The sequence below is a fragment of the Vespula vulgaris genome, chromosome 3 (genome assembly GCF_905475345.1).
Source record: "Vespula vulgaris chromosome 3, iyVesVulg1.1, whole genome shotgun sequence".
NCBI classification, from domain to species: domain Eukaryota; kingdom Metazoa; phylum Arthropoda; class Insecta; order Hymenoptera; family Vespidae; genus Vespula; species Vespula vulgaris.
In genome coordinates, this window is record NC_066588.1 from 12,499,419 (window position 1) to 12,552,672 (window position 53,254).

Consider the following 53,254-nt stretch of genomic DNA (forward strand, 5'->3'; position numbering starts at 1 on the left):
GAGTTTTGAAGAAACTAGCATCTTCTTCCGATAAGGCGTGCCAAGTTTTCGTCAAATTTTCAACGACGCACGTTGTTGTGGCTTATTTTGCCAATCGTTGTTTCGTTGGACTTGACGCGTATTATCGTTTCGTAAATCGCGCTAGCGAAAAAAATTTATATACTCGTTTACCCTTGATATTTTTATTCGAATCGTGCACGTGATATTTGCGCAGCATTCTCGTGATATTCGAAATAGACGATACTAATCATAAAATTTCTTTCGAGAAATAGTCTAGGATAATTTTAATAAAGCCGCGAAGTATTTTCGCGATTGGGGTACGAAGCTGGTCACATTTGTTTACCATACGACCAGAGACGATATTTTCGAAACAGAAAGGGAGAGAGAGAGAGAGAGAGAGAGAGAGAGTGCTCCAAAAAAATTCTAAGACTCAAAGCGAAGTGATCAACCGCTTTGAAAGTTTTTCTTTTCACTATTTTGCTTTTTTTTATATCTCGTATTTATGATCGATCGATCATGTTCACCTTGAAATAAGATTTCGTGCCAAGAAAATAAACAGTCCTATATTATGGCAAGCAAATATAAGCTAATTTTGAATTCGTAAACGTCCTACTTGATTACATCATGCTGCGTTGACACTTATTACGGTGAACGAACGAAAAGACGCTCTCGTGAAATTGCGTCGCGATATCGCAATTGAGATAATCAAAACGTTGCTCGTGCGATTCCGACGTTCGAATTGAGAGTTGTAACGACTTATCCGATGTCATCGCTCTTGTTAAAATTTCAGATAAGACAACGCGAGAACGAATAATCAAAACAAGTTTATTAGTTTTGTCTGCGACGCCTAACATCGTGACGATAAAAATATTTTCAAAAAAATTTACTTTCTGCGTCTTATATATATATATATATATATATGTATGTACACACGCGTATACGTGTATATACGCAGTTCGCATACCGTCTTTAAACTTTTCGGTAAATTTTTTTTTACGAAAGATTACGAATGTAGGTTACTCATTAACGCGTATGCTTATATAGAATTAAGACGATAGACGATAATGAGAAAATACAAAGCAAGAATATTCATTGTGTATTTCTTTATCTTTTTTTCTATTTTCGTCAACCGAACAGCAAACTACAAAATACTTCATTTTCGACTTTTGGTTCGTTTGTATTGCACGAAGATAAGAAAGACTACGAATGCACGCGTACGCTATACAGATCGAATACAATGCCAACTTTTTTCCTCTCGTATCGTTTATCGTTATTCACACATAGGCATCGTCGAGAAACAACGTTAGCGCTAATTAACATGCAATCATTTATAATTAATCGTTGCGAATTGTAATAAGAAACCGAGAAGAATCGTTATAAAGCGCCTTGAGCAAAGATTTATTACAGCTATTAGTACTTCCAGGTAGGATACCTCGAAATCGATGTACGATTAATAATAGAATATAATAGTTATCAAAGAGGAACGATTTATTGTATTTTAATTTATGATCTGTTTGGATTGAAGCAGAATTGTTCTTACTTCGTCGCTCAGTGTCTTCGTTGTCATTGAAAAGGAAAAAAAAAAAAATTCAACATCGTAGTCCGATATCGGCTCTCTCCTTTCGAGAAGCTTATTTTTCGTGTTTCGTGCGATGCTCGTGACGAATAAATAGACAAGAAGACTCGATGTAACACATACATACACGAGAGAGAGAGAGAGAGAGAAGAAAAAAAGAGAGACGAATGAATCAATCGTTATTTTTTTTACTGTATCTTTTTCTTTCTCTCTCTCTCTCTCTCTCTCGTTCTTTCCCTTCTCGGTATTCACAACTTAATATCGGAGGTTTTAGGAAGAAACGTAGAAAATTTATTTAAAAAAATTCTTGTTCGTTCTCATCGAAAGGAATGATATGTTTAAAAAATATTTTTCGCTTATACATATAGGTACGTGTTTACGTATCATGCGTAGAATGAATTATCGATCAATTGTCTGTGAAAACGATGCGTTGTGAATTTTAAATATTACGATGAATTCACCTCGCCTACATATATACATACATACATGCGACGTATTTATTATTATACGTAGATGGCATTGTTAAAAAATATTTTTCATCGAATGACTTTTCCCCGTTTCCGACGATGCTAGAACGTAAATCGCGTAAGCAAGTACGTGCGAGTGAGCACGAGAGTAAACTTTCATACGACCTTTTATTAAGGTAATGCTACTACGCGGTTAAATGATCAAAAACGATGATCAAATGTCATTGCTAACGTTTTCAGTATATTAATTAACATTAAACCGCTCGCGTGTCGAATTCGAAGTCGGGTGATCTAAAGCACGATTAAAATATACATATATACGCGCGCGTGTGTGTGTCTGTGATGTACGTGATATTAGCTTTCCGTATATCTAACGATAAGCAACTCGTTAAATTCCTCGCGACAATTCCCATAGGAATCGTACAACATTACGAGGATATCACTTCTGGGACAAAGAAAGAAAGAAAGACGGAAAGAAAGAAAGAAAGAAAAATTGCTGTCACAATGAGTCATCGCTGCGATTCTCTAATAGTCGATGAGGTCACTGAAATTTTCAGTACATCATACGTCAGGTGTCAACGGGGTATCAGAAACGATAAGCAACAGCCTTTTCCGTTTTTCACGGGTTCCTCGAGGTTTTCCGATAAATGAAAGAAATGATTTAATAGTTTAAAAGGCACGATTTAATCCTAATCCATGACCTTCGTCATTTTTATTTTCTCCTTTTTTTTTCTATTAATCGTCGAATCGATAATCGTTTCGTCATCGACGTAAATTCAACGTCGACGAAGCGACGTTTTAATATAGATAACTTCAATTCATGACAAATGAAAATTAGATATACTTGGGGTCATACCACTTTAGCCAATTCGCCCTAGGAGATACTCGCTCGGTTGGAGATCATTAACGATCATCGTTTTCCCCCTCGTGAAAATCCGTTCATCGAGAACCTTGATCGATAATCGCACTCTAGGGATCTTTCCTTTCGCGAGTACTCGAAACACTTTTGACGTTACATCGTTATATGATATATGAACGAATCGATGGATCCACACGTGTTGTAACGTTAACGCGAATAATGTAACGTAACGACAGCTTAGCTAAACATTTATATACAATAAAGGTATATATATATATATGTGCGCGTGTAAAATATATTTCCAAGCTTTTTTTCTTAAAAATTCCGATTATTTATCCCTAGGATCGATCCGATTGAAACGATAATAACAGATCGAAATAATCTCACGTGTATATACGTAAAGAGATAAAATATAATGAGATTATACGAGGCGAGCATACAAGCCTCTTAAAAAGAAAATTACGATAACATTAGGCTTCGTGAATCGTCGAGTTAGAAGCATTAGAAAATCGAGGAAGCTTCTAACATCTGTTAAAGGGGTATTTTTATTTCTTCTTTCATGAAAGAATCGATCGGCCCGATATAACAGAAGTGCACGCGAACACGTTGAATTTTCCACGTTTTCTGCGCACGAGTCACTCGAGCACGATCGAATATGATTAAATTCGATCTAAGAAAGAAAAAGAGAGGAAGAGAAAGAGAAAGAGTAATGGTGAGGCCATGAATTAGAGAGAAGAGAGAGCGTTTTCTACGTCACGATAGAAACGAAAGCGAGGTTCGCGCGCACGTGGAACTCGGAATGTATATCTACTTGATATACTTACGTATGTATATATCTCGACGAAGGTCTCTCTATCTCTATCTCACTTTTCTTCGTCTCTCCCTCTCGATACTCTGAACTGTGTGCAATACGCGATTCGCTGAAGGAACATGCGGGAGGTGCGTGGACAGAGCGAGGTCAGCTCACGCACGTGCACGTCGTGCGTGCCTCTCGTGTAGTAATATGTATAGTTCAGTACGGTACAAGATAGACCACTGGCGTAACGCCTTAATTGATCGAACGACCGCCTTCCAGTCGTTAAAACGATTTAACCCTTTTTTCTCTTGTCTTTTTCTCTTTTTTCTCTTCTCCCTCCTGCAAATTCGAATACAATACTTTTTCTTGACTCGCGTTGTTTTCAATGATCGATATTACGCGATCTTCACGCCACGGTTACTTGATCTCTTTGATGTATTCTTAACGTGTATTCGAATAATATCTATAGATTAGGATTAATTAATTAGAGCTAGATACATTTCTGTTGAAATTGATTTCCTTTGGAATTTTTACAACGGAGTACTCGATCGAGTAGTTAATAGAATACTTGCATATTTGTTATTCTTTGTTGATGAAGTAACACGTTGAACGAGTATGTATGTCGATTAGACATTCGTTTTTTCATTGAATATATAAACAACATTTCTGTTCTCTTTCTGGATTTTATCCATTCTCAAATTTTGTAAATTTTATTGTTTAACGATGATTTATTGCAAAACGATACTCTTTAATTCCGTTAGGTTCTAACGGTTACCTTTTCAGCGATGAATATAAAACCCTCACGTTTAACTAATTCCGAAGTCGATATATCGCTGAATCGAGGCACGAAATATCTAAACAGTTCGATTTCGCGATCCGTTATTTACATTCTCGCCTTACGCCAATGTGGTGAGGCATTAGGAATCGACGTTCTATACACGGACGCGTTCGCACACATTCGTACTTACGTACGTACGTACGTACACGTACACGATAACTTGGGTTATCGGCCGTTCCTTTTATCATCCTTTTCTATATAATTTCGACGACATCCTAAAGATGATTTTCATGGTAGTGAATTTATTAAAGGCGGAAAAATAATACTGATAATAAGTTGCATCGCGTTACACGCAACGTTTTTCTTTCCTTTCTTTTTTTTTTTTGAGTCTGAAATACTTCTCTGCAATTAATTCTATTCAAATGAGATGGTTAAGCGTATACGATAATTTTAATGATGTCATTATTTCGAATGAGATACGTTGAAAGATACGTTTTCGAATAAAATTTGATAAAGGCTAATGTAATCAACTTCGAGCGATCGATCTTTCTTTTTGATCGTGACTAAACTCAATTTGAAGACCGGCATTAGAATCAATTTTATCGTTGGGGGATTTGATTAAATTTTACTTTTTCTTTCTCCGTCTCTCTCTTTCTTTGTTTCTGTATACGCAAAGACGTCCTTGACATTCGGCTTTGAAATATGATTTTCTTTGTCGTGACTTTTGACGAGATAAAAAGAGACAGCAATGAATCTTGTCGATCGATGCGTGTCGTGATAAGAGCGAGTCGTCGTCGTCGTTCGTTTCTCGTCGTGATGTCCGACTTCAAAAATTTCAGAGACATTTAAAAGAACTCCCAAATACATACTAATATGTTCGAATATATACACACCCGTAGCCCGTTGTATTCGGTTATTCGTCAAGATGAATTGTATGTTACGCGATAAAGTAAAATAATTGTGAAACGTAGAAATAAAAAGAAAAAGGTCAAATAAAGCATGTAGTCGTTAATCAACGAATCGTTCTCAAGGAAAAGCATACTATCACGAATCGCAGAATGTCGATCTCACAGAAGAGAAATAGAAGGCTTAGAGAAGAGTTTATATATTCAATATGTTCGTGGGTATGTGTGTGTATTTTTGGACCGAAAGACGGATCTGAGAATAGAGCAGACTTACTGGGATACGTAAGACCAGAGAAAACTCCTCTCCTATGTTCTATGATATTATTACTCTCGTATTTTGTAAATTATAGTCATAAGGAGAGCTCGTGGCTGCTTCCTTCTCTTCTTTCTCGTTTAAAATAAATAACGAAAATTTTCTCGTCGCTTTGACAAATCTTTGACAAACGAACAAGATTAATTATACAAGACGTTTTATTTTTAAATGGAAAATATGTGTATACGTATAAATGGCATGGTAAATAATGTGAAAACTGTGAAAAAATAAGAAATCTTTGGAGTACAGTAGACAACGATTCTCAACGATAATAAATCAAGGAAGTTTCCGATAACGTGCAGATGTTGAATTACTCGCTTGATCTCCCTTTCTCTCTCTCTTTTATTCTTCTTCCGAAATACTTAGTATCTACGTGCTCTGTTATAATTATTGCACCTCGCCAATAACGAATTAATGTCACCGTTTGTCCTCAAGTATTATACTCATCGACTAAAATTAGAATATATTTTTTCTTTCATCACATTGCATTATCTCTCGTCGAGCAACATATTGTAGCGATAAAAAGATAATAGCTTTCGAGGTATTTTTCATCTTTCTTTCTTTTTTCTCTCTCTCTCTCTCTTAATTCTTTTTTTTTATTTCTTTCTTTCTTTCTTTTATCCGCGAGTGACTTTCAGATAACGCAGTACTTACACGTTTCTTCGAGATTTTAAGCCGTCGATAATAAACATTTGATCACGAATGCGTACATACATCTATACGTACGTGAATACATGTGCGTAGACGTCAAAAGCGAAAAAAAAACATAGAGGTCGGCTGACAAAAGGCATCTGTTTGAAAATAATTTTTTTTATACTCAAGCGCTGTTAATTATCATGCTAATTCATTGAATTGAAACACGTCTGAAATACGTGCAAATCAGTTAACATATAGTTTCGTTAAATTCATTGTGGTTTGGTTTAGTCAATTTTATTTACGATTTTATATCACGTTCTCTTTTGACAGTCATAGACCGGATTATTTCGAATAGTGAAATTTTTCTTTAGGAGTGAAAGCGAAGTGCGAAGAAATTGATTGTATAAAACAAAGAAGACATCTCTTTTGTTTATTCTCTATTTGTCATGTTTCATTAATTTGTTCTTTTTTTCTCTTTTTTTTTTCTCTCTTTTTAGTACATTCTTCTGTGTAGCAAGTTTCTTGTTACGCATTTATAATTATGAGTAAACGTGTTACGTTTAAGACGAAAAGGAAATTAGAAACGAAACAACGCCTGTTGGAAATCGATTCAATTGTGGTTTCCTGTGTTTGAAACGCGCGCGCGCATCCAATCAAAGCTGTTGTAATTAAGTCTACGTTTCGTCATGCGAAACGCGAGACTTTATCATTCGACCTTGATTTTTTTCCTTTCGTCTTGATCGTGCACGGATCAATGAGCGAACGCAACGGATCAGTCATGATACAAGTTTATTGAATCACTGCTCTTGCAAATCAACAATTGTCAGTGGACCATTCGGTCCGATTCGCATTTTATGTTTCGTTATTTTTATTCCCGTTCTGTCTCTTTTTTTTTCATTCGTTTATTTGTTTTTTTTCTTCTATCTCTTTTTTTTACTTCGTCTAGAGGTACCAAAATTTTCTTTTTAATTATACTCGCCACCGTCGCCTTTTACACGATGATGATGATAATGATTTTGTTGGTGGTAGTGGTAATTAATAATCATAATAATCAATAATAATGGTAATAATTAATCGTAATAATGGTAATATACAATAATAACGAGATATACTAACTGCGATAATAGTCAGAGTCATAACAAGTAAAATATACATATGCTTTTAATGTGTGTCTGTGTATGTATATATATTATATTTTATATAAATATAATTATATATATAAAGATTTGATATAGCAAGTAAATAGCCAAATCAATTTTCTTCATATTCAATCGAGATAAACCTATACATGTACATACAATAGTAAAATTTCCTTTGATTCGTGATATGGCTCTTTTGTAACGAAACTGAGTAACGATATAACGCCTACAATGGTTCTGGTTTGTTCGTTTCTCGTGAATTTCTCTCTCTCTCTCTCTCTCTCTTTTACACACACGCTAATGCACGCAATACATACGCATCCTCATCGATAAAAATTGTATAGCTGTTGTTTCTGGTATTATTAGCTAATTATATATATATATATATTTATAATATATATATATGTATGTATATATATATATATATTATAGTATTATATGTGTGAGTGTGTGTATATATATATATATATATATATATACACAATACAAGATTCGGCACATGATGAGTGATGTTTGTGCTCGTACATAGGTGTGTAGGTAAATACATATATATATATATATATATATACATATATACACATATATAAATATATATATATACATATATAAATATAAATATATATATATATTTACGAATATGTATATGTGTGTATGCATCAACGCGGTTTTGTAAGGAAAAAAAGAAAATTCTTCGAATCGTATTCCAATTATGAATATACACGCCTTTCATTAATTAATTTTACTTTCACAAACATCCACACACACATGTGTTAACTCCCTTTCTTTATATCTCTTTCAGCATCCCTATCAATATTCGTGTTCCCAGATACTTTTTTTTTTCTTTTTTTTTTCTTAGATTAACAAATTCGTAGAGACATTGGAGCTCGACGCATTCGGAAAAAAGAAAAACAAGATCTTGTTTTCTCCACGTTCCCTTTTTTTTCTTTTTCCTCATTCTCACCTGTATTTTTTTTTTTTTCATTTAAAAAATGACAACTTCATTAGCGCTTACATTAAAAGCTATACCATCGAAAATATTCTATTATGTTTTACGAATTGAAATTCCCTTAACTCCAAAACGTTCCGTTTTACGTGCTCGTCTTGGCAAAACGAGATTATTCTCGCGAAATTATACTAATCTTGAGATTACTATCGAATATCTATCCATTTTCTGTATTGTTATGTTTCAGCATTGTTTACTCTCTCTCTCTCTCTCTCTCTTACGTTTCGTTACTTTGCGTTTCCTCTTTTTTTAAGAAAGTCGACGAACATGTGTCGGGTATCGTCCAATGTAGATCTTCCAACGTATTAGCACATTAAATTCTTCTTTATGCGCATTTAGATTCTTCTTTATATGCTCGTTAGATTCGTCGAAGGCTCCAACAAAGATTTTTCTTAAGACACTTCGTGGAAAGATCGATAGATCGATAAAAGTACGAGCACGATTGAACGGATACGGTATACGTTTTCTTTTGCTTCCTTCTTTCTTTTTTATTTACAAATGTATCTTCCGACATTTCAGCTATACTCGAGGCTGGAAAAATGCAATCGCTCGAGAATGGGAAGAAGGAATTTCCGTAATCGACATTCTCAAATAATTTCGAATGTCGTACAAAAGAGAGACAACATTGCTGTCGTACATTTTCTCTTATATAATATCACTGCGAGAGCACGGAGCATCTTTTGAAGTAACTCGAGTATATTTATCATTGGTTACAAAAAATTACGGTGCGTAAATTATTTATCTTCATTCTTCAATATAGAGAGAACTCGATACTTCTTCTTTCTTTTTCTTTTCTTTCTTTCTTTCTTTCTTTTATTTTTTTTCTCTTCTTCTTTTGCTATCGAGGTCATCAATTCGACTTGAATACTCAAGTACAATTCTCAAACGCTCCGCACGATAACAAATTAATTCTATTTCGAATTTGACTATTTGAATATCCGATGGTAAATCGGCGGACATGTCTACGAGATATTAATCACGAAACCTACCTGAGCTCGACTATCTATCAGCTTAGCAATTAATAACATCTCTCTCTCTCTCTCTCTCTCTGTTTTTTCTTTTAATACTCCTCTCGTTTTTCGTTCCGTCCGAGATGTGAACAATCAGATACGCGTATCGTCGAGCTATAGATTCTATTTATATTTTTAACGCTATTTCGCCTAGGAAGTTTCGCGTTTCGAACAATTTACATACGTTCAATTTACGATGGACAATCGCACCGGTGTATAACGTTTTGTCAGGAAAAAGAAGCAGAATAATATTTCTCTTTCTCTCTTTCTTTTCGTCGTTGCTCTTTCTTCCTAATTTTCTTTTCCTTTCTTTTCGTCTTCTTCTTTCGCCAGTTTCGCCAGCGATTCAACGACGCAAATTATGCGAACGCTTTGTGAAATCAGCGTCGCTTCTATATGTCCAAGCTACGTTCACGAATATTATCAATGTATTCGAGTCGTAGATCAATCCATTAAGAATCAGCTCGACGCCACGGAAAAAGTTACAAATAGCTCGTGACGATTCGGAGCGTGTGTTCTCATCTTCGTTCTCTTCTTTTTTTTATTTTTACAAAAGATTTCTAAACTCGTGAAAACGCGTCTCGCCTAAACTTGAAAACGCGTCTCGCTAAATTATCTATTTCTTCCAATTACACACTCTCCGATCGTGTCGTATACGACCGACCGTTTATCTAGCAAAGCTACGCGATAGAAAAACATGTTCGTATGTACGTCCTTTTTTAAAAAAGATATGACGCCTTTTGAAAGCTCTTCACTGTTCGTTCGTCTTTGTTTAGCTCAAAAACTCGGAACATTTTGCTGTAAAAATATTTTTCATTGTTAGACCTCGCTCTTGATAGTAATAATGATAATGGTAATAATAATAATGGTAATAATAATAGTGATAATAATAAGAATCCTTTTCTTTATCTCTCATAAAAATTACGCTGCAAAATTTAATTGCGTGTCTCCGAAAAAATTTTTCTCATTCGATAAAATCTTTCCCGTTAACTTCCAAAATCACTGGCACATTTTCTTTCTCCTTTCTTTTCTCTTGTTTTTTTTCTTTTTTTTTTTTCATCGATCGATGAAACAATTTTTGTTCGTTAACTATAGGAACGTCTATTTCGTTCTTCCTTAAAATGAATTCTATCGTTCGAATCGATTCATTGTATGTTTCAAAATTGATACGTACGCATACATACATACATACAAGACGATCGTCCCGAGATTTAATTCTAGCCAATATCTCGCCATCAAGTCGATCGTTTGATAAGGAAAACAAAAAAAAACGACGATGTATATATAATAATTAACTAATGAAGGAGGAATTCGTGTGCGCATAATGGTTCGGCCGCTTTAATTCGGCTTAACTATAAACAAGACTCGAGCTACTCTTACAATTAGAAGTAGTAGTTGTAGTAAATATTAAGTAATTGTAGTAGTAGTCTTATTAAAATATCGGTGTAAAAATAGGTATGATAAAGGGGCGCCGGGTCGTCGACGACCCATTTTCTAAATCAAATCGATTATTTCCTTTTAGTTGTGATGCGCGCCTGATAAATTATAATATACTTTTTTCTCTCTCTATTATTTCTCCTTTCATCCTTTTTTTCTTTATATACATACATATGTACATACATACATATATATATATATGTATATATGTATTTAATCAATCTTTCGCTTGAAATCTGGACCTCGTCTTCAAAATTTCCACCGGGTTTAAAAATAATAATCCCGGAATTTGTTTCTCTTATCGTTATTTAATCTCGTTTCTGTAAAATTTTTTTTCCCTTTTTTTCTTTTTTTTTTCTTTTTTAACCAACTAGACGACAATCTTATACACCGCAAAATCATCCATTAATATTTTGTTTTTATTAATTTTTTTTTGTTTTTCCTTTCTTTCTTCGTCTAAAGCAGGTCCCACGACGAAACTCTTTCTCGAAATCGTTCCTCCTCAAGGACACGGACGTGGGATTCTCCTTCCTCGTACCCTTCAACCTTTCTCTTCTTCTTCTCTCTCTCTCTCCCTTTCTCTCTTTTTGTCTCTCTTTCTCGGTCGTTCGAAAAAGCCGTTTTCAACGGTCAGGTGTGTGGCATCGTACCTTACCATCCTTTCTTGATATTTCCTTTCTCTCGAGAAATTTATGCCACGTTTGACGACCCAGAGCGTCTCGAGACACCCTGAGGTCTCAGGTCACGTCTACCACGAGTCCGTGAACCCGATCATTGGCTGGCTGCTACGTCAGCAACTTGAAGAACATCAGGGCTAAGGATATGTTGATGAAGAGCACCAGCATTACCAGCTGTTGCCGGGAGAACCAGTCCTGCAAAATGTTTAATGTCAAATGAGTTTGATCGATCATGTGGTAAGATGTTTTATTTTTTGTTATTTTTAACTCTTTCATTATCATGTGGATTATCGAAATCAAAATTTCCTCGGCGTTATTATTTTCATGAAATATATAGCGCGATATGATATTGTTATATGAAATGTATTCTCTGAGGATCGGGAGTAAAGTTTCTAACGTTTCTATGTGAACAGTTCGTTATTGCATCGGTAGACAAAGAGGCATAAGCAGGCCTTGGTTTCGATATGACAAGGATATTCCTTCCACCGACTACGACACTCTTTATGACTCACTGCTTTTCAGATGCAACATGTAACACACACACACACACACACAAATATACGTAAAGCAACGTTATTTAATGGCATGGTTTGCGATACTTTGAGTTAATGCAGAATATTGGTTGAGGGTCAACGACCGAGAATAACGTAATGAACATATATGTATACGTATGTGTATACGCATATATATATATATATATATATATATATATATATATATACATGTACGTATACAACGGCCTTGTAATTTTTATTTCGTCCTTAAACGAGTCGTATATGATTCGTGACACATCATTGTTTATACGCAAAGTTATCTCGCTGAATAAACGTTATACATACGAGAGTACACTCGCCTTTTTATTTATCTCTATTACGCCAGACGAAATTTTTTATCGTCGTTCGATTACTTTCCGTCTTACTCCGTTTTATCCGAAAAAACATTCGGATATTACGCGTAATAGAATTTCTTTTTCTTTCTGTCCAAGTGTGTGTAATTAATCATTATTACCATTGTTACATTCATGGGTAAAAATGAGGCCGTCTTTTTCACGAAAGAATTCGCACGGTCGAGCCTATGTTTGCATTAGCTCGAACGAGTTCGACGATAGCCTTGTAGGCTATATGCCTATAGATCTACGTGAGACTCGTTAAATGTTATACTAATAAAAACACTTGGAAGTGACGACGAACGAAGTAAACATCCTGCAGTCAACGCAATCGAATTCAACGAACGGATGTACCTTGATATTTCATTTTTTTACTTCGAATTTTAACAAATAATAATTTAATAAATAATTTAAATCGATTAATCGAAAAAAAAGAATAAGATCAGCCGCCTATCGACTACTCGATATCGATTACGAAATTTGCAAAAAATAGAATCGATCGATTTGACTTTGGAGGAATTCAAAATAAGAACTTATTCCTGATCTGATTCTAGAATTATTCTCGAGACTTGGCAACAAGATTGAATCTAGTTACGTGAATAACTGACGTTAATTGACAAATTACATCCTTCGACTGGTCTTTCACGTACTTGCATACACCGATTCGAAATCGAAACACAAAACGTTCGAGAAATCGGATTAACGTTACTCTTCCTTTCACAATCTTGCGTCATTTCCATTCCAGAACTCTTTGAGTTTTAAGCCTGCTATTGTTGTTACTGATCGTTCTGTCTCTCTCTCTCTCTCTCTCTCTTTTTCACTCTTCTACTTTTTCTTTACTGTACTCTAAATTGAAACATAACGAATGCTAGAAAAGTCTTTGCGCGAGTGACACGTCTAAATTGATGATCATTTTTTTATTATGCATATACATGTGTGTCCGTGCGCGCGTGTGTGTGTACAATTTCTGATTAACTTTGTTCCGATATACTCCTCACTGTCTCACGTCATTTCCGTTTATATCGGACCACGGTTAGTGATTTCGATAAAATGACTCTCGTCTTTTCTCTCTGTCTCTCTTTCTGTCTCCCTCCTCTCTCTCTCTCTCTTTCTCTCTCTTTCTTTCTGTCTCTCTTATTTTTCTTTCTCTCTGCTAAGCAGATTATGACCTTTTATTTGTTTACAAAACTATTCGGAATATCGTCGTGATAATTTGGATAAGAAACGATTTTCTGTATCTCAGATTCTATTTTACAGTTAACTAAACCTGCTCGTCCTCTTTGAACGTTCTTAATTATCACATTCTTATGCTTCGCGACGCATAGTATGAATACGATTATACTGATATACATGAGTATTATTTTTCGATTATATATCGGTATAATTAACATTAAGTATTATATATATATATACATCGCTATAGTTAGTATATAGATTATGCCGATTTGTTATATACACGCTGTTGTGCCTCTCTCGGAAGTATGCAGTTATGCATCTTGCGAGATGTTGGGTTATGAAGTTAATTAACATTTGGTTTTAATAAGAGTCAATGCTCGTAATAAAATGCACTTTAATTTTCTTCTTATTAATTTTCTTCAAGATCTTGAGATAACGAGAAATTTCAGAAGAATTATGCCTTTGCATTTTAACAATAACAATTTTTGATAAATATATACAGTGGCTCGCGAAAGTATTCGGAGGTTCGGTATTAAAATTTTAAACAATAAAAATACACATGTTTGACTTAAATTCTGAAAGTAATCTTGGAATTACTATACAATACGATTACGAAATTTTGAATGTACGAAATTTGAAATAAATCGAATAATATTTATTAAAGTTGTGAAACATTCGCTACAAAGATTTATTGAAACAGGCTCGAACAATAGAGGTATTCGAACGCCTAGAGATCAAGCTGTTTTTGTAGAGAAACTGTAAACGTTGGTAGATTTAGTCGATGTAGTGACATCTTGTAGTGAGCTTCGTTCTTCGTTGTGAATAACGTTAGTTCGTTTAATGGCAATGAGACCCAAAAATCGAAAACGCAGATATGTGACGGTGAATTAATATTAAAATTGCATAAAGATGAAGAATCATAAGCAAATTGCCGAATTAGTAAGGCAATTACAATAAATTGTATTATAATAATTACATTAAATCGTAATTATTCTACTTACAATAACATTACAAATACTTACAATAAAATTATATTATTTATACTTACAATAAATTATATTATTAAAAAATTAAGAATCGAAGAACAATTACGAATTACGAACAAACGGAAATATAAATCGCTCAAATAAAAGAAATAGTAGAGAAGAGAAAGTTATTATACGCGAAATAAAAAAAGATCCGAATACTTCCGCTACAAAACTAGCTGAAATGGTTCCTAATGACTTTAAGAAGGATGTTGATCTCGAATTATATCTCAAGATTTTACTCAATAACGATTTTCGTTGTAGAATTAAAAAAAAAAAAACCATTCATTAACGATACGAATCAAGTGAGTCGTTCAAAATTTGCAAAAAAATACATAAATGAAGATAATGCTTTCCAGGATAAAGTTATTTTTCGCGACGAAATCAAATTGAATATATTTGGATTTGATGGACTTTATTATGTTTGGAGAAAACCCAATTCAGAAGTAAAGGTTAAAAATTGACTTAAAAAAAATTACGGCGATGGTTTCGTGATGTTGCGGGGGCTGCAAACGATATTGAAAATCTTATTTTTATCGATGGCATTACAAATAAAAATGAATATATAAATATAAAGATAATATTTTAAATATAATTTTCCAAAACAATTTAAAAGAAAATGCTACGAAATTAGAGTTATAGGAAAATTTTGATTTCCAACAACGATGACTTCAAGCATTGTCAAAATTATAAAAGAATGATTATTGCCTAATACACCATATGTATTACATATACTCTCGCAAAATCCGGACATTAATCCCATGGAACATTTCTATGGGAAAATCGGCGAAAGATTAAAAAATTATGATACCACTTTGAAATATGTACTCGATAAAAGATTTTACAAGTATAGAATTCTATTCGACCTACAACAATTGAAAAACACAATATGCAACATCGTCCATAATCGAAGTCAAGGAAGATCCAACTAAATATTAATATAAAATAAATTATCTCTTTCGAATATTTTCCCGACTTGGTTCCAATATATCCTTGCAACGAATGTTTTATAAGTTCTATGAATGTTCTTCGATTCGCTCGAAATTTTACTGTACATAGTTGTGTCTTATAGCAGTCGCAAGATTACTTTCAGAACTTTAGGTAAATACAAATGTTTTTATTATTTATAGTTTTAAAAGCTAGCGTTCGAATGCTTTCGTGAATCACATTGTAACTCGAAATACTATACACAGAATGAATAAATCTGCCGAACATTTGAAAAATATATGCGACATCTATTTTATTCTCTAACGTCTGAAGAAAGGAATTTTCGTGTTCCTTCAATAAACGGGAACGTTCTGGGGATCCCGAAAAAGAAAAGGAAGGAAAGGGAAGGAAAAAATGAAAGATACTTACTTTGACCTGAGGACTGACCAGGTAGAGAAGAGGATTGGCCCTGAGCCTTTCTCTCTCGTCGATCTGCCTACGGATTTCTTCTCTCCTCATACTACTTAGAACACTAACTTCTTCCCTTGATAACGGTGCTGTTGCTGTTAATTGAATACCCTGGGCCACATCCGGCAGTGACTTTTTTCGTTGAAGGGTCATTGCTGCGACCGGCATCGCCTGTTGGAAAGGAAAAGAAAAACGGAAAAAAAAGAGAGAGAGGTGAAGCTCGTGTACAGGAATCTTATAATTTTAATACTATTACGCCTAACGATTTAGCAGAATTATTGATTCAAGAGTTGTATAAGATTTTTTACTTTTCCTTTTTATTATTTATATATATATATATGTATCTTGCTTTTTTAATCGTTTATTTACGTTACGACTGAGAACGAAGACACTTAAGCGTGTTAGAAAAAAAGGAACACTTGAGGACGTTAAAAAGAGGTCGTCTGGAACAATTCCAGAATCCAAAGTTGGCCTCATAAACGTAACATTGGCTGTGCAAGGTCGAGTACTCCGAGCCCGGCTAAAATCATCAATCCGTTGACCTTCGAAACGGATTCCTCTTATCGATCGAGGATCGCCGAACGTCCAAAAATGTTGATCTATTCGAGAATATACGTTCACCTTCCTGGAGCGAACGACTCATTTCGATTATGTATAAAAAAATAAAGAAAAAGAAAAGAAAGGAAGAGAAAAGAAAAAGCAAAAACGAAGACAAACATAGTTCTTTAAGATCGAAATCGTTCAATGATGCTCAATGATTCTATCTTCTTTCCTTCGTCGTGAATTTAATGCTGCCATTGACGTTTCGCTCAAGAAATAATCGCGATCTCTAGCGAGGTATAGAAAAATAGAAATCGTGGGAAAGATGGAATAGAAGATGAAGAATAGTAATAAGAAAATGTCGAGTCGGCGGACGAAGGGATACGGTCCTTTTCGTACCTCGACAGGGGGCGCGACGATCCAGGACTCGGACGCCCTCCTGGCCATTAGAGCCGGGCTGCAAAGAAGCGCCTCCTCCTCCTCGTCGGGCTCGGACCAAAACATTTTTTTCCCCTCCTCTTTGCAAACTTTTCAAAATCGAGCTTCGAGAGTTTCGCAGGAGTGAGGTCCGCAACGTGAATAACTTTCTTTCTTTTCTTTTCTCTCTCTCTCTCCCTCTCTCTCTCTCTCTCTATCTTTCCGTCTTATTCTTTTATTTTGTTTTCTTTTCTTGCGTTCCTTTCTTTCATTTATTTATCTATTTATTTTCTTTTTTCTTTTTATATTACTGCGTCACCAAGGTTCTTCTCCAAGGTTCTTCGGTATCGTTACTTTTCTTTCTCCTCCTTCCCTAGATCCTCTGTCTTTTCTCGTCTCTTCGATATCGAACCTCCGATTTTTCGATTCCAAGTACTCAATTTGTCTATCTACTCTTTGTCTTATCTCATCCAGATACGACGAATCTTTTGAAGCGCGGAATAGACGATTGGAAAATGCGGATCCACGGCCTCCTGGTTGGGAAGCCAGGCCGCAGACTGATCGGCCCTGGCTCAACGGACCGAAATAGAGCGATGCCCCACTATTTTTGCGTCGAAATAACTTCGACGCGTCGCGACGCGTTCGCTTCGTTTCTTTGCTTCTCTTCGATCACGATTGCCAGCTTGTTTCTTTTCTTCTTCCTTTTTCTTTCTTTCTTTCTTTCTTTCTTTATCGATTCATCGCGAATTTTGAAATATTACCCCCAAGTCTCTGTTCTATTCTCATTCTATCCAACGACAATTCCTTTCTCTTTTTTTTCTTATCCGATATTTAAGTTATTATCTCGAAACTTTTCAAGTCGTTCAATTCGTCGTACAGGACGTTTCCTGTTTCACTCGAGATATAATTATACTCGCGAGAGTCCTTATTTAAGTTTATTACGATCTCGTACGCCTCATGTTTCGTTAATTTCGTAAATTAACGTGTCGTTAACGTTTATCTCTGTTTCTACGAGCCGCAATTATAGCGCGTAATAATTAATAGAATCATCCCCAAGCTCGAGCTCGTTCAAACGCATCGAACGTTTTCAATATTTTTTCCAAGATCTATGTTTATTTATCAGCCGGGAATATCGGAGATATCCAAGCTTTATTCGCGTTTTTATCAAATTTACGACTTCCTCGGATGTCGCGATTCCCTCCGGAAATATCTTCGGTACTGCGGACGATATAAAAACAAAACTGCAATTCGCATCGGCTGATTCACGCTTTTGGCACGCGAATAAAGTCGTAATGATTTTCATGATTCATTAATTCGTACCTTTCTAGGTAAGACGAGGAATGAGAAGAAGAAGAAGAAGAAGAAGAAGAAATGAAAAGTTCACAGCTGTTCTCCTCTTTAACGTATTTTTCATGGTCAGATTCGATCGTTCGACTTTGCGAGATCGTTGCCATCTTTTTCCTTTCTCTCTTTCTTTTTTTTTTGTTTTTTTTTTTACATTTAAACCGTAAGTTACGATTTCGCTGCCATTGCAAGCGCAACGAAGCGGATGTTAATTAGCTTAATTAATCTACAGTGTTTTACACCCGCGATATTTTGACCCCCAAAGTACATTGATATTCATAGACCAAAACGTTATGACAAATTACTCGCGTTATTTTGTAGATCGTATTCTCGGGTGTCTCGTTTCCCTTCGTATCATATTTTCATCGAACGGTCCCGATTCTCGCGCGAGGTTAATCAAGCGATCGATTTTATATCCTTTTCGTGGAAATTTTTGTTTGACTTTGAGGTAAGGAAGGAAGAAACGATTTCTTTAGTCGATATACATTAGAAACATGAGCAGGGACTCGTCTCCTCCCGATTGTTCTTTGACTTTCTTGGAACACAGTCAAGGCTCGATCAACCGATGGTACTTTCTTGCGTAAAGTACGTTTTGGCACAATCCTTTCTAACAACGATCACGTAACAATGCGGAGCTTTCCAATTCAAAAGCACGTGCGTAAGGTTTACACAAAGTCGAGAATATATAAGCGGTATTATTTTTCGAGTAAAGAACAAACCGTCGTTTCTACTCCTTCTTTCAGCCAGGCTTACGCTTATCGTCTCTTTTCGAGTAGGAGATCGGATTCAAACGATAACGATCTCGTATTACTAACGACGTTAGGATTTCGAAGTTTCATGAAATTAAATTCTCGGCGTACGGTCGATATACTTTAATCTGTCCCTTAATAACATAAACTGACACATCGTATACATAAATACATTCAATACATCGAGTCAACAATTTGTAACATCGTTGTGTGTGCGATGAATAAAATTCTGTGAATTTATCATCACGATTTATAATTGGTACGCGAAATGTTGATCTGGAACGTTTAGCTGACGTGGAAAGTTTCGCTTTGGATTCTTCGTGCGGCTCGCAATGATTAAAAATATCGCTTCGATCGAAGTCAAAGGAAAGATCTTTCTTTCTTTTTTTTTCTTTTGTTTTCTTTCTTTCTTTTTTCTTTTTTTCTTTTTCTTTTTTTTTTTTCTTTCAGATACATTCTGTCACCCGCACGAGTAAAAAATTCTTATTAATTTCTTATTAATTTTACAAGGTGAAGACACTTTGAGAGAAACTTTGGCACTTGAGTAAATCTTCGTACAGTTACATCGTCATCAACGTGGAGAACTTTTTCAAAGTTTTTCCGTTTTGGAAACTCGCAAACCCTTCGGCTGAGAGGAAAATCATTGCAAATTGAAAAGAGTTTTTCTTTTAATTTTTTTCGATTTTTCTCTTCTCGCGTTCTGCTTTTTTTTTTCTTCTCTGTCTTCTTTTTTCGAGCACTTTTTTCTTATTGTATTTTTACTATCGATCAACGCTGCCCTACTCTTGGTCGTCGTCCTATGCGCATACATTCTTTAGGCACGACCGTGTTTGTTTTACGAGTTAGATTTGCCACGTTGAATCTACCGTCAATTGAATTTTTATCGCGTTCCATTATTTCTTCTATTTTTACTTTCCGAAAAATTGACCGGTTTCTTTTCTTTCGATATATACAAGTGCAACACAAATTTATGAGAACTAAACGAATATTTTTGTTACTTTATGCATCGGAAAGGTTCAACGTGGCTTACGAACAACTATACCGATAAACGTTACGATCGATTTTAAAAATGTAATAGTAAAACGCAGAAACATTTCGTGCAGGTGTCAGAAAATCGGTGAAAGGAATGAAAGGTTCGTGTAAGAATGCGAAATTGATTTGTTTTATCCTTCGCACGTTTTGATTATCGTCCAAAAGGGTGAAATGCGGGTTAGATACATATGTAGTATAGGAATATAGGCCTCGACAAGTAGGACCAATCTTTATTAATCCGTCGGAACGTATTACTCGCGTACTTTGTCATTTTCGTTGCGTTTTATTAAAAAAGTTAGTTGGCACGTCGTAAATTCCATCGAGTTGCTTTACGCATTATAATATTAGAAATAATAATAATAACAGTAGTAGTATCAGTAGTATCAGTAGTACCAGTAGTAGTAGCAGTTGTAATAATAATAGTAGTAGTAATAGTAGTAAAAGCAACGCGTTAGAAAAATAATGTCTCTGATTTAAAAAACAGGAAAAACAAGCGGCGTGGAGGTGGAGGGTTAGAGATTTATTTGAGGTCTTCTCCTTTTCGTTTTCGTTATATCGATTGAAATCATTCAACGATAACAATGATATCAACACAAGTGCAATGATCATTGAATATGACTTTACGATAGGAGAAGTGATCGAACGTGTGTCTCGGAAGTGGTTGTCTCGTGCAAGAAGAACGACGAAATAGTAATGTAAAAGGTCGGGAGAGAAAGTCGTAAAGAACGTCGAAAGAAGAGTGAAATAGTAAAAAAGAAAGAGATAAAGGAAGAGAGAGAGAGAGAGAGAGGGAGGAGGAGGAAGTAAGGGAGGGAGGAGAGAGAGAGAGAGAGAGAGAGAGAGACAAATAGACAGACAGACAGATAGAAAAAAAGAATTTTAAGTACGGTTAAAAAATTGGTCCCCGCCTCCACACCGCGCGCCACTCCTCCTTACCTTTTAACTTTCTCCTTGATTTCATTTAATGTAATGTAATTTAATTTAATTTAATTTAATTTAATTAACGAACGTAAGAATAATGAAATCGTATCTGTACGTATGCACCCGTCTCCCATTTCTTTGTGCTCGCCTCGAAATTCTTTCTTTTTTATTATTTGTGTTCATTATTTGTGTATGTGTGCTCGCGCGCATGTATTACGATCGTCGTGTTCAATGAACTTTTAAATGTTTGCATTCGTATTCTTTTCTTTTTTCTCTCTTTCTTATTATTTTCGTTCAAAAAGATAAACGAACGAGATGATGAAACGAATGTCTACTTTGATTAATTACTCTTAATAAAGTTGAACTAATCGAACGAATTATGGCCCTGTAATACTTTGTAGATTTTTCGATTTTACTTCTTTCGTAAAACTATTTAATACGTTATTACATTCATCTAGACATAAAATACAGACACTCGTTTATATTCGTTTAACATCTTTCATATTATTATTATTATTATTTTTATTATTATATATTCTGGACAACAGTCTCTAAAATATTATTTAGTTCTCCACTGAGACCTCTCCGTTCTCTCTTTTTTCGTGCGGAAAAATAAATCGGAGGGCATTTCGTTACGTTTTGTCTCCAAAAGGAAATGTCCAGTATTTATACATACATACATACATATATACGTACATATATACATATATACATACATATATGTACATATGTACACATTATATAGACACACACACACACACATATATATGTATATATAAACACTTCAATTCTCAATAATCTCATCATAGAGAGTAAAATACATAGATACTCTTTTTGTCTTTGTTACTCTTGCGATTTAATCGTAACCTACAACGAAAGTGATATAGCCATCGATCGTCTAGATCAATCGGATATTCTCGTCATCATTAATAGAAAAATATGTCTGTTTTTGGATAAGAAGGCATTAAAAGGCGTACACACAAACACCTTCTGCGAAAATATTCTCTTTGACCGAAACGAATGAATTGTTCTTTCATGCCGCGAAATACGCGATTTTTTGCCTTCTCTCCTTGTTTCTCTTCTTTCATAAGATAAATGACTAATAACGAACTACAAACAGGTACGTGCGTTCTCTTTTTCCACCATAATGACCTCTCGTTAATCAGAATATTGCGAGGAAGTTCCCTTAGCTAAGGCCTCGGTCTAAAAACAGCCGTATAAGCAATTCGTTAAAAACATCTAATCTAAAGCATTATCAGAAACATCTTCCGTTCGAAGAGTCATCTGATAGATCGAGCGATCGATCGGCGGTCGATCCTTTTTTCGATCCTTCATATAATTATCATATATATCGATCTTTATATAATTATCGAACTCAAGATTATTGTTTTTTTCCTTCCTTTTTTCTTTCGTCCTTGACGAACTACAGAACGAAGGTGTTTTCCATCAAAACCGTGATTACAATGAGACACCGAACGAATCAAGCTCACTTTTTTTTTTATCGATAAATATACGTATACTTTATGCGTATGGTGTTCAATGTGAACGATAGTTCGCATAAAAAAGGAACATGTGGATATATATTACAATTGTATTGGACAAGCTTTCAAAATAAAGATGTGTAAGAAATGGATGGATAGTTATCACGATATTACGGTTCTCTTTCGAACCGATCGTTCGAGATTCGTTCGCAAGAACGCGTAACAACGACGACAAAGGTCGAAAGCTTCTTCGTGCCTTCGTACAAATCATATCTGTAGTATTGTGTATACCTACAGATTAATATAAATACTTATACTCATAGGGTTGCGCGGCTCTTTGACGCTTCGGCGAAGGCGGGGACCGTCCGGCTTGCGTCCTGGGATGGCATGCACAGAACACAGCACCAAACGCCATACGGTTACACAGAGACAGACAAAATCCACAGATAGAAGAAAAGATAGAGAAAGTTGGTGGGATCGGTAAGGAACGGGTGGGGGAGGCCTCGAAATAGATTACAAGGTGAGTAAAGAGACAGAGAGGGAGAGAGAGAGAGAGAGAGAGAGAGAGAGTGGGAGAGAAAGATAGATAGAGAGATAGAGAGACAAATGACGTGTTAGAAGGCTTGAAGATTCGAGCTATGAAAGATGATGCGATCCTTCGATAAAGCGTTTATTACCTTGCGTTACGTTAAATAAGAAATTTCGATCTCGAAAGTAATCGTCCTAAAGCGAAATTGTTTCGATATCTTTTCTGTTTGTTTCTATCGAAGAATTGAGGATGTTTTGGCTAATGGAAATTCTATCATAGTAGATTAAATTTATGATTTTAATCTCGCGTTATCGAGAGACTGGATCTCGTGCATCTTCGTCGAATACACTTTCTCGCGATCTTGACGGATGCTGCGATTATCGGAGCGATGACGTCCACCGTCGAGGTCTGACTTTGGATTTTCGAGAAAAATTTACTTCTTTGCGATGGCTCATTATAAATGCGCAGTATTCTTCTTTTCGAGAAGGAAACGTGGTAAAGAGTATCAGGGAACGATTGTTATCTTGTTTAATATCTGCAGACCGCCGAAGTTATATTTGAACGAGTTCACATTGAAAAAGCGTCTCTCGCCTTGTTTCTACGAAAGCTTCCCGAAAATGATCGTAACAGTGCGAAACGTATTCCTCGACGTGTAAAATCTGTTCCTTTAATATTTTCTGGAATCTTTGTGCGTAGTTGGATCGTGCGAGCCTAAAGTAATTTCCTATCTAATTTCTACTGTCTAATCAAAACGCGTTTATTTATAACGTCGTTAAAGTTCGTCGAAAAGAAACTCTCGTAGATCGACCGAACGATTGGAGCGCCAAGGAAATTTGCCATATCGATAAAAATTTGTGCGCGTGCCATTAGATCTAATGATTTTGAGAGAAGTCAAATGCCAAATGAAACTCCTTAACGAAGGTTAATCGCAAATAATATCGTCGATCGGTTGGTTCAACGAGACAATTAAATATGAAATTCGAGCGATTCGCTCGATCGATGGGTAAACGAGGCGAATGAAAAAACAATTTGCGAATAAGACGATCGAGGAGACTGATAAGGGAACGAGGGAAAACGCGACGATATTTCGTGCGATTACCTTCGACGTGTTAATGACGCACGAGAGTGCCATGACTTCTTTGCGACGAGATGACTATCTGTGCCAAATACGTGAAAGAAATAATGATTCGAAGGAGACTCACTTTCGATGCACCGCCTCCTGCGACACCTCCGCCACCTCCGCCACCACCGGGAACGTTTGAATTACGCGCGGGCGTAACATAGAGACTCTCGGTTCGTTTCGGTTGCCCAGGACTCGGGAGGATGTCTTGACCAAGGTTGCGGTTCTTTAAAAGCGCTCCTTCAAATTGCCCGGAAGTCGATGCCGCATAAGTTGGTGTCGCCGTACCACTTCCTACCACCGAGCCGTTCAATGGCGTGCCGGATCGAATAACACTTGGAGCCCTCGTCGATCTTAAAACGCAACGTTTTCTTTCAACCTTTCGTATAGAATTTTTCTCTGATCTGTCGTTTTCAAAGAAGCTATCGACTTTTGCTTAACGCGTTGACCGTCTTTCGTAAATCGATGTAACGTCGTCTGACTACACGATACTACTTCTACGTAAAAGATTTATTGTTATAACTTTTACAGCAGATTTTATTCACCGATCAGAAAGTACACTTTATTATATTTGTACTTCGTAATACTATTATTTTTAATTATTGGAACAAGTGACTTTCTTTTAGAAATTTTCGAGAAGTTGACCAAGCTAAAGTCGTTCTCCAAATATCAAATCGTTGACTAAATCGTATTACGTAATTCCGAAATCGCACGCATTTGAGGGTCGAACAAAGTCCTTGAAATCGAATGTCGGACATTGGTCACCCCAATAAAATTCAATGCGAGTTCGAATTAATTTCGTATTTAATTCGGTTAATTTTTTATTTGTAATATCGATTTTTTTACCTGTCGATTAGATCCGTGGATGTATTCGTGACGATTTTGTCGACGGACGGCTGTCTTGATCCTGTTAATCGGGAATGCGCTCTGGCATATCGATCTACGGAACTATCGCGACTAGGTGGCCTCTTGTAATGATCGAGCCTACGATAAATTACAGTATTTTGTGTTGTAATCGTAAATATGGTAGAATGCGACGATAACGTACGGAAACATTTTATTTTCCGAAAATATCTTTTCCGCGAGTTTTCCTTGATTGCACGGGAAATTATTTAAACATTTATTTTCGTTGCTTGACTCATGTTAATTGAACGTAGTACTGACTCTCTTGAAACCATGAGAAGTGTATTTACGAAAAACGAATCTTAGAATTATAACATCGTGCGTGGGCATACTTTTCGATGAATTTCATAGACTCGATTTTTCCTCGAATTCGAACGAATACGATCTAACGAAACTAATCAACGTTCTAAACGTAACTGTCCGTAATACCTCCTTGAATATCGTTAAAAAATTGTGTTCTATCTTTCTTGACAGAAGGACAATGATAAACGACAAATCAATAGATTTCATAAAAATGTTACACCTGTCGTTCAATGTTTGACCGATAGTGCCCGGTCTATCCTGCGGACTTAAGACCCTGCTGTTCCTTCGTATACTCGCCGAACTCGGTGGCCTTTGAATGTCTGTAATCCCATCAGGATACTGCTGCATAGATTGCGTTTGCTGCGACGGCTGTTCTTGTTGCTGCTGGGTTAACATCGACTGCGGATTGTATTGATTCATCGGACTCGGTCCGTACTGATTCGGCACCTGATTCGCCTGAAAAAACAGACATCGAATCATTTTAGATCGCTTCGATACGAATAGAACTCGGGTCCTGTAAATCCGAAAGTAAGGAGAACGCTGGGATCCCACGAGATTCGTTTTCATCGAGTGTAAAGGTTTACAGGTGGTGGTACACTTTTAACATCGAGAAAAATAGTTTCTTTTTCTTTCAATGGCTTCCATCATCGTTTCGTATTCGGTGGAAGAACGTAAGAGGTGCATTTTTCTATGGAAGGACATCTAGCAGGAGCAGTTACGATTTTAATCGTTAATACGTGTTAATAACGTTAAATTATTAATCTTCGAAAAGTAAGGAATCAAAGGGAATTCTATTCGTCCACCTTACACCAATGAGACGGACGTTGGTTGTGCAGAGAGGAGCTACGATTACCTAATAAAAAAGACGAAAATACAGTGCAAAAGTTTTAAAATACATTATTTAAAAATGCATCGGACGAAGATTGGAAGAGACTGGGCGTCACAAAACGTACGAAATTGACGAGGAGATTACGAGGTCGAAAAACCTAACGCGCGGCAATGCGTTAGAAAATGTCTACTGATAAAATCAAGTATTTCGTTCTTGGTTAAAAAAATTTCAATGTCTCTGGAAAGCGACAAGTATAGATGCGTAAGTCGCTGGATATGATAACCTAAAAGGTTTAATCGGGGACTCGTCAAATCGCTTACACCATAAAGCTGCGCTTCGTATTGATTCATTTGGGCGAATGTCATTGGACCGTACATAACCGGGGGTTGCGGATACAAGATCTAGAAAGAAACAGAGAAACATAGAGCGTTGACGTGGATGTTTCAGAATAAACGAAAGAAAAACGAAGGCTACCGTCTTTAAATCTTAATATTCGTTAAATCGTAAATTTCCGGAATGAATGCGGAACGTAAGATGATTCCTAAGCTCGAAGCTCGTTGTTCATTAGGAAAAGCAGATTTCGCCGATGAGAATTACCTGTTGGTTCAGATAAGGTTGCATGTTTTGGAATCCTTGCGATCTAGCCGGCGTCTGTTGCTGCTGATATCCGGTGAACCCAGGATCCAGCTGAGGCGAGCTAGCAGGTTGGTACTGCGTTTGGTTGTAGGCGTTGGGTTGATTGGGATACTGGTTTGGTTGATACGGGCTTTGAGGATACTGATTTGGTATGCTATTAGGGTATGGCTGATTCTGCTGAGGTGAATTCGGTGGCATTGTTGGAACGTATTGCGTCTGATAGGGGTTTTGCATCGGAAGAGAGGTTTGAGCGTTGACCATTTGCTGCGGAATCTGATTCGAAAGCTGATTCGGCGAAATCTGATTAGGTAATTGATTCTGCATCATGTTCTGCGGCTTCATGCTAGCTCTTCTGATCGACTGCATCACGTTGCTGGCTGTCATCGACGTCGATGACATCGTCGTTGTTGCTGTCGTCGTCGTCGTCGTTGTCGTAGTCGTCGTCGCGGTCGAATCGACGTTCGAAATTCCTGCCTTCGAAGGCGTCGATCCAGTTTGGTCCAACGTCGTGCTTTTATGGAGTATACTTTTACCAGGCACAGTGTCCTGCGGCGGTGGCACGTATTTCGGAATTTCTCGATTCTTAAGTCTCTCCAAACCGGGCTGCCTGAAATCCGGAGCGAACTGTCTGGCCGTTTGTTGGGCCAACTCGGAATCTTCTCTCGCGTGATCGGCAGCGTTGTCCGCCGACTCGGCCTTTCCTCGGGCCGTTGCTGTCCTCGAGATGGCGATATCAGCCTTTTGCAGCGCTATCTTGCTCGCTCTTTGGGCTGCGTTCACGGCAGCTTCTATCCTCTCACGAAACTTCGCCGATCTGATCAGAAACAGATGCTTTTTCTTTTGGCTGGTAATCAGCACGTTGTTCTTGTACTTTCCCTCCTCCTTGGTGCCATCCCGAAAGGTCGTCACTCCGTAACCGTACTTTCGATTGTTGAACCACTCGCCTTCGTATCGCAAACCGTCGCTCCTCTCCGATATACCGAAACCAGTTCTCTTGTCGTTCTTCCATTCGCCAAGATACGTCTCGATTACAGAGGCGTCCATCTGTTCGTCCTGCCGATTGAAGTTTCTTATTAGATCGCAAATCGTTGAACGTTACGAAAGAAACGTTACGTTTTTCAAACGGTTTCGTCGGTCGATTCCTTGCGAAATCGGTCGACATTTTGCGTTTCAAGTTTGCAGCCGATTGCACAGTACGCGAGTGAGTTACACACACACATATATATATATGTATATATTTATGTTCGACGGAATACGATCGATGTAAGAACGACTCACCTCGATGACAAAAGACGCGTTACTGTCAGTATGGACGGACGCTGAAGCTTGGCTCTGTGAACTCTCAGTCGACATCCATGATGCTGAACTAGCGTTACTTCGAATACTTCCTCCTGTTCCACGTTTCTCTAAATCACCCGTGCTCTTCTGTTTTCGGATCTTCAAGCCCTGAGGAAGCACATTTTCTTAGAAATCAATTGTCTAAGTGGTAATAAACTTTCTAATTAAACCACGACGCCCAATTACCGAAAGAATTCCCTTCTTCAAGGACTTCTCCGTTAAACTCTTTCTTCGAGCTGGGGGATCGTCGCTCCTGGCCTTCAGTACGAAGCCTCCTCTGCTATCGTCCACTCGACGATCTCTCCTGTCGGTCGGATCAGGTGTTGGTGCAACCGCTGGACCCACATCCGCGCTTCTCAGGGACGTCAAGGACGCTCTTACTTGCTTCGGTGGTTTGTAGTGACTCGCCAAGCCAAAAGGTGCACTGGCCCTTACTCCATATCCGTGTCTCATACCTCGAAGCCATTGTCCTTGATAAGTACCTGTTAGTAAAACGAAGATCATGAAGGATCAGTCTTCTGTACACATACGCGCACACACATATTTTTATTAATTTGGTAATTGGAATCGATTCGTTAAACGAATATTTTCTAAACGCTTGACAACGAATTAATCGGTCGTGAAGAAAAAGTTTCTGTCCGTAGTTACCTCGAATCGATTTCCTTCGCACTTGCGATCAATGTAAATCGACGAATGTGCCTTCTTATTTAACAATATGCACACACAATTATTCGCATATATCGTCGACCTACTTCGCGTTCTTGGCGACACGAACCAACGTTCTCTCTCGGAATACTTGATCAAAGTACGATCTCAAATATCCGGCATTAATTCGGAACTGCATTTACATATTCAACGTATTTATACAACTTTTTTTCTCTTTTGCAGGCTTTTATGAATCTCAATTATCTTTCAAGGATTAAAGGGATTGCGAACAATTTGATGGAATTCTTTTACGTTTAATAAATACAGCGAAATTAAAGGAATAAAAAAGTTTCGTAGGGGGCGAAGAGCGTGAAAAGAGCGAGAAGAAAGACGAGATGGAAGAGGACTGTCATTAACGAGAAATTCTTGAGATTTTCTATGTTCAATAATAAGGCGTATTGTTTTTGCCAACACGTGACTGCGTTTCGACATACCTCGTGTGACTCACGACTTTGTATACGACATACATACGAGCGTAACGTTATGCACGCTCTTCAGGGATGGAATGCAGCCACGGTGCGTGGGTTCTTCACTGCCAATACGAATGATTCTTTCTCTGGGTCGGTTAAAAAATTCAATCGTCATTGATCGGTGCATAAAATGATAAGAAGTTCGAGATAAAAAGCGTTTATTTCCTTAAAATAACGATTAAAACGAAAGCATTACGATTCGATATCGAAAGCTACAAATGCGTACATCACAAGATACGAGAAGCTCGTATTCGATAATTTTCGTCAACTTTAAAAGGCCTCTACTTCGAGTCTGATTAATACTCGTAATGAAAGAATGTTTAGAATCGACGTTTCATAATCGGCTGGTGAAAATCGAATGCTTTCTATTTTCGTCGTCGGCGGACTCGTTGGTTGTAAGACACAAAAGCTAGAAAAATCGTTAAATATGACAGACAATCCGTAGTCTCTAGTATAGCATTCGTCATCCGTGCAACAATAAAATCGCGCGTCTCCACTTTTCTGCTTCTGTGGGAGAATTCTCCTTTCTCTCGCTTGTCGTCTGTGAATCCGCGTAGTCGAACGAAAGAGATTTGGCCACGCTTTTTAACAAAGTACTTCTCGTTCACAATGCTCCATTACGGTTTTGACGCGCCCAACGACGACGATTTTTCACCAGTCGGTCCGCTTTTCTTTCTTTTTTCTTTCTATTTTTTCATTCTCCTCCTCCTCGTCCTTCTTTGTCTTCTCCTCTTCTTCGCCACGTTTTCACCGCTTGTAAACGTATGCATTTACGCGTATCTGTTTTCGAGTTTCCTCCACCCTTTTTTCGCGCTCGGCCAACGACGGAATATTATTTCACCAGCGTTTAAGCAAGTGGGTCACCAACGTGGTTCACGAGCCATGTCAATGTATGCGTATCCTCGAAATCGCAACCATCGGTTCGTGGCTTTCAATTTCTACACAACATCTCCCTAATTATTCTCTATTCATTCTTTTCTTTTTTGATCTTTTATGGAGATCGATAATTAAGTCACATCCTACGTTATTATTGTCGAATTTTTTCGAGACAAAAAAAAACCATTCGTCGTCTCGACGGACGATCGCTTAACGTTGAACTCGATAATTTTCAATAATTTTTTCAACTCAATAATAATCCTAAAGAGGAAACGAACTTTTGTGTCGATGAAAACTTCGGTGCATTATGAAACAACGTTTCGAAGATGATAACCAGGTTTTACCTCGACAGGGAAATTCAAGAATCGAAGGAAATTTTTTTCACTTTTCCGAGGATCGTTCCTTTTGATTAGATTGGACGTTATAAGAGTATCCGTATAGGTGAAATAATACGAGGCTTGCTAAGCGAGCTTGAAAGCTGCGCGTAGCAACGATACATTACACACGTTAGCACATGCTATCCGCGAATACGTGTGCTCGCTATTCAGGTCAACTCTTGCTCGTCTCTTGGAAACGCCTCTGTACAAAAAGTTTCCCGTCGTCGACGGTTTCGATGTACGTATGTACGTATGTATGTACGTTTCTAAGTATATACATATATATATATATATATATACATATATAAATATATATATTTATATACGTATATACTCGTCTACTCGCGAACAACTTCGAGAGCGGACAATGCATTTCGCCGTCTCGGCTCGATTCTAAAGAAGCGTGCAAAGCAATCCCTTCTACGGATAATAAAAATTTCGTCGTCAGTTAAAGAAAATATGAACCTTCCAAGAGGTTCCAAGAGAATTACGAAAACTCTCGATTGTTTCGTACACGCGTACAATATCGTGTAACTTCAAACGAACGAGCCGAAAAACGAACTAAAAAGACTATGTTTTCTGCATGCTATAAAGCACAAGCGAGCTCCGCGGATGAAAATTTTATATGCAGTTTTCTCTCCCCCCTCTCTCTCTTTTTCTCTGCTTGTTGCGGAACTTGCGTAGCACGTTGCAGGTGCGTCGATCGTCGAGTAAGAACATGGTCGCTTATCGATTTCCTTTTTCTCTAACGATTACTCAGATTAATTACCGTCGAACCGTTAACTCTCACGTTCAATATAATTCCTTATTTCCCATCTGATTTTCTTCCGTCCTACTTCTAATTTGTTCTAGATATAGAGAAATAGGGTAGTTAGATTTCGTAGAAATATGCTCGAGAGATCTCTTTCGATAGTTTCGTTGACACGACGACTTATCGGACAAACTTATCAAATCTTTATATTAATAATTTATATAAACGATTAGATCTTCGTTGAAAGATATTGCCGTCTGTTTCGACTAATAATATGTCTTGAACGTTGAATAACGAAAATACTGATAGATCGCACGATTTCGTGCCGTTCATTGGATTAACACGATTCTACGAAATGATCGTCAAAATGGGAATGAAACAGGAACTAGAATATTTACTTTGTCCGTCAAACGGCGTTATTTCGCGTTCGTAAAATTGAGTATAAATTTTACGCACATGTAAACAAATATACAGATCATCGTAGCTGGTTAAATGTAAAATAATTTTGAGAGATTTAAGTCATAGGGAAACCTGATGGCTACATAGACTCGAGATACATTGATTTGCGAGGTTGTGTATCAAGGTGGCGAATAGTTGGTTCAAAAATAATCTTCTATAAGCTTTTGCATTCCGAAATTTGTCGGTAGCATTTGTTCATCGTTCTCCGTTAACTACCAAATCATTTTCATTATTCCTTATCTCGTATCCAATCGTTTCAAAATTATCCCAAGTACTTGGATACAATTTTTGCAGAAAATTTAATATCTTATTCTTGTTCAAGATATCGATCGAACGGAAGGAAAAACTTGATATACGTGAATGCGTATTTACGAAACGCGAGAAAGAAATAGAAAAGTCTTAAAACGACGACTGAAAATATTTCGGTTGAGTTTATATTGGAAAGTATCTTTGATAAGTCGAAAAAAGAAGAAAGCATAAGAAACAAGGTGGATCGAACTTGAGATACGGTCCTGATTCGCTACATGGCACTGGCTGGTCCGCCTGAAATAGCGCGGCCACTTTCTGAGGTGATGGTTGGCTGCACATGCATTGGAAATTAGATTCGTGTTAGTGAGAATTGGCCGTGCGAGTGTATTTCGGTCCGCAGCCTCCACCAGATCGTCACTAACCACCCCACAGACCTGTCGTTCCTCGCATTCGTCTTTTCGATGCATCCTATTACCTGAATTTGAAATTTTATTCTCCCTTTCCCTCTCCCTGTCACTTAGCCTCTCTCTCTCTCTCTTCTGTTTTTTAATCTTCGTCTTTTCTTTTAATTAAAACGATCGATCGAAGCTATTACGAGAATCGTGATAAAAATCCTTCGTTCGATCTATATATAATCATTACCACTAAATCAACCTGTGTCGTAATGACGAACCGTATTGTAATTAAGTCAAGAGAATCAAGAGTTCGATTAAGGGACGGGAAATTGCAGCGCTTATGAGCGCGAATAAATTCACGCTCTTGTTAACCGAACCAGAACGATCAGATTTTAATGTAAAATAGAAGGAGAGTTGAAAATTCTCTGGAAGTAAAGGTTCAGCGTACGAAGTAGGTAACCACCGTCTTATCGAGTTTTCACTTTGAAAAAAAGGGTGGAAAGAGGGTAGCTTGTTAACGGTGCGATATACTAACAACAGCGGCTGTTTCGTATGCTGTTATTTGCATAAAAACCTGCGGCACGTACGCACCACGAGAATGAAAGTGAGTGATAGAGAGAGAGAGAGGGGGGGGGGGGACAGAGATGAAGAGAGATGGAGCGAAAGGGAAGGGTTGAGAATATGAAAAAAGTAGATTACTTAACCAGGTCTTTCATTAACCACGCGTGAATTATTTACCTCTTTATTACTCAGATTTAATATGTACGCGATTCCATATTTTTACTTACTCACGTAAGACGGAATAGTATTCATAATAAAATGTTTATAGCTTGCGGTATAATATCGGTTAATCGTCAATAAATAATACGCGGGAGTTGGAAAAAGTTTAAGCGAGTTTTACGACGAAGGAGTTAACTCGATCTCGGGCTGAACGTTGAAAAGAGAGGATACGCGTATCGTAACGAAATCGATATGTTATTAAGAACGTTGTATACGTTGTACTCTCGTATCCGATAGACATTCGTAATTAGTTTAATTAATTCGAACTCAAATAGATTTCACTTAATTTTATTTAATTTATAAAAATGAAAGGAAAGTGATGTTTACGTATATCTAATACCCTCGAGGTATCGAATCGGGTTTTTTATCACAGAAGAATAAAGATTTTTGTTAGACGCGTGAAGGGTTCGAGGATTAATAAGACGAGGTCATCCTTGTTATTTCCTGATGAGCGAGAACAAGTAACACGAACGTTCACGATCCCCCATTGTAAACGTTTATTCTATGTAGAATCACGCGTGCGCGAGCAACTATGCTATAGCTCCGCTGGAGTGTATGTGTGGCTGTGCGTATATCCGTTTATTCGTTCGTCGCTCGTTTGCTCGCTCCTCGTAGAGCGTGCACGCGCGCGCGCGCGCGCGCTACCGTCGGTATTTATAAATAAATGCCTCGGCCACGTGCCATGGGAGAAATGGAATGGCGTTTGGAGAGTGCCTTAACTCGAGCAAAAAGTTTGAAACGGTGAGTATAGGAGATAGTAGTTGAAGAGACAAGGATGGAGAAACTTAGAGACGCAAGTTGGTTAATTTCTCGACGATCGATCCTGTTCCCCGAACGTTTTTACGAGCGGTTAAGTCCATTTTCGAGAATTCTTTCCTTTACGCGCGTGACTGCTTCTCGACGGTCCACGTCGTCTTAACTCATTAATGTTAAACACTGATAAATTCTCGACTAACGACATATTTTTCATCCTCGACCTCGCGTAACACATAATTTGTTTTTTACATACGTCGAAAAAGAATCCGAAGCTCTTCGTTCGTTGTAACAACGTTAATTTGCAATTTGAGGAATGGAGAAAGGAGGCGAGTAAAGAGAAAGAGACGTTTTCAATTTAGTAGCGATTTTGGATTCATTTTTCAACGTAATGATTGTTTTCTTTTTTCTTTTTTTTCTGGATGAGTAAGTTTTCCTCGTAACGAGTGAGTAATTTTTTTCCCGAGTATTCGATAAATCTCAGAGATAATATGTCGTCGGTAGAATGCACATATGTCACGAGATCGTGTTCCGAGGGAATACCTACTTGGTCTCTCAAAATCCATACACTCTCTTTCCCAGAGACGCGTTACGTTATTTAAGCGATCCCTCTTCGGAGACGTAGTATCCTCGTTCAATATTTATGAAACCTCGAAAGAAGGGTTGAATACTGAAGCCTGAAGTTGAAATTATTCGGTAACAAACGTGGCCCGTTCCGTCGCACTTTTTTTCGCTCCCTCGTCAATATCGTTTTAACGATAAGAAAAAGTTTAATACTCCGATTTTATTCGTTAATCGTTTATAACAATAAAAATAGAAATCCGTTGAATTACTTCCAAATCTTCACGGAGGGATCAAGAATTATGTTATTAACTGATAAAGTCTTAGATCGATTGGATCATATAAAAGATTATGGAAATTAAAGAAAGACTAGAGAACGCTCATTAAATCACTCGTTTGCTCCTTGAAAGTTGCAACCTGAACCTTTCGATCCATAAACTTTAACAAACAATCGTCTCTTGTATCCATGTATTATATCTCGAGATAATCTCATAAAGAGTTCTTCAAACTCGGGAGTAGACTCACCGATAAAATCGTTAAACTCCCAAAAAGACTTTTTTTTCCCGCCATTCGAAAATTTCCCTCCTTGTTAACTTTAACTAATCAGATAAATCTATTTTTAACTCTCTCTTCTAAAATTAATTCGACGTTTCTCGAATGTTATTCGCGTACGTTGTTTCTCCTATTCGAGTAACGATCGTAAAAAGAAATAATTTCGTGTGTGTGTTCGTGAAGAATAGGAAGAAGACGTTAGCAATTATATGGAAGGATTGGAGAGGGTGACGATGACCTTGACCCGGAAGCAGGAGGTCGTGAACCAAGGCGAACTGACTGTTCGCTTGCGCGTGGACGCGTCCAGAGGAAGGTACGGCTGGTACGAGAAGAGGACGAGTCCAATGTAAGAGAGAGAGAGAGAGAGAGAGAAAGAGAGCGATCATGTCTATATGCGAGTTGCTGTGCTTTCCGTTCTCTAAACTCCGTTCTAAATTATTAGCTTTCGTGATAAGAAGTGGTGAGCAGAGAGAGAGATAGCGAGAGAGAGAGAGAGAGAGAGAGAGAAAATAGGAGCTTTCATCATGCACGTGCAAACGTATCGTTCATATGTAGATACATATTCTCAGTACCGAGATGTTTCACGAAACTAAGGAAATATTAATGCTACGCGTTTCGACGCTGAGGGATATACTTTGCTTTGAGAAAGAGAAAGAGATAGATAGATAGATAGATAGATAGAGAGAGAGAGAGAGAGAGAGAGAGAGAACGAATATCATACATGTGCTTTTCAATTTCGTACGAATTTATTATGGCATTTATATTAGTTATAAAGAATTTGCAACTCACAAGCGCGATCTATTTTATCGCATAAAATAACATCACGGAGTAGGATGAATGCAATATTATTATTATTATTATTATTAAAAGCATTATCGAGTTAAGAGGGCTGACACCCTTGCGAGGTGTGAACAAGAATGATCAGCGAAGTAGAAAAATCGTTGATTAAGCACGACCAAACGGATCTCTCGCGTATATATATAAATACGTACACATACGTAGCTACTCACGGATGATACAAATACACTCTCCGTTCGCTTTCCCATCGCAAAAGAGTAATCCGGCACTGACCGTGGCTTCTATCTCGGTATACACCGGCTAGAGACACGCATGTACTACGCTCCAGTGTGCAGGGATGCTTTGATTATTCACTGCTAGCTGCTCTAAAAACTTCTCTCTCTCTCTCTCTCTCTCTCTCTTTATCATCTATCTACCTATCTATCTTTCTCTCTCTTTCACTCTTCATTTCCTTCCATTTGGAAGCCAACAATTTATCTACATATTTATCTGCAATTAATGGAAAACGTTTTCGTAAAAGTAATCCGAAAACCATCTCCAAACGATTTGGCCCATCCAAACGGGATTTTTCGATTACATAATTATTACGACACTTTTTTAAACGATAAATCTAGTAAGAAAAATTTTCCAAACGATTCGAAGACTTTTCCTCGAGACGGTTTAAACCAACGCACGTGTTACCAGCAATAAACCGCCCTCGTTGCTAACACTTGCGATAAACAGGCCGACATCCGGCTGATTTGCGGTAGGAAGCTGCTCGTTCTCTTCTTCTTTTTCTTTCTTGATTCAGAATGGAAATAGCGCTTCGCTTTGGTTATCTCGGGTGTTCGAAAAAAAGAGAGAACGAGTTTGAAAAGAAGAAGTCAAGAAGTCAAGAAAGACAAGCATACCGCACTAAGAGAAACATAGAGAGAGAGAGAGAGAGAGAAACCGTTGCAGATAAGTTTTATTGCATTTCATTTCGCTCGCTGCTCTTGAGCATTATATTTATATCCCGAACGAAGTCGTTCGGCCGTGTTTTCGGGGTCTTAGGCCACCTCCTTCCGAAGGTAGGAAAAGCAGAAGACGACGGATGACGTACGATGGTCCGTAAAACGGTTACTCGGTTATTCGAAAGTCGTTGCGTCGGAGGAAGAAGAAGAAGAAGAAGATGAAGAAGAAGAAGAAGAAGGAGAAGAAGAAGAACACGACTTATTTGAGAAATGCGTGCAATTTCCTTTCTGCGTGTGCGCGAATGAATTTTGTGAAGAGTCAAGCCAGATGTAACGGTTGTAATCATTAGTTTACTCTTAATTAAGACCACCGAATAGCTAACGAGATTTACGGTCCTGCATGCTAACGGTTATGTTGTTTCCGAGATTCATACAGGCCATTTTGATAAAAGTTATGGAACACGTGGGTATATAGTGATTCATAAGCGAGTCCTTAAATTGCTCTTGCGATTTATAAACGTTTCAAACGAACTGACGCGATTCGATAATCGCTTGTATCTGGTTTATAGCTGTCGTAGAAAATAATTTCTCTCGCGATCGTCTAATCTCCTTTTATTTTCTCGATACGTATTACGAGGGAATGATAATTTTTATTAATTATAGGAGCTTGATGTAATTGACGCGTTGATAGAATCTTTTCTTTTCTTTTGTTTTTTTTTTTCGATTGAATTCTTAATTTTTCGTAAGACAAATGTCGAGTATACTTAAAGACAGAAAATCGCCAAATGCGGTCTAGATTTTATAAAAATAACTTCACCTAGTCTCGGCCATGTTCGTTGGCACGTGCGTACGGTCGGTAAAATCTCGTGAGCTTTCTAGAGATCAGCCGGAATACGGTGAAATATCGGCGTAGGTGCTCGAATCCCGTGGCGAATAATCAGCCGTGCTATTTTCGTGCCACGTAGAAGAAACGTGCGTGCGCGTGCTATACGCACGACGGAGAGATGACGTGGCCCTTTCAGGATCTCCTGACTTTAACAGAAAGAGAGATAGAGAGACTATTCCGAAAAGTTTATTCGTTTTCTTCATCCAACTCGCATTGTTTTTAATATTTTAATCCATCGGATCGTCTTTCTTTCGTAAATCAGATTTTATAGATTATCGATCGAAATGTCGTCTCACGATTATACATTAGTTGAAAATTGATGGATCACTGACATCAAAGATCACGTAATCTTGTCGCATATACGGATAAAAGAAATTATCGTTTAGATAGAGAGATTTTTTAATTTCTCATTTAATCGAATGAAAGATAATAAGGAAAATTATAATCCGAATCAGAGATTTGCTCGAGGAACGTTTCAAAGACTTTATTAACGTATCGTTAACTGAAATATCTTCGTCTTCGTACGATCGATATGTCGCCGAAAATTTCTTTTTCGAACAATCGTGGATACGTACGAGTACGCGCGTAGGGTAACGACTTTTCTCAAGAATCCCACTGGACTTATAATTTTGATATAACGACAGACGATTCGATAATTTGTGAGGTCGAAGTATTTCATTTTCGTGCTCAACGTTCGTCAGTTCGTTATCTAAGTCAGACACGCTTGAAAAGAAAAAATATGCTAGCGATATGAAGTATAATATATTCGAATAAATGTTCCAAGTCAAGTGCGTGAATTTTAAGATACGTTCAAGGATCCACCGAATGAATCGTCGTTTCCGATGAAATACGATCGGTTTCGACTTGACTCGATCCTCGCAACCGAGGAATCGATTTTCCGTCGATCATCCGGTCTAACGTGATTCCACGTCGAATGAGGTCGTTATAGAACTGTCGTGAATCGCTGACTTTCCGATAACATATCACCGTTTTCGCATTATCAAATGATGTCACTTGCAAAGTGGCATCGATCGCCTAATTCTGAGCGGGAACTCGTATTATAGCGTCCGGATTAGTCAGTCAGTTGATTCGAGTTAATTTAATCGATTTAAAAATAAGATCTTTCAATTGGTTCATCGTGGTATAGCGACTCGATACATTGTCTCGAGAAATTTGTATTCTACTCGAACGCAAACGATTGATTTCGATCGATCGTCTTCTCCTTCTTGGCATTCGACAAAAAGATCGACAAAGCCAAACGCTTTTATCTCGTTGAAGTAAAACGAGACTCGTACTTGGCATCGCTCTTGTACTCGTGAGCGAACCTTAGAACTATAGTCGTTGAGTCGGATTAATAAAATTATACGACGCTCTTGCCAAATCGAGATACGAATTTGTTCCAATCGGACGAAAGCCGGTTGCATATGAAATTCTTTAGCTCTTCGAACATTAATCGATCGGTTGAAAGATTAATCGAAGGTAAAGAATAAATCCTTTTTAAAAAAGATTAGATTATCATGTAGTATTATAATTAGATTCGTATACGACGTATAGCTAAAAGCTCTCGTGAAATTCGTAAATTTGATATAAAATCGAATACGAGTTATTAGAAATTATACAAATTCGCATACGAATTTCACCAATACGAAATTTCATGATATAATATTAATGTATATTGCATAATAAATTATATGTATATTACATAAAAAAATATATTACGATTCATATGCCGATTACAGTCGTGTGTTAATTTTATGAAATGTCGTTCGGTGACTAAGGCTTTCTATTGACGATGAATATAATGTATAAATTTTAAGTTTTAAATTACTAATTTTCCGCTTAAACGCAAGAATTCATTGAACGCGCAAAGAGATGATGCACGTAAAATGTTTGACTATTATAAATTACGAAATGGAATTGTAGGATAATAACTTTTTGTTGCGCGTACTTCGTACTGATAACCTAATCTTTTGTCGAGAGTACTAACTCATCAAGTTTCAAGTTTCACGTACTTCGTATTATTAACCTATTCTTACGTTCAGAATACTGTCTCGTCGAGTTTCAGATAAAAAGAAATTTGAGAGGATAAGAGTAAAGAAAATTAAGGAAATCGATTTCTATCGATGTTTGCGAATATTCAAAATACCCGATGCGACTTATACGATTTAAAATACGTATTTCGATCGTAACACGTTACTCGTGTAATTTTACTTTCGTTATGGTACTGCGATAAAGCCCTTCGTTTTTACGCTTCGAATTAAATATTTATTTTCCATATACATACGCCTATCTTGATTGGTCAAATCGAGATTAAAGCCTCGCGTACGAAGGCTTTCAAATTTGTGCCCGCTGTCGGGCATCGCGATGTTTTCCACGAACGTCACGAATCTTTAAAAATTGTATACTTTAATAAAGCTAACACGACGATGTACAATATAAGAAAGACGTGCGTAATGCAAAACCTACGAGTGATAAATAAATAAATAACAACAAAAAACGGTATTACGTAGAAAGCGTTGTGCGGGCAAAACTTGTAAGATTTTTATCTGGTAACAGACGAGAAGAACGTAATGGCGCTTCAACGAATATATAAAACGATTCCTTATCCTAGGAGAACCATGCGCGTCCGAGGACTCAGGAGGGCGAACGAAAGAATCAAGTAGAGCTCAGACGATAATAAAAAGCGAGAAGCCAAACAGGTACTTATAGATTAAAGTTAGAGGTTAAGACTGATTAAATAATCTCTGCGTGACGACGATGTCATGTGCGTCAAACGTGCGTGTCGTATAGTGCATTATATATACACGTGTATAGTCCTATCAATCCTTCGAGGTGGTATCATATTTTCTTTCGTCGTACACCTATATATCGTCGTTATGTTTGTAGATCACGTCACGTTTGTTTACAATGGGATTAAAAGTCTAAGGTTCGAGGAATATAACGGGAATCGTGAAATATACGTTTATACTCTTTAAATTTCGTTCGACTTTTTATTTAATAAACGTCAAACTAAACGATACCCATACTTTTTCGTATCGATCGAAATTCCGTCATGCCAAAGTGTCATCGTAGTTCCTTTAACGAGTCTTTCTTTCTCGTTTCGTAGCTTATTTGCGAGTTTCGTTGACTCAGAGATCGAAAGGAAATTCTATATGTCATGGTCGCGCCGTTCGTTCTACGCATTTCAGATACTCGAAACGTAGATTTCGCGTATATCTATAGAGTTACTATAGACAAGGGTGTGGCCAGGGTTCGACCTGCTATTAGTAGATTCGTCTCGGTTATATATTACCCTTCTATATATCTACAGTTTTTATATTTCTAATTCGTATCTTCGATTGAAAGCATTAGCGCGATGAACAGTGGACAAACGAAGAGGCAAATCTAACATTTCTGATCAAAAGGAATTATTCTATCATCCCGTCCTTCGATACCATCGCTCGTAAATTATTATCATATTTCAGAGAGTTAATTAGAAAGTGGTATAATCGGTAAATTAAAATTTATATTAAAATTAATTTTCTTTTGACTCACCGCTGTCGGCGTAAGTCTCGGAACCGTAACCATCTTGAAGACCACTGGCCCATGTACCTTCGTACCTCGCCGTAGATGTGGTAGATTGTCTGACACCGTAACGTCCCTTGAATCCCTGAGTCCATTCTCCACGATATATCCAACGTCCGCGAGTTTCCATGCCGAGGCCGTGCCTTTTGCCGTTCTGCCATTGTCCCTCGTAAGCCGAGCCACTGAAATAAGATAACCGGGATGACGATATTACCCGTAGATTTTTTTCGAAAAGAAAAGAACTAGAGCGCACTCTTTTCTTTTCTTTTCTCTCAACGAGAAAAGCAAGCCGCGATATCTGTTACTCTCTCTTTCTCGAGGAAAAAAAAAATGATTTTGTTAAAGCTTCGTAAATTATTAATAGAATGTAGATCGATCATTTGGTACACAACGTCCTTCGATCTTCGTTATTTCATAATAAATAAGAAATAAAAGAGTAAAAGTACGTTTTTATGTAAAATATTATTCTTAGCAAACAAGAGGAACTACGGTTCGGTTAGCTTGACGTTATTTATACATCCCGTAAACAATGGTGAAACTTTAATTAACATGAGCAGTAATTTGAAATTAATTAGCAGTCGCGCCGCTGCACTCGTGACCTCCAATTATTAAGATAATAAATACGAAAGGACATACTCGGTCATCTTCCTCGTTGTTCAATATTTTGATATAATATATTTCGATATATTGTAATATTTAATATAATTTGATAGAGTTTCATAAATAATTCCAAGAATTAATTAATTGTTACTTGATCATACGCCGAGTTAATTCGTTCTTATCTCACGATCGAGTTTTTATCTTCCTAATGAGATCTTTTTATTTAAATTTATCACGAAAGTAGCGTGCAAAGACGATGAAATCCATGTTTAAGGGGGTATTATATCGTGGACGTTTAAGAAAAAGTCAAATTTTTCTTTTAACATTTTCTTAAAGAATATTATTTCAAAAATATATGTGCAAAGGCTTATATCCGAACTCTTATCTTTTTCATCGGCTAAACATACAAAATACGTGAAAATCGACGATCGAATTTGTGTCGCTATTTTTTTTGCTAGTGACTTTTTTCTTCCATTTTGTTATTTGCGATAAGCAAATTTATTCCAATTAAGAATAATTTTCTTTTTTAATTTCAAACGAACAAAACAAAGCACAGAATAGATGACAAAATTTGTTTATAACGGATTCGTTCAAACGTTCGCGTCGCTACAAATTTTAATTATTTTTCTCTAATAAAATTTGTAAATATTACCGTAAAACTTGGATGAATATATGAATCAGATTTTAAGAGAAAAAGTTGCGTGGTTGTTTTATAATAAAATGCAAAAAAATTATTTAAAAAAATATCGCGTTTTACGATAGAATTTCTCGTCTTGAATAGATGAGAAGACCCTTTAGATATGTTGTGTAGCTCGCATTACAACGAAAAATTCTTGAAAGATATTTCATCGTTAGGAAAGGATAAAGTTTTTCCGTTTTCTAGCGATCCCCGATTCTTTCCTCTTCGTCGTCGTGGAGTTCATTGGTCCAATCTTTCTCGAGCACATTTCATTCGACAAAAAACGGCAGGGCGGCACGATCCTTGTGCTTTCCTAGCATTAAGAAGAAAATAAACTGGCACGATATGCCAGGCTCAATATTACATTAGGGTCACCATTCGAACGTCGAATGTTTCTAAGCGATTTCCAATCTGCATTTGACGTCGTTTCGTTTAAGTTTAATTATGGAAAAAGAAGAAACAAACTCAATTCAATAAAAAGTTCCTTTAAAGCTAGCGAAATAAAATGTTGCTGACGACGAAACGATGAAATCCAAATTATTCGTTAATGTTATTTCGTTTCTATTCTGAGCTTATGAAAAATATATGATTGCCTATCAAAAGGAACAAGAAAAAAAAAAGAAAGAAAAAAATTACGAAGAACACGAGGAAAGTTATTTTATGGGCCATTAATCGATAATCCTTTCTTGATACTCCTACATATTTAATTATAAAGCTTCGATTGCGTGACGATTCAAAATGTGACAATTAAAATTATGGTTAATCGATATATTTCGTTCGTAGGTTCGAAACGGAGAACGTTCCTCTTGATTTCAACTGAACGATGAAGAAGAGGAGAAACGAGAAGATTTATCAGACGCCCCCTAGGAAAACGTGGAACGACGACCTTGCTCCAGTTAAAACGGAAACGAAACGACGGATTCCCCTCGGCCTAGATACGACGCGAGTTTCTTCTTTCCCCTGTCTTCTCTCCCCTTCTTTCTCTCTTTTTATTTTATTTCTTCTTTCATCCTTATCCTTCTCACTCTCTCTCTCTCTCTCTCTCTTTCTCTACTCGTTCTCATTCTCTTTTCTCCCTTTTCTCGAGCTCCTCTCCTCCTCTCCTCCTTCTCCGAGCAAGGAGGAAGTCGGAAACGTGAATACTTTAAACGACGAAAAATTCCTCTATTAGCTCAAACTCGTCGATTTAACAACGACGTCGTTTCGCTTTCAACGCGATTTTTTTTCTAAAAGTTTGAGAGGGTGGGAAGAGAGAGGAGAGAGAGAGAGAGAGAGAGAGAGGGGGAGAGAAAATCGATTGGATCGTTTATATCTCGATCGATATATACCCCTTCTTCCAATCATTCACTATATCCCTTTATTTATCCATTTCATAGAATTTCCATAGAGTTGGTATGCGTGACCTAACTACTTATCAACGGTATCTCGGACGTTTCTGCGGTACATACGTGTTTGTGGACGATATCATCTAACGTTGTATTAATAATTGCTATAGACCAACCAGTTTATACGACGTGGTTAACAGCTACGTGACGAAAGAGGAACGTTTAATGATTGTTACGATTTAATTCGAATAAACCGAATATCGCGGTAAGATTCTTTTTCGACGATTCGACTTAATTGCTGCGATTCAATTCGCGTCGTCGCGTTCTTTCAAATATTCTTTTTTTTTCTTTGCTCTTCAAACATTTACGAAGAATATTCCTACAGAAAAAGTCTTTATTGTCTTTCCGATTCATTTCGCGGAACGTAGTCGATCTCATCCGTTTCGTCCATTAGGATGAAGGAAGGTCGATCAAGTAACGTAGTTTTTTTTTTGTCGATCGACCGAAGATTTTTATCCATAATATCGCGAATAGATCAGCTCGTTGTTACCGTCGTTCGAGTCCGAGATCAATGAATATCTATCGTTAAAAATACGAACTGAGTATTCACAGTGACAGCTAATCATTGATCTAAATATAATTAGACTCTGTGTGCATTCTTCCGTTGCTCGGCTGGTCAATTTCAGTGGAAGAGGAGTGATTGGCATATTTTTCAGTCGATGACTAGCTCGAGTACGTTACTCGGAAAGCTTAATCATTTGGGTCGAGCTTATTAGAAACGTCTGGGTAAGCTCGAGAAGCTTTTGATATCGTTGGGTACCGAATAGCGAACTTGAAATTCTTTTCAGCTCTTAGTCCCTTTTATTTTTCGTCCTCCGCCTATTTCTCATTCACGTACGTTAAAAGAAGCTTTCGTGGAAGTTTGGATTTACAAGGAAATTATTCAACGTTCGGCTAAACAATATAAAAGCTCGAGTCCTAACAACACCTAAAGCGAGAGAGAAAAAGAGATTTCACCGAGGATGAAATCCTGTTGACCCGGACGCGCTGTCCTTGCACTCTATGACCCACTTTCAGGATCAGGAGATTGGCCGTGTCTCAGGTATATAGAGAGATATATGTGTCAAGGTTGCTCATCGCGAACGAACGCCTTGCTCCGAGACACGTTGCCGTTGTGCGATACAACGAGCGTCAGCTCGTCACGGATTTTGCAGTATTTCGTCGAAATAAAGTTAGCCGGTGGAAAGGAGGAGTACTCTTTCAACTTTTAACGACTTGGACGACAGTCGAGTAGGCTTAACGATTTTCAGCGTAATTAGAAGGGTCCAACGAGCATCGAAGCGTTAAAAGGGTTCGTTAAAAAGAAGAAGGATCGGTAAAATGTCTCTCGATATCTCGGAGGAAGATTGGCGAAGGCCGTTATCGCGTACGTAGGTAAGTAGGTTAACGTTTTCGAAAGAGAAGCGGTCCCAGTTAATTCTATGGTCCTTTCGCGAACAAAACGAACGGATAAACGGAGAAGGATCGCGATGGCGAACGAGTCGGATCAATGGCGAAAGCGTTGAAAACGAGTCCTTTGAAAGACACGTGGGAACGTCGACGGATAAAGAAACAGAAAGTCATACCTCGGCCAAGTGTAAACTCCAGAGACCTCGAAACCGTAATGCCAGCTACCGGAGTAAGCACCCTGTCCCTTGGGTCCGGTACAAACACCGTGTCCATGAGCCTTGCCATCCTCCCAGCCGCCGCAATAAGTACCACCATCGTCGAAGTCGAATCTACCACCGTTCACCTGTGGCCTCGAGGTAGCCGTGCCAGTAGCGCCAGGCTGAGCAGGACTAACACCACCTGTTTGAGGCAATTGGGCACCACCCGCCACCCCGTTCGGTGCTCCGGATTGCTGTTGCTGTTGTCCGGACTGTTGCTGTTGCTGCATGTCTCGTGGGTGTCGCACGCACCGTCGTTCGTCTCTTCAATTTCGTCGCTTTCGTTCTCTTCGTCGTCGTCCACTTCCTCTCTCCTTCTTCCTCTTCTTCTTCTTCCTCTTCTTCTTTTTCCACTGCCCCTCCCCCTCCTCTTCTCGCTCCTTCCTCGTCAGCAACGTCCGTATACTCCCCGTCTCCTTGGACGTTGCTCCATCCTTCTCCACCTCCACCACCACCAACACCTATTAGCACTAATACTACTATCGCTATCCCCTCTTTCCCTTCTCCTCTTCCCTCCTTTCCTCTATCCTCTTCCTCCTCCTGGCCAAACTCGTTAAATCCCTGTAGAATCACCGAACGAACCACCCGTTGATCCCTACACCTGAGAAACACCTTTTACCTCCCTTCCTCGCTATTACTTACGTTCGGTCGTCGTGCGGTTTCGTTGGATCGGTTCCTCGAATCTCGACCAATTCTATTCTATTCGAAAAAGTGAGAAAATTATATAATAATGAAGCGTTGGATTCACCGATCTTATAGCAGGGGCCCTCGCAATCAGGTGGAGGCTATTAATCACGCGGGAGAAGAGCTCGAGCGAAATCATTCTGATCGCGCGAGATTATCGAATGCGATTTCGAACGCGAAGTAAGACCGATCGATCCGGACCAAATTCGAAAATGACAACTGTACGTGTACGCGCGCTCGTACGTGTGCGGTCTATGCATGTACGTGTGCCCGTGCGCGAGTACGCGCGCATGTGTACGTGTGTCTACGTGTACGTGCGCGCGCGCGCGCCTGTGTGTACGTGTGTGCACGCGCGAATAAGTGTAGATCGAGAGACGGAGATTGGCCTTGAAACGTTTCGAGACACCAGAATCGATACGACCGAAAGGATCTCTCTCTCTCTTTCTCTACGGAACAGCTTGTTCTTATCCTCGTCTCTACCATCCCCAATCTCTCTACCCGTCTTGTTACGAAGCCCTCGAGCGATCCAACCAACGTACCCTAGCAACTTTTAACTTTTTTTTTAACGAGTTCTTCGACGGTAGGTCGTCGCTCACTCACTCACTCACTCACTCACTCACTCGCGCACTCTCACACGCGGCCAGGCTCTTCTCCTCTCTTGATCCCTGATCGAGATCACGAGGACACCTTGTATCCGATTCTGGTCTCTGTGACACCTCAACGATCCACTTTTAACGCACACAGAATCTTTTCTCCACCTTCTCCTTTTCCTTCCCCTAACTTTCTTCGTTTTTCGTATCCGCGAATGGATACCGTAAGAGGATCTAGAATTTCCTTCGATCTTATCGAAGCTCGACGCGCCTCGGTAGCCGCTGCTGCTGCTGCCGCAGCCGCCGCAATTTCGCTGTTCGTCTGACGCCGTTACGCAACGCTTCTATAAGCATCCGTGATCCGCTCGGAATGTGCCTCTTTCTTTCTCTCTCTTTCTCGCTCGCGCTCTCTATGTTTCTCGATTATCTATATATATATACACATATATACACATATATGTATAGATGATGCATATATAGATAGGTATATAGATTTATAGATAATATATATGTATATATGTATATATATATATATATATATATATATATATATATATATCTTTATCAAAATCTTCACAGCATCTTCACCATAAACACCAGCACTTATTATATAAAAACTACCTTTCGAACTTGTTATACCCGACGAAGCTCGATCGATAAACTATAAATTTAACTCGCTTTTCTCCTTCTTCTTTCAAAACTATTCTGCTTTTGGGAATGTATACTAGGAAGTGGCAGGTGCGTCAACTGTTAATGCCGGCGTTATGACGAACGTCACACCGTTCTTAGCGAGACTATCTTGCGCGCGCTTCGCGAAAGAGAGACGGACGCACTTTCTTCGCGTCGAAGACGACGGATGACGAAGAACTGAAAGCTCTCGGTCGAGGGAGAGAGAGAGAGAGAGAGAGAGAGAGAGAGAGAGACGGTATCGAGACGTGCCAGCAGCACCACCAGCATCGGCTACCGCCGGTGCGCCGGTGCGTCGTCTTCGCCTCTTCGTCAACGTCGTCGATGTTGGATCTTACCAACGATCATTCGTTCGTCTGTCCGTCTATCCGTCTATCCGTTTGTTCGCCGACCCGTTCATTCGTTGAAACGGATTCAAATTTTCTCTCTCTCTCTCTATATTTCTCAGCCGCCTTCTCTCTCGCTTTCTCTATTTTTCTCATTACTTTCCCTTCTTTTTTCATTCTATGTTCTATCTCTATCTCTCACTCTTTATTCCTCTTTTTTATCTCTTTCAATCTTACTGTCTTTATTTCTCTCTTTCTCTCGCACACACTCACTCGTACTCGCATTCACTAGATTTCCCTCTCTCTCTCTCTCTCTCTCCTAGCTCGGAGCTTGGACTAGCTGGCTAGGAGCTTCTATTTTTATCATGGGGTGGCGAATTGTTCCCCACACGAGGCTCCACGAGGCGGCAGCAGCTCGGACCGAAGGCGCAGCCCGTTGCTTCGGCCGCACCAGAGCGCCGCTCACGACGACGAGGATCGCCAATGCGACCGGGTTCAAACCAATTTATAAATAGTAGGAGTTCTCGTACTCGAGACGCGCTCGGAAAATCGGCGAGAATGCCTGAGAATACGCGATACTCTCTTCGTTCTTCCACGATTATTTCCTCTATCTTTTTCTCTCTCTCTCTCTCTCTCTTCCTTTCTCATGCACACACGCACTCATGCACGCATATACACCCACCCCACGAGCTCTTCTTTTTAACACTCTTTTTGTCTCGTCCATAAAGATCGATTAAAACGATCGTACTAAATGAAACACGACGGTCGATCCTTTCGAGTTGTTGTTTTCGAAAATAAACTCGATTTTCGATCGATAAACTCAATTGACGGGGGATTATCGATTGCGAACTACGAAAAACTCGTGATACACGACGAAGAATTTTTCGAGAAACCGCGAGAAACGATTTATTTTCATTTTTCATCGATCGATACGTACTTATGAATGAAATTATTTCGATATTATTTCGGACGGTTCTCGTTACGTATAATATTTCTCATTTCTCATTAGTATAATATTCCGCGAAACTGTGTAATCTGAATTTCATTCGATAGAGCTCTCCTCGATTTTGCGTATTTCGCTAAATATTTGCCGTTAATGAGTCGTCCGACCTACGACTATAAGGTTGAAACGTTCGTCTACGTTATAGTTATATTCGATATATCGTTCTATTCAAGTTTTAAGTATTACACGCACAGGACTTCTCTTTCTTTCGTTTTTTTTTTCTACAAGAGAAATCAATTAATCGATCCTCAACTATTAATATACGAAAAAATAACGTCGAAGCGAGGCGAGCATCCCTCCCTCCCACCCTCTCTCTCTTTCTCTCTTTCTCTCTCTCTCTCTCTTTGTTTCTCCGTCGTACAGGAGATTCAGGTGGATAGGGAGTAAAGACGAGAGTAGAAAAGGCCATCGAAGCGACCACCGACGTTAATACGTATACGTTCGCTTTATTAAAATAAACTCGAAATGATCGACGGAAGGTTACTTTATTTAGCCGAGAGATCGAAACACCGTGTTATCTCGATTGTTACAACGGATTTACGAAACAGTGATATCCTTTTACAGAATACGCTATTAACCTAACGTAATCGTCAAAATTCGTTTCGTAGCACGTTCGAGTCGCGTTATCGCGATCTTTCCAAAATTCATCCGACTCTTCTAATTTTCTTTTTCATGATATCGCGGATCGGTAAAGAAACAGAAATATAGACAACAGTCTGTTGTCTCTTTTTTTAAACATTCGAGCGAAAAGGAAGAAAAGCCGAAATAGAAAAGGCCGTCGGAGAAGCGACGACGCGCTCGCTCTACGCACGTATTATTAAAATAAACTTTACGCGGTTCTTCGGTCCCGAAAAGGTGACGAGGTCTGTGCCAACCGAGATAGTTACGACGATTTTGCACGTCTCTTTTTACGATGCATGATCGTTTCGTAGGCGCAAAAAGAAGCATCGTCTTTGATAAAATCTTCGGGAGGGGAGGGGGTGACAAATGTCGTCCCTCGTCCCGATCCCTCGAAATGAATATTCGAACGATCCGGAGCAACGTGCGCGGGAGCGTGCGCCACTGACACAGCTGACTACCGATATCGGCCCACGCTCCTTGCATATCGTCCCACGAAGGCGAATATTAGATCACGAAAAATAAACAGCACCTTTCTTTATGCCGACCTTCGCCCGCGTGCTTAGGACATGATTTTACGCATAGCGAAATATCCGAAATCATTGTTTAGTCTGTTATTCGCCGGTTCTAAGAAAAATACGCTGCTTTTCTTTTTCTCTCCAAGTTTCTAAAAAGCGATGGTACCGATTATGATTTTCGTTTCGCCCGTTATCTCTTTCCCATTTCTGCCGGTGAACGTAATTTGACTTTAATAACGAGAAGGAAGAAGATTGAAAACATTATTACAAAGTTTTGTTATAGGTATTATCAACGAAACGGATACGGTTACTATTTTGACTATAACGTTATTGAGAATATACACTTTATTCTTTTGCACGTATCGATTTGTATTTTTATATTTTAGTTTTGTCGCTCATTGGTCGAATTGCTTCGTCCCGAGTTACGAGTAGTTCTTTGAAACGAGACGGTATTACGATATGCCACATGATTGAAATTCAACGACAAAATCAAGAGAGAATCAATTCGTGGACGGTATTACTTTCCGCGAAGCAGACTTTTGCTTTGCCCCTGCGAATGAAACCGCGTAGATACGGAACGCATAAATATGCTCGCAGTTTCGAGACTGGAGTACGTTCTATAACCCATCGCGAGTACCCCACGAGGATCGTTCCTCCCGTTGAAATTGAAAAGATGTGTTTTGAGATAAAATCGGATCGGAGCTTCTTTCGAAAATGAGAACAAATAATAAGATCGAATTTTACGTACCTATTAATAAAAACGACGGCGCTATGGACGAGAATATTCTTTTCGAGAAATACGTCTTTAAATACGTCAGGATCGATCGTAAACTTATTTTCACGATTTTCACTGGCAACCCCGTTTGATAGCAACTCGTATCGTGTGCATCCGTCCGTCAGGTTTACCCCGTGAAAAAGAAAAATTTCGCTCGGTTGTGCAAGCGTCAAACGATTTCGCCATGGACAATAATTTTTGTTTTCTATTTTTCTTTTTTTTTCTTTTTTTTGAGAAGCTGAGACCGAATCGTAGAAAAAAAAAAATAAACACCGTTCGATACTATCACTTCACATCACATGTTTAAGAAAGCATTTTGGACGCTTTAACGCTTTAACTCGTTTCTTATTCTTCTCTCGAACGAAGAAAAATATCCAAGATAGATAGGTAGATGAACCGACAGTTCAGACGTACGTACGTACGTACGTCCACACATAGATACGTACATTGGGAACATCGATTGAAAGCCGAGGACGATCTCGAAGTCGAGGGAAAGAAGAAAAACGAAAAGTATTTACAAACTGAAAAATACGCGTCCGGTCACGCGTGTTAGCACGCGTCATATCGTGGGAGGTAACACGCGCGTGTACTAGAGCGTCCTCGAGAACAATTCTCGCATACACTTCCGGGCGATCGATACGGCTCGGTTGAAGTAACACGTGCAGCGTGCACTGCTTTCACCACTTGGCCACTTCTCTCTCTCTCTCTCTCTCTCACCCTTTTGATTTCCTCTCGTTTCGCGAAACGAGTACGAAGAAGAAGAAGAAGAAGGAAAAGAAGAAGAAGCAGAGGAAGAAGAAGAAAAATAAGAAGAAGAAACACGATTGACACGTGTCCCTATTTCGTCGAACACTTGTGTCTCATGGAAAAGAAAAAAGAAACAGAGAGAGAGAGAGAGAGAGAGAGAGAGAGAGAGAGAGAGAGAGAGAGAGAGAGAGAGAGAGAGAGAGAGAGAGAGAGAGAGAGAGAAATAGGAGGGGAGGAGCAGGGGAAGAAAGTATAGGTTCTTTCTCTCACGCATGCGAGAGAGCTTGCGCGTAAGCTCGCAAGCTTTCAATCGAAGAAGAAGACATTGCTTCTCGTACCGTCCGGTATCAAACAAGGATCTCGATCGTGCCCTTCCGTTTTTTCATTTCTTTCTTTCTCTCTCCCTTTTCTCTTCCTTCATGATTCTCTCTCTCCTCTACCTCTCTCTCTCTCTCTTCTTCTTCTTCTCTAGATTTACTTATCAACGCACTCGCGAGTTTTCTGTCGATTTATCCTCACTTCTCGGTCAGTCGGTCGGTCCACGTTCACGGCGTCTCGTTCATTCGATGCACGTTTATTACTCTCCCTCTCTCTCTTTCCCTCCCTCCCTCTCTTTCTCTCGCGCTCTTCGCTCTATCTCGCTCGTTCTCTCCCTCTCCGTCTCTCTCTTTAGCTCCCTCTTGCTTGCGAGCAGAGCGAAGAGAGAGAAAGACAGAGATACGGTATCTATCCTACGTCTCTATCTCTATCTGTTTCTTTTTTTCTATTAATGGTGCAACCGCGAGAATTCGCTCCCTTTCGCCGTTTCTCGAGACGCACCGTAGATACGGGAACGTGCGTCAGGGTGGTGGCATGATTGCGACTATCCACCTCGCCGTGGCACAACGTCGGCGCTGCCCTCGCCGCCGTTCGACGCCGTTCGACGCCGTTCGACGCCGTCGCGGCGCCCCAATGCTTCTCTATCTCTCTTTCTCACACTTTACATAGGACACATGCGCTGTTCGATAACAACCAACCGTGCTTCTCCTCTACGCTTCTTCTTTTTCCTTCTTCTTCTTCTTTTTTCTCTTCTTCTTCTTCTTCTTCTTCTTCATTTTGCTTTTCGATATTTCTTTTCACCCTTTCTGTCATCTTTTCATTTCCTTGAATACGACTGATATCGATTAAATCTTTTTATCTTCGAATCTTCACGATCGCGTATCTCTCTCTCTTTGAATGAATTTTTTCTTTTCTCGTTATAATTTTCTCTTTTTATTTTTTTTCGAAATACAAAAGAATCGTTGCTCTCTATTTTCCTCTTATGTATGAAAGTAATGATTTTGAGACTTGAAAATTGCTGACAATTAATTCCATCGGCTAACGGTGAAGCGTTCAGCGCGACGCTGTTTACCAGAAAATCGAAGACAACGACTTCTGTAACGCGCTTCGTGAAATTCAATAGATTTCTACTGGCGACAAGGGAAACGGGTCACTCGTTGCTCCGGCGTCTGAAAGCAAACTCTCTTACGAAGTTCGACGATTTGTCCCAAAGCTAAGTCTTCTAAATTGCTCGAAATAAGGAAGGTAGGCTCTCGTTCATCGTTTCGATCGTGAACAATTTTTCGCGCTGAGAAACAACCAAAAACATGTCACAAAAATTCATTAAACAAATTTACTATATTTTTAATA

General features: G+C 38.4%; 2 protein-coding genes across 2 annotated transcripts; both read right to left on the reverse strand.

Moving 5' to 3' along the window:
• Positions 1–7,102: 7,102 nt before the first annotated feature.
• LOC127062270 (uncharacterized) lies at positions 7,103–17,165 on the reverse strand. Its single transcript, XM_050990169.1, has 3 exons — positions 17,018–17,165; positions 16,040–16,249; positions 7,103–11,791 (listed from the first exon to the last, which is right to left on the reverse strand). Exons 1-3 carry the CDS (start codon positions 17,120–17,122, stop codon positions 11,705–11,707), a joined length of 402 nt encoding a protein of 133 aa, XP_050846126.1. The 5' UTR covers positions 17,123–17,165; the 3' UTR covers positions 7,103–11,704.
• A 57-nt stretch (positions 17,166–17,222) lies between these two features.
• Positions 17,223–48,459, reverse strand: LOC127062263 (junctophilin-1-like). Its single transcript, XM_050990148.1, has 11 exons — positions 47,534–48,459; positions 45,558–47,339; positions 41,299–41,510; positions 28,407–28,702; positions 28,161–28,328; positions 26,844–27,935; positions 26,567–26,647; positions 25,638–25,873; positions 25,058–25,195; positions 24,294–24,564; positions 17,223–22,939 (listed from the first exon to the last, which is right to left on the reverse strand). Exons 2-11 carry the CDS (start codon positions 45,866–45,868, stop codon positions 22,880–22,882), a joined length of 2,865 nt encoding a protein of 954 aa, XP_050846105.1. The 5' UTR covers positions 45,869–47,339; positions 47,534–48,459; the 3' UTR covers positions 17,223–22,879.
• Positions 48,460–53,254: the final 4,795 nt, after the last annotated feature.

Coding starts and splice junctions, on each gene's coding strand:
- LOC127062270 (XM_050990169.1), bottom strand. CDS start 17,122: ATGTTTTGGTCCGAGCCCGACGAGGAGGAGGAGGCGCTTCTTTGCAGC. Junction 16,250..17,017: donor TCGTCGCGCCCCCTGTCGAG/GTACGAAAAGGA, acceptor CCTTTCCAACAG/GCGATGCCGGTCGCAGCAAT. Junction 11,792..16,039: donor TGGTCAGTCCTCAGGTCAAA/GTAAGTATCTTT, acceptor AACATTTTGCAG/GACTGGTTCTCCCGGCAACA.
- LOC127062263 (XM_050990148.1), bottom strand. CDS start 45,868: ATGCAGCAACAGCAACAGTCCGGACAACAGCAACAGCAATCCGGAGCA. Junction 26,648..26,843: donor AACCTTATCTGAACCAACAG/GTAATTCTCATC, acceptor GTTTCTTTCTAG/ATCTTGTATCCGCAACCCCC. Junction 25,196..25,637: donor GGTCAAACATTGAACGACAG/GTGTAACATTTT, acceptor AATTTATCGTAG/GCTCGATCATTACAAGAGGC.